Genomic DNA, 71,592 nt, shown 5'->3' with positions numbered 1-71,592 from the left:
CTATACCAAATAAATACCAAATAAATTAAATTATTGAAATATTTTTTATATTTAAATTATGAGACGAATTTAAAAAACTAATCTTTTAAGATTTCTTTGTGATAAATTAGTCTTTTTGTTTAATATGTGAAAGTATATATCATTGAGTTTCGTTAAGTCATGACTATGCAGGAACATCAAATGGAAGCAGAGTCACATATTCAAACTTATTTATCTTTAAAAGATAAATTTCAACCACTAAACTATATGATAAAAAAATATATCAGATCATTTGATAGTTGTGCAGACACATGATCATAAATATACACGCATAAAGTCCTATCGATGTACATGAAATGAAAGCAATGTTCCAATCTTCCTTAAATTCTCCCACTTTCTTTATTTGTGCAATCAATTCATCTCCACTTTTTATGAGCACTACCTCTTGCAACCATTATTTAAATCCACTAAAGCTCATCAAACAAACATGCTTCATCTCAATTCCTACCTTTCAATACAACAAAACCAAAAACTCTATCATCTCATTTTCTTTAACCAAATGAATCACTTCTCTTTCTTTTTATCTATATTTTTTTATGTATACTTTTCACATGCCCCCAACCAAACTTTAGCAGTGACCTTAACATTACAAAACCAAACTGATCATCAAGCATTGCTCCAATTCAAACACTCAATAACCACTGACCCAAACGGAGTCCTAGACTCTTGGAATTCCTCCACACACTTCTGCAACTGGCATGGAATCACATGCAACGCCATGCATCAAAGAGTCACAAAGTTGAACTTACAAGGAAACAACTTGCATGGCACCTTTTCACCTTACATTGGAAACCTCTCTCGTTTAAGAAACATCAACCTCGAAAACAACAGCTTCACAGGACACATTCCACACGAACTCGGCCGGTTGTTAAAACTACATCAACTCTCTTTGAGCTATAACAAGTTTTCAGGAGACATTCCAAAGAGCTTGTCAAATTGCTCCAATCTTAGAGTCTTGCATTTGCTCGAAAACAATTTCACCGGCAAAATACCACCCGAATTCGCCTTTCTTCAAAAGCTTCTCGTAGTAGACATCGGAAAAAACAATTTAACCGGAGGAGTTCCTTCTTTCATAGGTAACCTTTCTTCCTTGACAAGTCTTGGCCTTGTTTTCAACAACTTAGAGGGACATATTCCACAGGAAATATGTCTCCTAAGAAACTTGAAAACTATAGAACTTATCGCGAACAATTTATCAGGTAAGTTTCCGCCTTGTTTCTATAATATGTCATCTCTTGAATCGATCTCAGTTACTCACAATCACTTCGTCGGTTCTCTTCCATCTAATATGTTCCAAACATTACCTAAGCTCCAAGTTTTCAAAATTGGAGTGAACAACATCTCAGGCAGAATCCCAACTTCCATTGCAAATGCTTCTACTTTGACATCATTTGACATTGGCGAAAACCTTTTTCGTGGACAAGTTCCAAGTCTAGGGAAGCTACGAGATCTTCGTTTGCTAAATCTCGAGATCAACATTCTAGGAAAAAATTCAACTCATGATTTAGATTTCTTGAAAACACTGACAAATTGTAGTAAGTTAGAAATTCTTAGTTTAACTGCTAATAGTTTTGGAGGTTTTCTTCCAAATTCTATAGGCAATTTCTCCCACAATCTTAGTGAACTATACCTTGGGGGTAATAACGTATCAGGAAAAGTTCCTAAGGAGTTGGGAAATCTAGTAAACTTAATCATCTTGAGCTTGGGACATAACAACTTTGAAGGAACTATTCCAACAAGTTTTGGACAGTTCAGGAAAATGCAACTGTTAGATTTGCGCGAAAACAAGTTGTCGGGGGAAATACCGAGTTTCATAGGCAATCTCAGTCAGTTGTCTGAGTTGTGGATGGAAGAAAACATGTTTGAAGGAAATATTCCTTTGAGTATAGGGAAGTGTCAAATGTTGATATTTCTAAACCTTTCACAAAACAATCTTCGAGGGCGCATACCCTTAGAAGTTTTTGGAATTTCGTCGTTATCGAAGGGATTAGACTTATCACATAATTCATTCAGTGGTAGTTTACCTTACGAAGTCGGTTTGTTGAAGAATATTGGTAAGCTGGATGTGTCTGAAAATCGTTTGTCTGGTGACATACCAAGAACCATAGATGGATGTGTAAGCTTAGAGTACCTTCGTTTACAAGGTAACTCCTTTAACGGAACCATACCTTCCAAACTGTCATCTATCAAAGGTCTTCGACATTTAGACTTGTCGAGGAATCAATTGTCTGGATCGATTCCTATAGACTTGCAGGATATGGCTTTTCTAGAATACTTGAATGTATCTTTCAACAAGTTGGAAGGTGAGGTTCCAATCAAAGGTGTCTTTCGAAATGCAGGTCGGTTGGGAGTGACAGGAAACAATAAGCTTTGTGGAGGGATTTTAGAGTTGCATCTATCACCATGCCCTGCCAAACACCAAAATTTGAGGTTGACTGCAGTGATCATTTGTGTGATTGTTTTCCTTATTATACTCATGTTAGCTCTAGCCATGTACTTGATGAGGAAAAGAAATAGAAAACCATCTTTTGATACACCGAAAATTGAACAACTAGATAAGGTTTCATACCAAGAACTACATCAAGGAACGGACGGGTTCTCAGATAGAAACTTGATTGGATCGGGAAGTTTTGGTTCTGTATACAAAGGAAATCTTGTATCACAAGATAAAGTTGTTGCTATAAAGATTCTGAACCTTGAAAAGAAAGGAGCACACAAGAGTTTTATCGCCGAATGTAATGCATTGAAAAATATCAGACATCGAAATTTGGTCAAGATTTTAACATGTTGTTCTAGTACTGATTATAAAGGTGAAGAATTCAAGGCTTTAGTTTTCGATTACATGAAAAATGGAAGCTTAGAAGACTGGCTTCATCCTAGGTCAGCGAATTCAGAACATCCAAGAATGTTGAGTCTTGTTCAAAGATTAAATATCATGATTGATATTGGTTATGCATTACATTATCTTCATCGCGAATGTGAGCAATTAGTCCTTCACTGTGATATAAAGCCGAGCAACATCCTTCTCGACGATGACATGGTTGCTCATGTGAGTGATTTTGGCATAACAAAACTTGTCTCGGTCGTTGATAATACATCTTATAAGGAAACTAGTACTGTCAGACTAAGAGGGACCATTGGTTATGCTCCTCCAGGTATGTCCAAAACTCTTTACTCATTTAGTGTTCATTAAAATCTCTTATATATTGAATTGTAACAATGTTTTATGCGTATTTTAGAGTATGGAATGAGTTCTGAAGTATCGAGCTGCGGTGATATGTATAGCTTTGGAATACTCGTGTTGGAAATGATTACTGGAAGACGACCGACGGATGAAAGGTTTGAAGATGGCCAAAATCTACATAGTTTTGTTGAGAATTCATTTCATGGCAGTATTATGCAGATTTTGGATCCAAATCTTGTACCAAGAGATATAGAGGCAAGAGTGGAGAAGTGCTTAGTTTCAGTTCTAAGGATTGGACTTGGTTGTTCAATGGAATCACCAAAAGAAAGAATGAACATAGTAGATGTTACTAAAGAGTTAGATATAATCAAGAAGGTCTTTCTTGATGGTGAGATAAACTAGGATTTATATGATTTTTCAACCTTTATGTAACATCTATCAACCTTTATGTTGCTTCTGTTTTTTGCTTATGTAACTACAATAAGTGTAAGTCAGAAATGGCACACAGACAATTTTATGATTAGCCGAAGTTTTCTCAGCAGACACAATGTCTTGTCAAGTGAGTGCAAAGAAAACCAAATATGAGTTAATCGAATCTCTCTCAAGTCTACTTAGTCTATCGTGGTCATCAAGACTCTAAACTCTCTCAAAATATAGCATGATAGAATAATTGGATTATATGGTCATGTTCTGTATTAATAACACCACTAACAAAAGAGGGCGATGACTGTGACACCACAAGTTGAAAAAGGTGCAAACATAAAGATAAAATCAACTGAACATAGAGAAAAGTAAAAGAGAACGAGTCTTATGTCCCAAAATAGAGAGAAAACTTTTGTGTTACATGTGTAAATAGCTGGAAGACACAACAGTTTCTACATGGCCGGTCCCGGTTTTTTAGAGGCATAGGACAAATAAATAAATGGACCCCTAACCAAAAAAATTAATGTTTTACTCTCCTCTAAAGTAAAGAAAGAAGAATTTGGGTTTGATGATCAAAAATACGAAGTCTTGGTTGTTTCTAACCATAAAAGGAATTTCAATACAAATAAGTAGGCATATGCAAATCATTAAAGAATTCAAAATCGAAATATAATTAATTATCTCAAAGAAATAAAAGTGGAGTTTTATATCAAAAAAAAAAAAGGAGTTTTTTCTTGCTTTAATTGTAGAAAACCAAATGCTAAAAAATATAGGAATAGGCGTAAATCATATTGTGGTCCTAATATGCAAGTTTACCTAATTAATAAGAAGTTTATTTCTATGATAAAAAATAATAATAAATCAGAAGTTTATTTCTATGATAAAAAAATAATAAATTAAAAATTTGGAAGCTACTAAGTTTCGAACCAATACCACTAGGATTCTAAGAAAAGTGTAAGCCGCTATGTTACAGGCCAGGCGATGTTAAACATTTACGCTAGCCATTATATATTTTATTATTTCAGTGTTATATTTTTTTAACTACACCTCCTAAATTTGAGGCCTCCTATTTTTTGAGGTCCTAGGCTGTGGGCCTGTTTGTCCGGGCTCAGGGCCGGCCCTGAGTTTCTATGATATTGCGTAGGTCTAAGGTGTTCTCTAATGGAGAGATGAATTCATATTTGAGGTTGTACTTTGGTTTAGTATGGACATCTTGAAATGTCGGTCCGACGCCGATGGGGTTAGATGGAGGGGATGTATCAGGAAACACATTGACGACGAAGTCAGTGATTGTCAGAAGTGTGCAGTATGTTTATGATTAAATATTGTGTACTTAAATTTTGAGACTTACTTTAGGCATTATAGTGGAGTTTTAGGTTTCAAGTCCCTAGATAATATCTATTAGGTTACTGCCTCGTTTTAGTTTCGTTTGATATGGTTCAGTTTTATTTATAAAAGGCAATCGAATTAAACTGAACCGACGTTTTTTTTCTTTTGCAATTTAAATGATTTATAGCATCTAAACCATTCAAACTGCACCGCGAACACCTCTAATCCTAACTTTGGCTTTATAATAAAATAGTTTTTTTTTGTCCTTTCAAAAAAGTATGCCCTTAAAAATAAAAGATAAAAGGGTTAAATATACGTTACCCCGGTCATTGTAACGATTCTAAATTTTTCTCCTATAATTTATTATTTATTTTTTCTTTGTAATTTTTTTTAATTTTTCCATAAACGCACAATTTTAACACTGAGTTTAAAGAAGTAAATCAATTTTTTTTACCGGAGTAAATTGTGTCTTTAAAAGGTAAAAGACATAAAGTTTTCAAATGGAAAATCTAATTATTTTTGTAAAGATTAAGTCGAATCTCGCATGCAGAATTAAAATAGTATTAACCCAAAATAAATAAAAAAATTATGATAGTAAAATAAAGTAACAATTATTTAAATGAATTGAATTAAAAATTACAGCATAGTCACTTTTTGTTATGAAAAATTAAGAGTTGTCAAACCGATTTAAATAAAAATTATTATTTGATTAAAAATTGAATATTATAAAAATTTAATAGTTTTTAAAATTATTTTATAAAAATTATTCGGTTCAAATCATATTTTATATTATTTTTTAAATTGAATCAAAAGCCATATATATATATATATATATATATATATATATATATATATATATATATATATTATATTTATTTTTTATTTAATATGATATGCATTGACGGTATAATATATTTTTACACTGTCAATCAATTACAACCATGTATCTAATTAAAACACAATTTTAATTAAAAAAAATTAATATAATATGGCAAGTGTAAGGAATTTGATTGGTTGTATGTGTAAAGTAAGCACTGTTAGTGCAGTACCTTCAAATTCTTTTTTAATACTATTTATTAATTTATTTTAATTAATTTATTATTTTAATCATAATTCATTATTCTTATTTTGTAATATTAATTTTAATATATTAAATTAATTATTTAGTAGTATTAATTTATAATTTTAAAAAATATATAATTTATAATTTAAATATTTAATAACTGATTCAAATTAAACTGGAATCGGATCAGATCATAATTTCTAATAAATGAATTATTATTTTTAAAATTATAATAGATAGATTGACCGTGTAAGATATATGTCAGTGCATATCTCCATTTCCTCATTATAGGAATATAACAATATTTTTAAATAAAAAATTAAAGTTATCTGTACAAAGTGAACACGTTATGCCCAAAAAAGTGAAATTATTCCCACCATACATCTAACCCCACCTGAACAAGCAGGACTTCACTTCGATCATGTCTTTCATTTCCACTCTCAGAAGATCCATCTCACCCTTCATCTCACACTTTTCAATCCAACGCTTCCAGATCCTCCACCCTTCCACCTCATCGCTTCTCAACTCCCGGAACGGTGTTTTCGCCGTCATTCTCGCCGGCACCAGTCTAGGGTTTCTTCTCTACACCACCGACTTTGATTCAACTCTCTTTCAACCTTCACTCTCTTCTTTTGTTGACTTGTCTACACCGGATTCCGAAGACCAAAATGGATCTCGTTTTTCACCTTCTTCGTTGTTTGCGAAATTGTCACTTCCTGAAACTTCTGGTACCTTCATTTTTGGAGGCAAGTTTATCTCCCGCTAATTTTTTGTTTAAATTTTGAAAAATTGAGTAACGAATTGTTTGATTAATTGAGAATGCTAAGTGTGATTTGTTTTTTGGTTGAAGCGTTGCAGAGGCGTTCAGGAGAAAGGTTTTTTTCAATTATGAGAAGCGCATGCGGTTGCGAAGTCCTCCGGAAAAGGTATTTTTTACGCTTAAATAAATATCATCACTTTGTTTTAAGATAATGACTAGATTTAAGAAAATTTGTGTGTTTGGCAGTGGCAAATTTGATTCCGACAGAACTGAGTTTGGTAGAATTAATTTTAACATAATTGAGTTTAGCAAATTGATGAATGTTTAGATGCGTTTATGTTAAAGTGATTTGAACAACAAATTTTCAGTGAAAAAATCACGTTTGAACTTAGAAGCTACAAATTTAGCTACAAATTCTAGCTTCAAGGTAAATCAATTGTGGAGGCAGAATCAATTATTTTAGAAGAACCAAGCACTTCAAAATCACTCCAGAATCAATTCTACACCTTTAAACTTGCTTTTGGCTCTTTCTATAGCCAAACCAAACATGCTAATAAATGTGAATTGATTAGTTGGTATTTGCCTATATTTAAGACAAAAATTTGACACTATGATCAATGAAAGTACTATATACTTTTTGTTGACAATCCAGAATATATACTGTTACCCTGAATATACTTTTTGTATTTAAAATTTTATCACCAAATAATAAAAAAATTTACTTTCTGATGCAACTTTTGAATCACTGTTACCCTGAATTGTTATCGAACTCTATGTTCTATGGACGTAATCTATTATCTGTAATCTATCCTTAATCGTGTTCAATAAATAATATTTGTCCTTCGTCAAATCCTTCAGTTTAAGTTATTAGTTTCTTCATCCCTTATGATTTCAAAGAAGGATCATCCTTGTGATAAGTTGTGTTTTATTTTACTAAATGGTAAGCTAAAACATGGAAAATATGTATATGTATCCGTTAGGAACCCAAAAATAAAATTCCGAAAAATAACAATTTTATTAAGAAATAGGATAGAATAGGAGAGTATCTCTCATCAAGGGTTTCCCTAACATACGAATATGTAACTAGTTATTGATAACTAGTTAAAACTGTATACTTGGAATGATAACTAGTTATGACATTGTTGATTATGTTTTAACTAGTTATTGATAACTAGTTAAAACCGTATACATGGAATGATAGCTAGTTCTGACATTGTTGATTAATTAGGCATGAGACACAACAACAATAACAACAATCAAACTTTATCCCACTAAGTTGGGTTAGCTACATTGGACACAACATGTAACTAATTTTTCATAAAGCTAAGACAATTCTCCCTTTTTTATATTTTTTTAGCTGATGGGGAATGTTGTGGCCTAGTAGGGAACTATGTAGTTCTTCCCCTATTTTCGATACCAAAGCAATCTGACGACTTCACGGGCTTGCTCATAAGAAAGAAAAACCAAACTTAATTTTTGCATTACATTGAATGAATACAATGGTTTCTTAGTTCCTTTTGAAGTGTAAATTGTACATTGACAATCTTTACTCCTTTTCATTAAGGTTTTTGAATATTTTGCATCTTATCGATCACCACAAAGAGAAGTACTCATGATGCCGGCAGACCTAATGAGGGCTGTAGTTCCTGTTTTCCCTCCATCTGAATCTCACCTTGTTAGAGATGGATACTTGATAGGAGAAAGAAGCCCTGGCCATTTATGCTGCTCTCCTTCAGAATTTTTTATGCTTTTCGATCTAAACAATGACGGACTTATATCTTTTAAAGAGTGAGTGACTATATTCTCTCTGATTTTCATGTCCTCCATTAACAACTTTTTATGTGTCTGTTGTGTAGTGGGTATGATCTATTTATTCTGAGAAGTTTAATTTTTTAGTCTTTCAACTTGTACTAATTATTCCTGGTGTGTGAAATGGGCTATGGTAGAGAGGAGGCAAAGCAGCCTAAGTAGGATCGAATCCGAGGACCAAGCAGTTCATAAATGGACCTGCTAATACTTTATCTAGGGCTCTTGGCTAGTTTTGTTCTCCTTTTCGCTGTCTCTTCATTATTATAATCTTCATAACTAGTGTCTGTTTGGGTCCATAATAACCTTATTTTTCTCTGAAGCAGGTATATCTTTTTTGTAACGCTACTCAGCATCCCAGAATCAAGATTTTCTGTGGCATTTAAAATGTTTGACGTGAACAACAATGGGTGAGTGCTCATGGTACTTCTTTGAAATTGTAATTACTCACTGTTGGAAGTTCAAGTTTGAGTGATGAAGTCTCGCTTTACTTGAAGTTAAGAATGAGTTAAATGAAAATGTTAAGGAAACTGACCTACATACGTAATCACTTGAGGTTTTGTGTAAAGTTGTGATGGAACATTTGTTCTTATGGTTAGTTGCTTCATATGACCTTGCTCTCATGGAGTGAGGGTTGTCCCCCCACTCATAATCACTATCTATCTCGCTAGTATAGCTAGTCATTATAGGATCTTTAACGTTATTAATTCATAATGTTTATAGATCAAGGACATTGTTACTTGTTTGTTGTCAGTGGCATCAACTTCAAGGCTGCACCAATTGTTACTTTGTAGGTCTAGCTACATTATGCATTGATATTTTTAGTACTGTGGAAGCTTGATCATTCCCTATTGTTCCCCTCATTTGACGAGGTTAATTACTTCTCCCCATTTAGAGAGATAACCAAGGAAGAATTCAAGAAAGTGATGGCATTGATGCGAACTCATCATCGACAAGGTGCTCAACACAGGAATGGACTGCGAACTGGTCTGAAGGTGAACGATTCTGTGGAAAATGGAGGGCTGTTGGAATACTTTTTTGGTGAAGACGGAAAGGGTTGCCTCCAAATTGATAAATTTGTACAATTTTTGCGAGACTTGCACGAAGAAGTAAGTTCTGGTTGTTCCATTCTCACCGTGCCCTTATGGGTTTGATTGATTTTATTTTATGGATAATGGATTTGTCAAGGGACTGGGCAATTTTGCTCTACTGAAGTTTACACCCTCTCTCTAGTGTTTTACTCTTTATGTTAGACTATGACAGTTAATCTACAATATTTATGTAGATGCTGAAGCTGGAGTTTGCTCACTATGACTACAAATCTCGAAAAACAATTTCAGCCAAGGACTTTGCACTCTCCATGGTTGCTTCCGCCGACATGAGTCATCTAGGCAAGTTGCTTGAACGGGTTGATGAATTGAATAATAATCCATGCTTTAAGGACATGCGCATCACATTTGAGGACTTCAAAAACTTTGACGAGCTAAGGAAAAAGTTATTTCCATTTTCATTAGCCCTTTTTAGTTTTGGAGAAGTAAACGGCCTGTTGACGAGAGATGATTTTCAGCGAGCAGCGTCACATGTATGACATTTATCTTTGTTTTATGCTTAACTTAATAGTAGTAATATTTAGGGCCTAACTATTTATATCCTCACAAATTATATCCTTCGGCTTTAAAAAAAATGATTAGGATTATATGGCCAAGATGGCAAGTTCATATTTTATTCGTTTCAATTTCAGGTTTGTGGCATTTCTCTCTCGGACAATGTGGTTGAGATTGTTTTTCATTTGTTTGATACAAATCAAGACGGAAACCTGAGTACAGACGAATTTATCAGAGTGCTACACAAACGAGAAAGGGACATCGGACAATCATTGGAAACAGGAATGTTGGGTTTGTTGTCTTCTTGCTGGAACCGAAAACAAAACATCTAACCTTCTAGGTTGTTTTCCGGATAGGTAAAATTACTTCCACAGCCATTTTAGACCAGAAATTATACAGTAATTATGAGCCCTTGTTTGGAAGAGAGAAAAGAACAAGATAAAAGAAGAAAAGGTGGGCACAAAAATAAATCATTGTTGACAGCTTAGAAATAGCAAAGATGTATTGTTGTAAAAAAAATCTATGCCAATCATGTCTGACAGTTGTAAGTTGTAACTACATAGGGACCCTTTCCAGCTTTGTAACCAATATAAAACATTTTTTATGTTCAATGAAATTTGTATTTTTGAATATGTCAACTCTAGCATATTTACTCTATTTATTTATCAATCATTTTTTATCACATATAGTAAAATAAGCGAAAAAAATTTCACATGAAAATAAAAAATAAAAAATAAAAAAATCCTGAAGCCATGGAGCAATATTTTGTAAGAACTGAAATAAAAGAATATTCTCAGGCAGACAAAACAGTGTGAAAAGGACAAGAGCAAATTCATGGTTGTCTTGTCTCACTATATGAATGTGAACATGAACATGTCAAATGTAAAAAAAACAACTAAAGTTGAAAAATTCCACGTGTTCAAAGTTCAAACAAAGGATGATACAAAATTAATTAAAATTAATATTGACCCCATTTTTGTGTGTCGTTTGGTACTTTTCCCCCAATTTTCCTCGAGAACAAAAGCACCCACCCTTTTATTCTCCATTATTATTCCACACGCTTCCATCCACGTTGACTTCAAAACAAAAGAAACATCGAAACAAACCCTAAATTGTAATATTTCTATTCCTCTCCCTCCAAATTCATTCATTTCAGATTGAAATTTTTCTGTTTCATTCATTTTCATCTTCAATTGATTATCATTTTTATTATTGTTAATATTTGAAATTGATTGATTCAGAGATCTATGGGGAAACCAGCTGGGAAAAGGAAGGATCATGAATCACCAAAAGCAAACAACAATCACAACAACAAGAAGGGTTACGAGCGTTCATCATCCTCAAAAGCATTGGATGATGACACAGCTATGTTCATCAACATGTCACAAGAGCTTAGAGAAGAAGGTAACAAACTTTTTTACCAGAAAAAAGATAATGAAGGTGCTATGTTAAAGTACGAAAAAGCCCTCAAACTCCTTCCTAAAAATCACATAGATGTTGCACATCTTCATACAAATATGGCTATGTGTTATATGCAATTGGGACTCGGTGAGTATCCTCGAGCAATCAATGAGTGCAACCTTGCTTTGCAGGTTTCGCCTCGGTATAGCAAAGCTCTTTTGAGGAGAGCTAAGTGTTATGAAGCTTTGAATCGGTTGGATTTGGCTATGAGGGATGTTAGAGTTGTTTTGAACGCTGAGCCGAATAATCTTTCGGCGTTGGAGGTTCTTGATAGCTTGAGAAATACTATGGATGAGAAAGGGATTACTATTGATGAGACCGAGATTGCCTTGGCTGCTATACAGCAGCAAGAGTCTCCCGCTGCTCGGTTTAGGAAAGTTGTTAATGAGAAGATTAAGAAAAAGAAGGGACATAAAGGGGAAGGTGAGGAAGAACGTAAAAGTAAGGTTGTTGAGAAGAAAGCCAATGTTGTGAATGTTAAGGTGAAGGGTAAAGATCCTAAGGATAAGGTTATGAAGGATAAGATTATGAAGGATAAGGTTATGAAGGATAAGGATAGTGAGGAAATTGTTAAGAAAGATAAAGCGGTTACTAGGACTGTGAAGTTGATATATGGAGAGGATATAAGATGGGCGCAATTTCCTGTGAATTGTAGTATGAAGTTGGTGAGGGATGTGATAAGGGATAGATTTCCGGGGTTAAAGGGTGTTCTTGTTAAGTATAAGGATAGGGAAGGTGATTTAGTTACTATTACTACTACTGCTGAATTAAGGTTAGCTGAGGATTGTCATGTGCTTGGCTCGATTCGGCTATATATTACGCAGGTGGATTTTGATCAGGAGCCGCGTTATGATGAAAAGACGAGTAGTGGTGAGGTGAGAGTGGGGAATGGAGTTGGAGAAGGAGACAGGGGTGTCAAGGCTAATAGGATGATTACTGTGGAGGATTGGCTTGTTCAGTTTGCGAGGCTGTTTAAGAACCATGTTGGATTTGATTCGGATTCGTATTTGGATATTCATGAGGTTGGGATGAAGCTGTATTCAGAGGCGATGGAGGATGCAGTGACCAATGATAGTGCTCAAGAGCTGTTTGATATTGCTGCGGATAAGTTTCAAGAGATGGCTGCTTTGGCTTTGTTTAATTGGGGGAATGTTCACTTGTCTAAAGCAAGGAGGCAAGTGCCTTTTCAGGAGGAAACGTCTTTCGAGCATGTTAAAGCTGCATATGAGTGGGCTAAGAAGGAGTACAAGGAAGCAGAAATGAGATACGAAGAATCTGTGAAAATCAAACCGGACTTTTACGATGGACTACTTGCTCTTGGGTATCAGCAGTTTGAGCAAGCAAAGCTCTGCTGGTGTTACTTAATTGCAAACAATAAGAAATTTGAAGTTGGCCCTTTTGAAGAGGTTCTACAGCTCTACAACAAGGCCGAGGACAGCATGGAGAAAGGGATGTTGATGTGGGAGGAGATTGAGGAACAGCGTTTGAATGGACTATCTAAATTAGATAAATATAATGCACAGTTAGAGAAAATGGGGTTACTTGGTCTTTTCAGGGATGTTTCTTCTGAAGAAGCCGACGAGCACGCTTCAAAGATGAGGACACAGATATATCTTTTATGGGGTACGTTATTGTACGAGCGTTCTGTTGTGGAATTTAAGCTCGGACTACCAACATGGGAGGAATGTTTGGAGGTTGCAGTTGAAAAGTTTGAACTAGCCGGAGCTTCTACAACTGACATTGGTGTCATGATAAAGAACCATTGTTCTAATGAAACAGCAATGGAAGGTATGGGTTGGGGGAAAATTATCCATCGTGTGTATATTTATTAATCAGATACCTTTCTTGTTTCAAATTTTTTAGGGAACTAACAACAAATTTTCATGATTACAGGGTTTAAAATTGACGACATAGTGCAAGCATGGAATGAGATGTATGATGGGTGGCAGTTTGATGTTCCAACTTTCCGACTTGAACCATTGTTTCGTCGGCGTGTTCCAAGACTCCATGAAATCCTGGAGCAATTTTAAGTTTTCTTATTGAGTTTGTCATTCTTTATAGAGGCAAAATTAGTGCTTCTATTTTCTTCCGTAATATTGTTGAAGGTTTCTACATTCGATTCCAAGACAGGTAAGTAAGATTATAAGACTTATCTTACAGTTTTGTCTGTTCGTATGGCAGTAGATCTTCTAAATTGTGCTAGAAATTTTAGGGAGGTCTTTTAGCCTCTGAAAGTTTTATGAGGTTATACCTTAAGTTGAAGCTGTAGTTTTATAGAATGCTATATCAAGTATTTTTTGTTGGTTAAAGAGTTAAGTGCTTATTTCTGGGCTTACTCATAAGTTACAAGTTTACAACGGGTGTTGTTTTTCTGTTGTTTGGCTCTCAAAGTTGAGATCCTTATTTCTGGGTATTCATACTAATAGAGATTATTTCACAATAGTTCTACTTGTAGTACTAACTAACATGTAAAGATGGTAAAAGTTTTGGTAACTTTTACCTATTCTAATATAGGTAGGTGTGTGTATGTGTGTGTTTGCCTGTCCTATGATCTAGAATCTATGATTAGGTCAATAACTATAACAAATTGATAAATGATATCTGCGTGTTTTGTGGAATCACAATTTGACGCTGACCCGCTACACTCGAGTACAGTCTTAGATGTTAGGTGGTTTGGCGGAAGCAAGTTATTGACCGGGTTTTAAACTAGTTATGATGCTATGCATTCTCAGCTAGGAAAAAGGATTATCATGTTCTAAGTTCTATTGATTTATGATGAGGATTTGTGAGAAATAGGTCTTGTTTAAGATTCGGGGTAAGTATGAAATTGTAACGCTTCATGCCTAATCCGAAAGAAGTATTGTGTTGCCACTAGGATTGCGTTAGTTGTGTAGGGTTTGGATAGTTTGCATGTGGTCACTGGCTTTTTTTATTGGTCCCCCGCAAAATCTTAACTGGTTCTATTTATATAATTCTCTTGTTCTATTTTCTCTGATTCAGTTATACATTTTTATCAATGATGACATCTATGTGGTTGGTCTGAGTGGATCTATTTTCCTTTTGATTGCAGGTATTTTTTCTTCATTTTTGTCAAAACTCCGTGACGGGTGCTAAGATTGAATTATTTTTGGTATAGCAGTTTTGTAGAGGTTGGGATGTTAGGGTTATAGTATTTGTTTTTACCATTAAAGGGGGTATAAGTTTTGAGGGTTTTTGCAGTTGTAAAATCAGTATATGATTCCATTTGTTGGTTTGAGGTAATGAGTGATTGGATTTGTTCAGTTTGCAAACACAATAAACAAAATTCAGCTTGCTGGGGTTTGATATTTAAGTTGTGAAATTGTTATTTATAACATTCTATTTCTATTATATTGTATAGCACACTACATTTTGTCATCATATTTGTCTCCTAGAATCTCATGATTTTTGGTTGTTTTAGAAATTTAGCTTTGTTTTGATATTTGGAGGATTTGAACTTATGACTGACTTATCAATTCAACATCTGTGTGCCTGTGTCTCTTCCTCCAGACAACAAGTGTGTCTTGGAGCACACTCCTTGTTTACTAACTCAACTGCCATTTATGTTGTAACACTATTTTTGAAATAGTGAATGAAATCCATTGAGTTTCAGTCAATTGAAGGGAATGTGTTGAGAAGAATATGTTGCTAGCATTCTTTGAAGCTGCTTTTTGGGATCCTAGAATTAGGAATCCCACAAACTATCTTGATTTTGATGTCTTCCACACTACATCATTGACTGAGAAAGCTGTTGGATGAACAGGAGGACACCATTTCATTTGTCTACATTAAAAAAAAAAGTGGCAGATATTTCATTTGAAGACACCATATACCAAATTTACAAAAAAAGAATGTACACTCTTTAAGCACATTCAAGAGATATTTCATTGAATGTGTTGTCTAAGTCAACCTTTTGGACCTATGTATAACACTTGTGCTAGGGAGTAGGGGTTGTTCATTATACTCCTATAGTTTACTCCAAATTCTATAATTTTTAGAATTGTTCATTTTGCCTCGTCCAAACAATATTATTCGGATGCACCACAGTCATTCATCACCATGCAGTTTATTTGAAATGGCTTTTTGAGAATGATAACTTTTTGAAACTTTGAATATTTGTCTTAAATATAAATGTCTAATCTTATATATTAGTTCAATGGCTTGAGTTCACCTTATTAAAGATGAATATATGAAATGTGGTGGATTCGAACTCACGTTTTTATATTTGATATATCTACACAACTATTAACTGAACTGTCTTATAGAGATATTAATTCTATAATTTTTAAAATTGTTCATTTGAAATGACTTTTTGAGAATGAATTCTTTCAAACTCTGAATATTTCTCTTAAATATAGAAAATTTCTTTGGCCACCTCCCTACCTTCTAGTCCACCTCTGGTGAAAACCCCATACTACCCCTGACTTCGGAAATGAACTTCCGAAATGCATGAAAAAGGTGTTTTCGGAAGTTCATCTCCGAAAGCGCCTTTTTTTTTTTAAAAAAATTGTCTTATTTCCGAAGTTCATTTCCGAAACTACAATTTCGGAAATGAACATCCGAAATAAGACACGTTCTGCAGATTAAGCACAACACTCCCCCTCCCCCATTCATTTACCCTAATCTTCTTCAAACTCAACCCCAAAGAGATTTTTGTGCAAACCAGTTCCAAGCTACCTCAAAGGCTCCATCTACTTGCTCTATTACATTAAAAAGCACTCCAACCTCTTCAATCGGTAAGCATTTTGATTTTTAGATCTATGCTTAAAATTGATATTAGGGTGTTTACAAATAGGAAAATATGTATTAGGTTAGGTTGGTACTGGTATTTAGGATGTTTAGAATGTGTAGACATAAGTTTAAAGTTTGATTTTGGGGTCTGCCATTGTAGGTTGCAGAAAAGCTCTGCGCAGGGGTGTTTCGGAAGTTCATTTCCGAAAACACCTCCATCCCAGTTTTCGGAAATGAACTTCCGAACTGTACCAGAAGTTCATTTTTTTTTTGTTTTTTCATTTGCCTCGCATATTAATCGATTTCGATTGTTTACAGGAACATGTCAGACAACGTACCAGCACGCATCAGACAGGGGAGAGAGTCCCAGACTGCGTCGGCTAGACGCGAGCGGGCGGCGGCGCAGCTGGCGTCGAGACAGGGGCGGGGCCGGGGACGCCGTGTGCGCGTTCCAGTGGACTTGGAGGAGAGTACATCTGCTTCAGGCTCTAGGAGTAGGCTGGCTCGGGTATCTTCTTCCCGCCAGCGAGAGGAGGAGGATGAGGATGAGGAGGAGGAGGAGGTGATACCGGATGTTGACCCTCCAGTCGGGGAGGAGGAGGAGCAGGAGGAGGATAGCTATCCGGGAGGGCCTTTTGACACTTCCCTGCTGATTCACTACCAGGATCACGTCGCTCGGCGGATCTGGGAGGGAGAGGTATTTTTTTTAACTTAGCCGTTTATTTGTTACCATTTTTTATAATTTTACCGTTTATTTGTCGCTTATTTAATATATGTTGCTTATTTGTTTTTTTTTTTGTAACAGGAGAGAGAGCCATTGAAAATGGTGAACCACGCCAGGAAGATTTTCGGTCTGTTTAAACCAGCAGCTCAGTGGTTTAACGACCATGTGCGAGGTTCAGGGCTTAGCGGACTCTGCATGACCGGGTACACCACCATCAGCACCGGCATGCAGGGGGCATTTGTGGAGCGCTGGCACAAGGAGACGTCTTCTTTCCACTTGCCGGTGGGGGAGATGACGATCACCTTGCATGACGTCCAGTGTCTTCTCCACCTGCCCATCAGGGGGCTGCTGTTGGACCACTCCAGGATCCAGAGGGTCGAGGCCATTGAGTGGATGATGCACTATTTGGGCATGCCGCACGAGGCTGCTCACCAGGAGTGCGTCTTGACTTCTGGGCCTCATGTCCGGTTCGCCACACTGAGCCTCTATTTCGATCACCACCTGGACTCGGCGGCCGAGGCCGAGCTGGAAGGTAACGACCTATTCAGGGAGTACCACCGCGCCTGCGCTCTCCGGTGCTCGTACTTAATTTTAATACATTATCTTGTTTCTGTTTCAGAGCTGGATCATCTCCTACTTCTCCCGCATCCACGGCTACCACCTCGATTCTGCGTACGTGGAGGCCATGCCCAGGGCCGCCAGATACGATCTCCAGAGGGGGAACGATGCGGTGGGACCGTACCGTGGATATCTGGACCGCACTCTGCACGACGACATCACCTGGAGGCCGTTCAGCGACTACGGTCAGATTGTCCCCTTTGACGGCATTGCACTTTATTCAGGCTGGTTGGCTTGTGGGACCAGCATCATGGTTCGATATCTCCCTGAGCGGTGCATGCGTCAGTTCGGATTCGTGCAGCGGATACCCAGGTCACCCTTTGAGGCTGCTCCCGACACTGTGACCCGAGTGCAGCTCACTGCCATATGGGAGCATTGGGAGAATCATGTGGTACCGCTGGAGTACCGTCTCACTCGGGTCACCCAGGACTGGCACAGTGAGGAGGGATACGTCACATGGTTCTACCGGGTGTCACATCCTCTTCTGACACCCGACGTTCCCGGCGCTCCTAGGCCAGCACACGAGGAGATCCTGGAGAACCAGCAGGCCGAGGATGATCACGCCATTGATCTCATGCCGATCTGCCAGCGGATATCGATGCTTGGGCGGGACGCGTTGGGTCGAGGTATCGTGGCGCAGGGCGGTCCAGAGGTAGTCGCCGTGATGGAGATGATCGTCACTAATGCAGACCGTGCGGCGACATACAGGCGGCAGAGGAGGTCTCAGGGCGAGAGGTTTAGGCACACCCAGTAGTGGTCGGGTTTATATATTTTTTGTTATCGGATTGTATCTTTAGCACACTATTTATTTTTTTTCGGTTTGTATATATTATTTTCATCGGATTAGTATTTTTTTTTGTTTATTTATCATATTAGTATTTTCAGTTTATCTATTGCTTGTTTTATTTGGCGTTTACGTTTAATTAAAATGCGAGACCGTTTTAGATAAAACATAAAAAAAAAACACAGTTTCTGCATAATTCGGAAATGAACTTCCGAAACTCTCCAAAATCTGAACAAAGGTGTTTTCGGAAGTTCATCTCCGAAAATACCCCCCATGAGGTATTTTCGGAGATGCACTTCCGAATTAAGGAAATTTTAAAAAAAAAAAAAGCGCTTCGGAAGTTCATTTCCGAAGCAGGGGTATTTTGGGATTTTCGCTGGGGGTGACCCCCATAGGGAGGTGGCTAAAGAAATTTTCTAAATATAAATGTCTAATCTTAATTATTAGTCTAGTGGCTTGAGTTCACCTTATTAAAGATGAATATATGAGATGTGGTGGATCCGAACTCACGTTTTTATACTTGATGTCTTTACACAACTATCAACTGAACTGTCTTACCGAGACATTAATTTTATAATCTTTATCCTTTGTCATTAATTCTCTCAAATTTAAGAAATTTTTTGTTCAATTATTCAATACTTATTGATTATTTTCAATTTAATACACTTGCTAAATTACTATTAAGTTTTTAGAGTTGTTGCTAAAGAGTGTCAAATTTATTGAATTCAAAAGTTTACCCGTGCAAATCAAACAGGGAAGTTCAATTAAAGTAACAAACAAGAGTTAGACAACAAAAATAATTTAATTCCAACAATGAGGAGAGTGATTATGAAAATAGAGATTTAGTCTCACTGTCAGAAAGATTACTAGGAGACTATAGTAAAAGGACAATTAATGGTAATATGTTGACCATATGAATGAACCTATAACTATAGCAAAGTCCAAGTTCAATTAAGTGTTTTTCTAGGAGTTGAAACAAAAGTAATCTACAGGAAGGTTAAATGAGGATACCAATAGCACTTAAAGCACTTCTTCACCATGTGCACAACTCTTAAGGTAGAATTACATATTTAAGAAAGTAAGCAATTATGATTGTTTCTTTTTTACTCTAACAGATAATGTCGAAGAATGTTATGAGCAACATATCCACTTTGGGATAAATTAGAGAGAACAATCTTTAAGAATATTTTCCCACATCTCTCTTTATTTGAAAGCGGTTTGAAATATCAATTTTTACACATAAGAATGAGGAGTTACTTGGTGAAATCTACTAGAGATACAAAAAAATCTTCATTGCATGCCCAACATACAATTTAGATGTCACATATTAGACGCACATATTTTACAATGGCGTAGAGCTCAAAATAAAACTTATATTTGATACAGTTGTTATTAGTTCTTAAAACTTCAAATTTGCCACCCAAATTCTATTTTTTTATTGAAACTATTGCTATCAATGAACATTTGAAGCTATATGACAAGTGTTTTAATACTATAAACAATTTCGTTGATCTAAAGTTGGTGGAAGATGGTAGCAAAAAAATTGAAGAACATGTAGCACTCGAAGTGGAAAAAAGTTAGTAGCGTTAAAGATTACAATTGCTCAAGTTCAATAAATAGGATGTGAATTTGTGGAGGACTTTATTTAACTAGCCAGTGTGAAGCTCATTTAACAGTTAAAGGTCAGGTAGAGTCAGTGAATTACCTTAATGACCAAGTGGGTTGTCAACAAGGTAATTCTTATTCAAGGATTAACAATTCAAGATGGAGGGACCATCTAAAATTTTCTTGGAGAGACCGATAAGGTGTCCCTCAAAGACAAGGTTTTTTTAAGGAGTTTGTTCTAGGCCGATCACCCGAAGGTATCAATGGTTCATTCAGATCACTTGCAATATAAAGGAATTATCCTACGGAAGAGTACAAGTGATCCAAATCCACGGTGCATCTAACGACTCCTCGCATCCCATGCCTAGAGAATAGTGAATCATCATAACTGTTCCATTATATAAAGGAGACGTAGGAAGAATTTCAACTAGCCAATTTCAAATCTAAATTTCATTCACTCCTCTCATTCACATACTGACTTGGACGTTTGAGTACTAACCTTGCAGGTTCATCCTAACCACCGCATCAAAGATCAATACCATTTGTTCAAGATCCTCCATCGTCGATCAACACCAATTTGAATTCTAGTTCGTAACAGAGGTCAACCAAGTCAACCTGTAACTCAACAAAAGAAGCTAGGTTGGTAGGTTGCACTTGAAAAGTTGGTGGCCCAAAATGCTCATATGGCCTCTCAAACGGTCCAATTTGAGGAAAATAAAAATGAATGCTAACAAGAATACCTTTACGTCAATGAAAAAAATTATAGATTCAAGTTCAGATAATTCACCTTCTCACGAAACAACCTCAAGAAAGTTCTCAACAACACAATTACAAATCGAAGAGGCCATAACAGAGTAAATGCCATAAAAAATTATGTCAAAGATTAACCACTCAAAGAGACAATAAATGAGAGTGCAACATATCTTGACATCATAAAAGTATAGATGAAAATTTTGAGTCTGTTGAAAAAGAGAAGAATGTTAAAGGTGGGTCGATTATACCGGAGAAAGAAAAGTTCCCAAGCATAAGATAAAAGTATATTATCCTTAGAGATTGAAGAAACCATAAAATGAACCAAATTTTGGCAAATTCCTTGAAATGTTCAAAAAGCTACATACAAGCATTCTATTTGTGGAAGGATTAGAACAAATACCAACTTATGCAAAATCTATGAAGGATATCATCTCTAAAAAAAAAGGAAAATAGGTGATGAAAATGTGAAATTGTCTAAGCAATATAGTGACAATCTAAGATTGTCACAATCTCTTGTACCATTGGGAATACAACATTAAAGGAGACCCTTATTGATCTTAGTTTTAGTGTAAGTCTCATGTCAATATCTATGTAAAATAAATTCGGTATTGGAAAAATAAAAGACACAGTGATAACACTTCATCTAGTAAATAATTCTATCAAGATTCCTTATGGAATTGTTAGATATTCCAAAAGATGATGACATCCCATTAATTCTTGGTCCGCCATTCCAAGAAAAACTATTTAAGGCTATGATATTCCATGACCATCATGATTCACTAGTTTCCCCAAAAATGTTTGAGCGAAAACTCCAACAATATAACAGAAAAAGGGAATGCCATTCTTTTCTTAAAGAAGAAAGTCATTATTGTTTGAAAAATAAAGTATTCATCCTAACTTGAGTGATGAGACATCTTACGTATGACGTTAAACAAACACTATATGGGAGAAAGCCAATCAATTTTTAAGTTTTTCTTAATATTCTAAAAAAATTTATCCGCATTGTCGTTATATTATCCTTTGCTATTCTCTAATCTCATCTCACTGATTTGTTATGAGAGAAAATTAATCAATTTTAAAATTTTTCTTGATGCTCTAAACCTTTGCTGATGATGTTTGGGTTCACGGTTTTGCGGGTAATATAAGTAATTCCAACATCCTTTATGCTGAGCTGATAGCGTTATATCATGGATTGCGGATGACATGAGAACTTGACATCAAAGATCTGATGTGTTATTTTAACTCCAACCTTACTATCAAACTTATCTCAAAGTCTGTTAATATTTGACATAACTATGTCGCGATTCTTTACAACATTAAATAGTTTCTCTCTAGAGAATGCCGAGTTCGACTATTTCATTCTCTTAAGAAGGGGAATGATTGTGGTGACTATCTAGCAAAACACGAAGCTCGTAATGATGTGATGTATCATTCTTTTATGAAGCCCTATGTTGCAATCACCATTATCTTGTTAGCTGATGCCAATTGAACTTTATTTTCTAGGTAATTTTCTATTTTATTTTCATTTTTTCACTCGTAACAAAAAGAAAGTGCACACCTTCATTCTCTTTTATAAGCAAATTTGACTTTTTACATTCATTCAATAAAAGATGTATTTAGATTATATATAAATTAGATACATCATTTATTTAATAAATCTAAAAAGTTAAATTTTGCTTATAATAAATGGAGGAAGTACTTTTTTTGAGTTAAATATGTTTTTTGTTCCTATAAAATTACCAAATTTTGCTTTTAGTACATATAAAAAAATGATATGTTTTAGTCCTTACAAAATTATTATGCGCGTAGTTTCAGTCCCTACGGTTAAACTTATGTGTATTTTTGAATGATTATTTTGCACATATGTTTAGAATGTTATAAAAAGTTTCATTAAAAATTTGATTTCTAATTCGAGATTTTCATTACTTTTATCATTATCTTTTGAAATTTATATTTAATTATTCTTATTTTAAAAAATTCTAAAATTTGGTAAATAAATATTTTTACAATATTCTAAATATGTATGAAAAAATTATTTAAAAATTAAAAAATTAAATGGTGATTAAATAATTTTTAAAATTTTAGAAAATAATCATCCAAAAAATGCATGTACAAAAGTTTTAATAGGACCAAATATGTCATATTTTTTAATAGCGACTTAAAATAAAATTTGAGATATTTATAAGATGAATATATATATATATATATATATATATATATATATATATATATATATATATATATATATATATATATATATATATGGTTAATAGTAGTCTATCTCCCTGTAATATGAACGTGTTTCGGTTTACTCCCACCGTTGTCAAAAGCAGGTTTTGGCAACGGTTATTTTGAAAAAACCGTTGCCAAAAGGTAGGGAGTGGAAAAAGCAAAATTCGCTAACACTACAGGGGTAAATTAATATTAACCCTATATATATATATATATATATATATATATATATATATATATATATATATATATATATATATATATATATATATATATATATATATATATATATATATATATATATATATAACATTTTTTTTCTTTTCATTTTTAAAAAAAAAATATTTACAAAATAAATTTTTTAAATTAAAAACTAAAATTCATTAGAACAACCCTAAAAATTCAAAATTAGAATTATGAATTAGAAAATCCCTAGATTTGCCTAAAGTATTTTCTGTTTTTAATAGCAACACGCAAAGTGAAAGTATAACGATAAACATTGCACTCACTTCGTAACCCAGAGAGTATAAAGGGAAAAACTTGTTTTTTTTAGGGTTCTATCAAAAAAAACTCAAATCCTCTTTCAACATGGTCACCAAAGCCAGAAAACCATCCCATGCTGGTTCTTGGTACACCGATAATCGTAAGTTTCTTCAATCAATTACCAAATTCATATTCATTCAGGCTCGATTCTAGACTTCAATTTTTCTGATCAGATTAAAAAAAAATTAGGTTTTTCACCTTTTAATCACTGTTTATTTATGATTATTTCTATTGCTGCAGTTAATGTTAGATTGTTAATTAACTGTGTGTTATCGCGATTATTGATAATGCTGAGAATCACAGTCGAATGTGAACTCAATCGCATTCAGGTTTTAGTAGTAACAAATACTGCCGTGTAGCGACCTCGATTGAAGTCACCGACTTTCATTTAAAATCATGATTTTTTAAAATATATAGTTGAATTTTGTATAATGTATGGGATTTGATGGTTTATTTGACTGTGATTATCTATAATAGATTTTATGATTGATGCTATCTTTATTCAAAAACTTGGTCACCAATAAAGTTTGAAGTTAATATTTCTCTAATTTTTTGGTTAATTTATTTTTTCAGCTAGGAAGCTTTCAGAAGAACTAGAAGGGTGGCTGAATTCGAGTGGTTTGACCAAGTCTTCTGATGTACGGGGAGTAATAGCACCGTAAGTGAATGCATTAGACTTTTTGTAATGTAACCCTTGATTGAAAAATTGAGGGAGTGAGTTTGATTATTCAAATATATTTTGGACATCAAGTTTTAGAAAAGCTCAATTTGTTTTTCTTAATGATTTTATGATTTGAGATAAACAATGCTAACGTGTTTGTACTGCCCTGGATTGTTGTGTTATTGTGTTAGACATGCAGGTTATTCCTATTCAGGACGAGCTGCTGCATATGCATTTGGAAACATTGATCCATCTAACATGTAAGTTTGTTTTTTGTTTGTTCCTCTGACTTCCCCTATTTTCTACTATCTCGTGGATTGTTGTTGTTGTTGATGGTGCTATTGTTTTCTTTCGATTTTGTGATTTCAGCAAACGTGTTTTCCTACTTGGTCCTTCTCACCACTATTACACTCCAAAATGTGCTCTTTCAACCGCAACAGTCTACAAGACACCCATTGGGGACCTACCTATTGATTTGGAAGGTAATGATAATTGTATGAAACATGAATGTTTGTATTGAAAATTGAAACTATACAATAACTCTACATATTTATGTTCAAGAGAGAATTTCATCGGAAAAAGAAATGTCCAAACTATATAAGGAAACTATATGAAGTAATAAACAAAAAGTAGCTGATCATTATAATTATAATCAACATTCTTCTATCCGAGTTTTGGACCAATTCTCCACTGAGAACTGATTCATTTTGTTTGACTTTAATATTGGCTTCTATTTTTCCTACCAGTAAACGAGCAACTTAAAGCTACAGGAAAATTTGAAACGATGGATATTCATGTTGATGAAGCTGAACATAGCATGGAAATGCACTTGCCATATCTTGCTAAAGTATTTGAAGGGTAAGTTTTGTTATATAGTGGCTCCAGTTCATGAAATTTGTTAGAGATTGATTTTAATATTGAAGCAGGCACACGGTGAAAATTGTACCCATTTTAGTCGGTGCTGTTAGTGCTGAGAGTGAAGCTATGTATGGAGAGCTTCTTTCTCAATTTGTCGATGATCCCACTAATTTCTTCTCTATTTCATCAGATTTCTGTCACTGGGGATCTCGGTATGTGCTTTTATTTACATGTTGAGCTACCTTATTTCTTTCTCTGTTTCTTTTCCTAAGATCTTATGAAATCATACTCTTGCAGTTTCAAAAGTGTTTATGTTATGCCAGTAAATAAGCTCAATTAAGCCAATCTGAATTCACCCTGTCTCTTACTGTCCATGTCTATGTATTCCGATGGATATCTCACCATGTATATCATAAGTTTGAAGCTGGTATTGATAGTGTCTTGTGACTGGTATTTTATGTCAGGTTCAATTACATGTACCATGACAAAAAACATGGGCCTATTTACAAATCCATTGAAGCCTTGGACAAGATGGGCATGGATATCATAGAAACTGGAGACCCTGATTCATTCAAAAAGTATCTGTCAGAATATGACAATACAATCTGTGGACGCCATCCAATTAGTGTTTTTCTCCATGTAAGTTCCTTATAAGTTTTCATGAAAGTAATTCTTGCCTAATTTGAGAGTCCAACCATATATTGGCTGATATTATATTTACTTTCAACTTGTTGCAAATTTATCAGATGCTGAAGAATAGCTCTACAAAAATAAAAGTCAAATTTCTTCGCTACGAGCAGTCCAGCCAATGCCAAAATACAAGGGATAGTAGTGTTAGTTATGCATCTGCAGCGGCAAAGGTTGATGATTCAAACTCTAGCTAAAGATTTAACTCCTTTGACGGGCTGTCGAAAATTTGATTTCCTTTTAAATTGAATATTTATATTTAAGCTTCGAACAAATGAACATTATAGTCCTTATTTGTAGATTATTGTCACCAAAAAATGTGTAGACTCGGAAGTTGTCAAACGAAAAATCCATTACACTCCCAGTTGGTGTTCCAACTAACATTTGGAAAGTTGTGGCTTTGAACATATGATTTAAACATGTCCATCATGGTTGCATTGCAAGTATTAAATCCTTGAATTTAACTGTGTTAACAGCTTTGCTTTTGAGGTTGTGTTATTTGTGGTGATGAATGTGTTAATGCATGTGGTGGAACAACACACCTGCTTGGGATACTCAAGTAGTTCAGTGTAGTATGGTTACATTGAAAACTCCAATAAAAAAAATAAATTCAGCTGTATTATTTATGATACAAGACTTTTAATACTAATCAAATATGAAAGATTTGATTATATATTCTATATTACTCTAAAGTCATGCAAAGGTTAATGATTTTATTCAGAATGGGAGGTCAAGATCCATATTTTGCTTGAACTCATTATTCCTCAATATTGGGAAAGTTTGTTTCGGCTTTAAAAAAATATTTTTTTTTTATTTTTGAAAATAGATTTATAAATCCGTTTTTTAAAATATTAAAAGTTTTTTATATTCATTTTTTTCTAAATTGAAATATTACTTTTGACATACTATAATATAAACAAATATTATTGAAGACTAAATTATATTTAAAATCGTAATATTTTCAAAAAGTGGTATTTCAAAAATGATTTTTATGAAAGTCTATTTGAAATAGTTTCAAAATTAAGTGATTTTTTTGAAAATTTGATATCTAAAAAAGTTTTAATAAATAGATGAAATATCTAAAATAAAATTTTAAAAATAACTATTCAAACCAAATTTTCATTTAAACCTCCTATATTTTGGAGGATCGCTCACAACAAACTAGCTACTGATCGAAATATGACTATCATAGGTCTTTATGTTTCTCAATGTGATCTATGTCACAAAAGTAGAGACAAACGTCTTTTCTTCAAGTGCCATCTTGCTTCTAAGATTTAGAATTAATTCAGTCTATCACTCATCTATAAATTGACAGAAGCTCGATTTGGCTCTTCTGTAAATATGCTCCTTATCCTTTTTCTAAACCGTGTAAAACCATCATTTTAGTTGCTATTCAATATTCATGATTTATATTATATGCTTTTGCAGAAAATAGAGTGGGATTTTTTTTTTGAAGTAGCCTAGTAGTTAAAATTCACCCTTTAAAGGTGAACAAATGAGATGTCGCATGTTCGAATCTGCACCTATGCATCAGATGTTCTTGCACAACTACCAACTAAGTTGGTTTAACGGGACAATAGAGTGGAATTTAAGAACACAAAATAAGTCATTCCTTACCAGCAAGCCATCAATATAGTTATTGCAAATGTTTTTCGTAACTAGGAATCTAACTAGGAAAACTACACTACTCCATCTTCAATTTATGAATCTAATTCGAATCTGACGACGAACACTACTCCATCTTCAATTTATGACTCAAATTTTCAAGGAAGTCATGGTTTAATCTCATCCTAGTAGAGCTCATCGGATAATTGAAGTTAATTGGCATCTTCCTATTTGTTTATTTGTTTTTGGATTAAATGTAACATTGATGGTTGGCACTAGAAGAGGGAGCCTTAGTCATACAACATACGGTGGAATTTTCATAAATAGTAATGTTGAGGCCTTATGCTTCTTTGCTTCCTATATTTGTATTTCAACACCAATTCATGCTGAGTTGATTGGCGCTATGCTAACCATTGAATTGGCTTATAAGAAAGGTTGGAATTTTCTTTGGTTAAAATATTATTCTCAATTTATAAAATAGAATCTCATTACTAGAAACCTTAAACATTTAAATGTTTGGGAGTTTGGAGGGGAAGGGAGGGAAGGGCTTTGGAAAATAAGAGGAATTGAGTGAAAAGGATAAATAGATTTTAGGTAGGAGGGTTTTGGAGGGTTTGAGTTTATTCATAACACCAAAAACCCCATAAAATGGGGGAACTCAAAAATTGTATTGAAGGAGGGTTTTGGAGGGTTTTGAAGGGCTTACATAAATTTTCGATATATCTTTTAGGTTGTTATACTATTTTGAAAATTAAAAATTTAGAAATGATAATAACTCTTTTATCATTCTAAACAAATTTATTTTTTCAAAAAATATCAAATATTTTCCTACACTTTTTTAAAATTTTATTTTTGGAAGCCTTCCCCTCCCCTCCCCTCCAAACTCCCAAACATAGCCTAAGAGTGTGTTTGGATGAAGCATTTTAATGAGGTAATATAATGTTTTGAGGGAATTTAAAATGATGTGCACAAAATTCATTGTTTGGATACAAAAATGAAGAATTGTTAAAATGATGGAAATTTATGGAGTATTTAATCTTAAGTTAAATTTAATCATTTTGAAATGACACCAAAAATCAAAGAATTTGAAATTCCTCTCATCCTCCATGTTACTATTATTTCTTCAAATTTTGCAAATTGATCCTCATATTTTTCAAAATTACATAATTGACCCTAAAAATTTTCAAAAAATTACAAATTGGTCCTTAATAATTTTAAAATTTTACAATTTGGTCCTTAAAATTTTCAAAAATTGGAAATTAGTCCCTACTTTTCAATTTTTTAATTTGGTCCAAAAAATTTAAATTTTATAAAAAATAACCCTAAAAATCTAACAATGAATTATCTTAATATTCCATCCAAACAAAATAATTTAAAAATGAATGGATTTCAATTGAATCATTTGAATTGCTTTGAATTTTAAATTTCTTTAAATTTTCCAATTACTTCATCCAAACACACTCTAAGAGATTCTCAAAACATTTATATTTTGTAATTTCTCCTGTTTATAAAGAAGGAACCGGTGTGTTAACAAAATTGTCTCCCTTGATCTCAATTTGTATTTGTGATTTTCCTGCTTATAAAGGAAACCGGGGTGTTGACAAGATTGTCTCCCTTGATCTGAATGATTCCAGGTTCATTTGGTGAGAGCATGTTTCTAATGATATTTTTGAAGTATAATCCATTCCCTCCAAACATTTTTTTAATAATATTTTATCAGAGTTGAAGAATTTGAGTGAGTGATCAGGTCATCAATTGTGTCACTTAACATTTTGCTTTAAAAAAAAAATTCTCCTATCTCAATCTTACAAAAGAATGAACCTTTTTTTAGAGAGGAATGTATGAAAATTTGGGGAGAGCAAAGCACCGCAAGAAAAGAAAAGAAAAAGGAAACATACAATTTTGCTGTCTGGATGGTTCAAAGCATTAATACACAGTATATAGTAAACACATTTGCTTTCTGTGAACTTTTTCCTCTTCAATATTTAATCATCAACAAAAGTTTTTATATAGACAATAATGACAGAGAAAAACTATGATCATAGCACTTCCAAAATATCAGGCGAGCTCTCCAAATGGCCGAAGTCCATGAATCCGTTAGTTATCATTTCCTTTTCACTATTCTGACATCTAAAAGAATGAACAGATCAATGTAGGTATACAAAAGGATTTATATTGGTTGACCGCAAACCTCTGAATGATGCATTGTATTATGTGATCACGACCAGCCAATCAAGCCACAGAGCATAGCTTATCTGAAAATCGGGCACCATTAGTAAAGCAGGTTCAATTGTGAGCTTAAGTATGTGCAAAAAATATGAGGATTGGGATATCACCTTGTGTTGTACTACTACTACTGCAGCAAAGGCGAGTGTCATCTATATATTTTGATTTTATGCCCATCATCCATGATCCTATTGATGTGTCATCATAGGCATAGGTCTTCAAAGATACACTACATTTTGTTTTCAAATCGATCAAAGATATATCACTAGATAGGAAGATAAAATAGAAGAAAGCATCTTTCGAGAGAAAACAGAGTTAAACAAAAAAACAACTTTTAACATCATCAAGACTAACCTGTTTATGTTAATGTACTGTGCCAAATTCTTTGAAAGTATAACAAGAGAACCAGATGCGTGCCGGAAATACCTAAAAACAAAACAAACCAATCAAAAGGAGATACACATTATCAAAAATAAAACAGTTCAATATGGAGATCCATAAAACACTATATTGTGAAGAATGAAGATCATTAATTTATCCATTCAATGATAAAACAACAAATAGTAATGTATTGGTTTCAACTGGAGATATATTAAGCCATAATCACATTGAAGATCATTCCTGAATAAACAAAACAAAATAAATCACCAAATATTTTTTCATATAAAGGTAATATTACTTACGACTTTTCATCCCCAAATTTCCACCAATCAGGTTCATACCAAAGCTTTCCCCTGGAAAAAAAAAAGGATAAAATACAGAGCATATAAGTTGAGTACAAAATCACAATTGAAAGGTCAAACTTGTACAAATTTTATAAAACAAAATGATATTGTAGTTATGATGAAGGAGAAAATAGCATGCGATAAAGAAATATAATTGTATTCAGGGAGAAAAGATTAAGCGCATGACAATTCAAAATAAAAACATTCATTATTCAATAAAAATTAAGATATTGGATGGGAACCTCTAAACACCAGGGAATGCAAATTTTCTTGGCAAAAGTGAGATATGCCTAAAGACTTACAAAGGGATGAAAATTAAGATAATCGGTGACATCCACAAATATGGTAACTTTGTAGTATTTACTAAAATAAAAACCTACAGTAATAGCTCGACAAAAAATGGATAACAGATAAGAGTGAATAAAATTCAACACAATTAATTCAACACAAGTTCAATTTTAAAAAATTTAGACAGCTTAAAACAAAATCTTCAGGACCCTCTACAGCACATAAAGACTGGCAAATATTTCCTCAGATCTATTATCATAAATAAATAATCAAAACTAATTCGGATAAAGGAAAGTACTCTTCTGTTATCACGTCTCCTGACTTCATGCATCCAATATATGCGCCATCCTGGCCACGGCGATGTTCAAGAAGTTTAATTAAACCCTCTGTCAGGCCAGTGAATAAAGTTAAGACTCAATTTCAGATGGTAAAGTACAGTTAGTTTAACAAAATCTCCTAAATACATGTATTCATTATTAAACCATCTTTACCCAGATCAATGTCAATACTGTCATCAACTTTCACATAAAAATCAGCATCCCAGTTCTGAACTGCAGTACTAAAGAATATTTTTGCTTTTTTAGGCAATTCTTCTTGAGCTTCCTCGTGATTTTCCTATAATAACAAAATCAAATGGTCAAGCTCTAAGCTTGTTTAACAAGGTTCAATGAGATGGAAGCATGCTCGAATGAGCATTATTTTATTTACAAAAGCATTGATAAACACATTTGTTGATAGTTGTGCTTTGCTCTTTCCCATCAAAACTTTAGTTCTACCAGAAAAATATTTTTTAATCACCACATCATTGCTTCAAGTTTTCCTAAGATTGGTTGGAAGATTTAAGAAAAAATGTGAATTTTAAATGAGGGGAAATTTATCAGTTTGCAAATACATGTATTAGATAACCATCGATGGTTAATACCCTACATATTAAGCATCTATCAACAACAACAACAACAACAACCAAGCCTTATCACACTAAGTGAGGTCGGCTACATGGATTAACTTCCGCCATAATGTTTTACCCAAGACTATGTTTTTAACTAAATCGTTAATCTCAAGATCTTTCTTAATAACTTTTCTTATAGTTTTTATAGGTTTTCCTCTACCTCTAGTTGTTTGACTCCTCTCCATATGATCTACTCTCCTTATCAGATAATCTATAGGTCTTCTCTCTAAATGTCCAAACCACCTAAGTCTATTTTCCTCCATCTTTTCTACTATAGGTGTTACTCCAGCACTCTAATATTGTTATTACTAATCTTATCATGTCTAGTCTTACCACACATCCAACACAACGTCCTCATCTCTGCTACACTTACTTTATTCTCATGTTGATTCTTAACTGCCCAACATTTATAATAAGCCAAAATTTAAAATCAATTCAGTGCTTCCAGTCCACTCACACAATCCATGATAAAAGATAGAGCTAATTTAAATTCCGGCAAAGTGTTACTTACAAGAATCAAGAAATCCTTTGTTGAGCGGTTTTCATCATCAATATTACGATCCAAGCTATCACCTCGATTAGGACTGTTAATTACAAATTTTTAGGTCAAATAAAAGTTCAAAACACCTCTAGTTAAGACAATGAGAGTACTGCCAAGGGAATAAGAGCAGATAACTAATCATTAAATGTTCAAGAAAATATGTATTAATAGAATAGCTATAATAAGGATAAGTGCGTGGAAAAACCTCCGACCAAGTACAAAACGTATGACGACTCCTCTTTCTTCAAGTTTTTTCAAGGCATCACCTACCATAAATGAGAAGAGGAAATGTCTGTGATACATAACTAACATAAGAAGATAACCATCCAAATAATACTCAACTGAATCAAACCCAACGTACTAGTCGAGAAGCATAAAATTAGCTCTATCTTTTACCATGTAACTTCATATTAGATTCGCAGTCTCCGTTCAAAAAACTCTTAATAGTATAACACAATTAAATTTCCTTCTTAGAGAAACACAAAAGACTAGAGGAAAACCAACTGATTATGTTCTCATTATTCAAAAAAGCATGTGTAATATATCAAGTCTAGGTTTGACTTACTAAACCAATACTTTTTTTAAAAAGCTTACTAAACCAAAACTATTATGGAAAAGTTGCATAAAGCACATGTGAATATGAACATAATAATAACAAAAAATTAACAAGATGTATTAACATAATGCCTGCACTGCAGTGCATTATATCTTTAACATTTGCTACACAAAATACTAAAACTTATCCTATGGAAGTAAAGATAGAAAACTATAAATCCTTAAATAATGAAAATGACAATAAACCATCAAAGTCTAAAATTAAAAACCAATCTTCAAGAAACTTTTAAGGATGCCAAAATCCCTCTCAATTTCAAATTAAGAGGCATAAAGTCACTCCCAAATTTAAAATGCAATTAAGATCATTGTCTTCTACTAAATCAAACTAAAAAAAAAAAGTCCACCTCTTAGCAAATGAAATTGATCTCAAGAAAGACTAAGTAAAAAAGTAGAGTCTTAGATCAAGTCTCACCAAGACCAATTTTCCTCTACGTTAGCCTACCCTCCCTCTCTTTCTTTAAACAAAGTCTCAGACCTCATTCGTAACTACGAAAAGGCACTATAGCAGAACTTTTTTTTACATGAACTAGTGAATTTCTACAAACTCCAAACATACCTCTAGGCATCCAAGACCCTCTGAATACATTCCTTTTCAAATGGCTTCCAAATCCAGTATACACTCCAATAACAGCAAGAAGCCTACGATCAGAAGAAGACGCGGTTTGCTGCCGTTGCCCTTTGAGGTACCCTTGGCTCTTGGCCAATGTCAATTCCATCTCAGTTTCAACAATCCTCTTTTCCAGATCCCTAATAAAAAACATACACAAACCCATACAATACAACATCAGAAAAAACAGTGTTGTCAAATAGCAGAATTTGAAGAAATTGATATCCTTTTGTGATACTTCATTTATTACAAAGTGTTGTTAAATATGTGCTACAACGCTATAGCGCAGCAAAATTTTAACAAACTACTATTTTACGCGCGATCAGCAATTGACAACAACAACAAAAACAAACTAAATATCACCAAAATCCAAAAATCAAACCAATCTAAAAATATATATAACATAAAATAACAACAAAACAAAAAAAGAGCAAAATTACCTGCACCCTAGTACCATTAACTTATCTTCCACAGTGAGAACCCTAGGTCTCTAGCAACAAAAAAGTGGCAATATCATAAGTTGATAGACCAAAAAACAATTTGAAAAGTAGCATAGACCAAAACCAATATGAATTTCAAATTTCAACCGTAATTAATCAATAGTGCTATAATTTATAGCAACAAATCAGCAGCTAAAAGTAACAGCAAACAAAGAGGAATTTGAAAATTAGAATTTGAAAATAAAGGAAAACCTCAGCTGAGTTCTTCTTAAGAAGACTTGCAAGTAAATTCCGGTTCTCTGCATCTTGCCATAACCTAAAATTTAGAAAAATAATGAATCCGTTAACATTTCAACTTCAGATCACCAATTCAAAACGAATAGCACAAATAATTAGGGATTGAATTGCAATCAGTATTTCCATCATGAATCGGATCGGAATCAATTTAAAAAAATAGATAATGATGAAAACTGAGACCTGCCGGCGACGTAGAGCCAGGCGACGCAAGAGCAGAAGGCTAAGAGGAGAGAAGGCTTTGATGTCTGAGCGACCTTCGATCTTGCTCCTCTCTTCGCCGTCGACGTCGTCGGCAATGTATCCATTTTCTACACGCGAAGGTTCTGTGCGTTTTCAGTTCAGGATTTCGATTGAAATTATGCGAATCATGAATGAACTGTGTCACTGTTATAGTGCTAACTAACGTACAAAGAGGGGTACTATTTTTATTTCTTATGGGTAAAAAAAAATAGAGAGGGGTTTTATCTTGAAGATTTCATTTGCGTAACAAGGTAACTGCTGTTCATTATTAATCACTCCGTTCCTATCTCATTATAAGAATCCGAGATATAAGAAAAATTGATAAATATAAGACAAATTTTTCAATGCACCCATCTCTCTTATGCACCTCGCGAATTTTTTTTTTTTTCTATAGATGCACTTTCAGAAGCATCCCATTTTAAAAAAAAAATTAATTTTTTTCGTAGATACATCTATGGAACCGTTAAAATATAGTAAAATTTGATATTTTCCCAATTAATTAGGAAAATCAAAATGTTCCGTAAATACATCTACGAAACACTCTCTTTTCAAACCCTTTCGTTGTAGCTACGGAAGATTCCATGAACTTAAGATTTTCCCAATTAATTGAAAAATTAATTTAGAATTTTCTCAAATTAATTTGTAACTTAATTTGGAATTTTCCTAATTAATTGGGAAAATTCCAAGTTTCACTCGGGTGCGACACATGTAATTCTAATTTTGTGTTAATGTTTGATTTAATCAAACAACAATCAATTCGAAATGTCAGATTAAGCGGAAGAACTCCTAACCTTCTAAATTATACAAAACTTTACCCTTCTAAACTTTACAAAACTCTACACTCGTAAGATCAAGTATTCTATTCATTCTCACACTCAAACTACTTCTCATTCATTCATTTGACTTGGGCGTTAAGGTGTTAACCTTACAAGTTTATCTCACTCCTCCGCATTGGAACCACATTCCAATGCATATGAATCCTATATCACTCATTCATCAATTATTTATATGGTTCCTAAACAGAACAATGACGTCGTCTGTGAGAATCTAACATCTAATTCCCGCGAAATTCCACGTGAAATCATTGTCTCTTTGTCGTAATTCGACAATCACTCGCCCGTTCAAATCACCAATAAAACTCGTGAAACAATGGTGACATCGAAAGATACTCGATCAATCTCTTAACACATCGTTGTCACTGTGGCCACTACAACAATCAATGTTCCCGACCTCACGAGGAATACTCTGCTCTCTCTTACCGTCGAGGATGATCCAGTCCTGGTGACTTCTCACTCTTCTTCTCCACTATAAAATATAATCCCTCTGACAATCGACCAATGCACATCCCAAGTCCTTCCTATTTTCTAAACTTTTCAATAACCAGTAAAATGCTAGACATCTAAGAAGCCTCTATCGCAACCATTGGTTCCCGAATAAGAGATGGTTCAATGCCTCCAACAGCTGCAAGTCTTTTTAGGTATGCAAGGGGCTAATGACTTAGATAATACTATCTTCATTCCTTTATATAAGAGACATTTCACTTTTTAGGTTTATTGAATAATCAATGTATCTGATATGTATATTGACTAGATACATTAATTATTCAATGAATCTAGAAAAATGAATTGTCTCTTATATAAAGGAACGGAGGTCGTAGTATCTATAACCTGACGTGGCAATAACATTCACACTCTTTGGCTAAAAGAGTGCTCTGAATCGAAGAAAGCTTATAGTATGCTCCTCCCAGGGACCTTCCTCTACCCAAGGCAACCTCACACGATGATCTGGGAGTTAACCATAACCAGCCTTCATTGACACCATCTTTCCAAGTAGAGCGAAATAGGAAGGTTGGAAATGGCCGAATAAGCAGGATCTTGAAATCTCTCGAGAAACATTCCAACTTGGAATGCTATGATGACTCGAGAGATTTCAAAGGAATACCCCTTAGAAGAATTGAGTTAGTCGCGAGTGACGGTGAGTGTGAAGCAACCCATGTCACGGGGGGATTTTGAGAACCTTGCACCCTCATCCTAGACGTAATAAGAAGGTTTAAATGGGCTGAATAATAAGGGACCTCTTAATTAGTACTCTTCATATTTCCTTCATATGAATGGCTTGCGCATGTGAATGGGTGGTCATATATGTCTTCTTCATTGGAAGCATCATCTTGTAACACTTCATTTTATCTACATTCGAAAAATCAAGTGTTTTAGGGAAGCAATCACATGGAAATTATTAAAGTAAAAAAACGCATATGCCAGCGGACTTTACGTTGATTCAGGTGGACGCGGGAGTTTTTTCAAAAATCAAATTTCAAGTTCTTTCTTTGCTGCCAGCAAGAGAGAGTTGTTGTCTGTTGATCCGGGACTGACGGAGTTGTGGGTTATCCGTTGGAGCCTTTCCTTAGCCGATAAATTCAAGCTTAGGAATATCATGGTTCAATCCGATGCGAAAGTGGTGGTGGACTGCATCAATTCTCTTGTAGACGTTGCGGTTTTCGAACCAATTGCAAATGATTGTAGGATCCTGTTAAAAAACTTTTATGTAGGTTCTATTTTGTTTATTAGCAGAAATTTGAATGTGGACGCTCATAACCTGGTGGGTTTGGGGCACATGTATGGTTCTAAAACTTGGTTTGGTGGTTATCCTTCTATGTAGTCCGTTGTAACCGTTTCCTCTTTTCGTTTGAAAGTTAGTTTTTCACCGTAAAAAGAAAAAAAAGGATAAAAATTATATTTTTACAGTGGAACAATGTTACTAAACCCAGTGGCGGTTCTATAGCCCGGCAAGCCCGGGCACGCGCCCGGGCTCAACCCCTATTTTCTTTGTATTTCTCCCAATTTAATAGTCGAATTCTGGACGAAATTAGGGGCAAAATTAATAAAAATAAGGGTGTGAAAACTAAAATAGATGAGTACACAATGGTCCAGACAGACCCAACCCAATTAATTATATATGAATGAATTATAACAAAAAAATTTTAAAAAAAAATAATTATGCTACAGTGTTATAGACCAGCTGGTGTTTCATCTTTCCCCTCTTTGTCTTTAACGGTTGGTGTTTCATCTTTCCCCTCTTTGTCTTTGACGGTTGGTGCTTCAAGATATACATATTTAATCATTATTATTAAATATTATAATAATAAGAGTTTTATATTGTTGATAAAACTCCAATCAGCTAATTATCTTCTTCGACTTTTTTTCTTGAATGATATCATTTTCATTTTTTAGTCTTCTTGCAATTTATGCTTTCAAAAATTTATAATTGATTAGACCTTCCCTAATTTTATAATTTTTTTTACTTCTTTTCTATTATAATTTTATAGCGACATTATAATTTTCCATATATTATAAAATCAAACAAGAAATCATGGGCGTTTAAATTTAATTAGAAGGTAAGAGTAATACAAATTGAAATGTATGAAAATGATGATTTTTACTATGTGGTCAAATTAGAGAGTTCAAGCAAAATTAATTTGTCAATATGAGAAATTATCTAAGTTTTCCACGCAATAAATAACATTAAAATTTTTGGGTTTTTTTTTAAGAAATAAATTGAAAATGTCCAACTATTATTTTGTTAGCTTTTGAGGGATTATATTTTATGTCCCTCATTTTTTATTTTATTTTTTATTGAATAAATTATCTTTAGTAAAAATAACATTAAAATCAATGTATAGTAAATTTATAGTTATAAAATAAAATAAATGCATAATAATTTGAAATTTCAACTCAATTATAGATATTATAATAAACCAATATAAAAACTAAAGTGAAAAAAAAACTATTTGAATTTTTAGAGTTTTTTAGTTTCCTCAAGGGCACGCACGTTTACAATTGAACATTTACTATTGTTCACTATAAATAGATCTAACAAAAACTAAAGACAATTGAAATACTCTTTATTTCCTTATCATCTTTTTTAGAGTACAAGTTAGAAAAGGCAAGGTACTCGAAATTATGGGCGGAGCTACAGTCAAGCGAACTCGGACACCCGTCTGCGCTCAAAATTAATGACAAAATCAGTAAAAATATGGTGTGAAATTTTTGGACAAAATCAAGAGATTTTTTTTAGATAAAATCAAGAGCAAAATTAGTAGAAACATGATGTAAAATTAGTAAAAACAAGGTGTAAACTTTTTGTCCAGACTCTCTAAAATTTATGGCTCCGCCACTGACTAAACCTAACCTTGAAGATAGGGCGTTCACAATAAATGGTTGGTAGCCAAACCAAGATAAAATTGGGTGCACTAATTTCTACTCCTACACTCTCTATTTACTATTTAGTGTAACTGTTTTATTATTATATTGTACAGAATATCTAAATTTTGTATTTGTGAAAACTTGAGTTAAGAGTATTTTCTACATTTGGTACTAGCTTTTATTTGTGAATAAGTCTTTCATTCTTTAAGACTCTTAAAATATCTTTTTTTTTAATGGTTTGGTAATGTTTGTTTGTAAGTTTTTCAAAAATAATTTTGCTAAGAACTGATTTCTTATGTTAAAAATGAAAAGTTACTTTAATTAGTTCTTAAAGAAAATAATTTTTAACAAAAAATACTATTTTCTTTATAGAATGTTAAACAACTATAAAATAGTAGAACCAACTTATTTTATAGTGGGATAGCCTACTTGATTCTTGGGACTAAACTAGTGATTTGTGTGGGCTTGAGCCCCACTAGGGTTTGGGGAGAAATAGTTTAGTACTACAGACTAAAAAAAATTATATAATTTAAGAAAATTTGGTTAATTGATTAAGAACAATGTTTTCATTTATTTGGTTATTTAAGTGTACAATAAGAAAAATTGGTTTTATAAAATTGTTTATGATAAATTTTAAAAAAAATATTGGAGGAACGACCCATATGTTTGAATTATGGTAGGAATTTTTTGTCTTTGAACAATAAAAAAGACACGAGAAAAAATGTGTCAACGCTAACTCTAAAACTGCCTCTTGATGTCGAGGATTATTATTGGGTGGATGATGAAGCCCTAGGAATCTGATCTTTCTATTTGGATGAGGATAGGATATAACTTGCATACCAATATGTGGGGTCGTCATTACAGTGGAACGTGACGCTCCCCAAAAATGATAAGTGTGTCTGTAGTCGGTTTAAGATGTGTGGAATGCCTATATACGAGTGTTTGTACAATACTGGTGTGAGTACAATAAGTTGGTATTGTTCTTTCATTTGGTGTGAGTACAATAAGTTGGTATTGTTCTTTCATTTGTTCCATATGTTAAACACAAGGGCCATAGCACATGGATATAATTCATATGATTTTTTTTTTGGCTTTATACCACCGGTTTAGTCCGGTTCGGGGGCGAGTTTTGGCATCAAGTGGTTTCATCCCGCTTCCGATCGTAGTTGCGGGGGATCGAACCGTGGTTCTCCCTACCAAGTCCAGCGTCAATCACCACTGAACCAACTAACGATTGGTCCAGTGGTAATTATGACTTTAATATTAGTTAAAATCGACAGAGATTCTCAAAAATGGCGTCAACTTCATTGAAAAACATGTAATAAATGAGATTATGAATGTTTTCCGATATACATCTCTAGATTAACCCTAAAATTTTCGAAGATTAATTTCTAAGAAAAACAACGGAAGATGCGGTTAAAAATACGTCTCCAAAAATTTCTAAAAAACAATTTTAAGGTTTTAGAGATGTGAATCATATCATAATGATGGAAAAGAAATTACCTAAATGATTGGTAGCCAAACAAACAAATTTTATTGCACTATTCTCTTCTCCTACTCGAGTTTACAACAACTTATTTATCGATACAACTTGTTTATTATAGTTATTATTTCTAACAATAGATTTAAACTATTTATTTTTGAACTAACCTTTATTGAAGAATGAAAAACTATTTTGATTTTGGTTTTGAAAAGAAAACCATTATTTGATAAAAGAAGAGATAAATACAAAATTCCTTTTCATAATTTTAGACAAACACAAAATAACAGATTTTTTTTTTCTCATACGTAATTGATGAAACATATAAATATTCAAATAACTATAATTGCAATTTGTTCAAGGAACATTTTTATATTGTTCTCAAGTGAAATTCTCAATTCCATTTAGGAACCCATTTACTGGTGTAGCCACAAATTGTGCTAGCACCTCATTCAAAGACATGATTACAACAAGGTACTCACTCACTCTAAAATAAAATACAAAAAAAAAAACAAAAACAAAAACATATACCCAAAACAAATACATCATGGAAACAACACTCTTTTGTTGCTTTCCTTAAAAATTAAAAAAAAAAAAAAAATACAAAACAGGATTAAGGCTTTGGTTTTCAACATATATTGACGCATGCTATGACACTAAATCAGAGAAGTGGAAGGATAAATCAAACAAAAAAAGAATAAGTGTTGTCTCCAAACTAATCAACAAAACATCATGTGCTATAATCCCAACCTCTTTGTCATCCAATCTGAAAGATTAGCTATCACAAAACCTGCAAACACCTGTATATCAACAAAAATGTTGAATAAGATCAATACAATGGACACGACACTGACACAGGCACATAAACACCGGTGATAATTTAAGAACATGAAAGAGAATGAAAGTAAGCACATGTGTTTTTGTTGCGGTAGACATCAAACACGTTTTCAATCTAAAGTGTCAGTGTTACATATATATTAACGCCACAAATATAAACCATACCTGAACTGAGCCAAGAATGTATAATGCTGAATAATGCCGACCGTGGATTACCATATCAGCCAACATAGCTAGAGGAATAGTGAGTGACATGCCCAAAGTGGCCACAAGAGGAGTTGTCCATACAACACAGAGTGCCCTGGATTGTAAATCGGAGAAAATCTAATGTAAGAATTTGCATAAGTGTGTTTATATGCACGCACGCATAAATTAATCAAATTTATATCAAATACCAGAAGTAGTCTGAGAGAACACTTCCAACAAATCCATTCGCAAGAACCACTTCATCCATTTTGGCAGACTTGGGAATTGCAAACTTGGGTTCAATTCCTAAGGCCGACAACGGCCAGACTGAGCAAAAAAAAAAAAAAGAATTAGCAATCTCTTAATGTGCAGCAATATATAAGAAATTATAAAATTGTTGAAATGTTGGTGACTTGTCAAAACACAAGAACCAAGCTAATGCATATGAAAAATGATTGTGATCTAGTATGGAACTGTTTGGACTGACTTATTTGAAATTATCTGCTAACATACACACTTATGAGACTGTATGATTCTTTCAGCTTATTTTCATAAGCTCTCGGAGATAATTATGAAAGAAGCATATATAGCTTATATGAAAACAATTTGGCTTTATTTTATTTTTATTATAGAAATAACTTACACATAAGTTGATTTTGATGAGTAACTACAAAAGCACCAAGTGTACAAAAAACTTACTAAGCCACCATAGTGCTACAAGTGTAAACAACCCAATATATCCAAACAGCTTTTGCACGTCAACACGTTCACCTTCTTCACCGGAAAACTTCTTTAGAAGAACTGTGGCATTGATGTTGAAGTTGTGTTATTATTCATCTAAATCATCTGGAAACAAGAAAATGTAGAATGAGAGAGGTAAGACATTGTCTAACCGGTAAATAGACCATACGACATGGCTGAGAGAAGGCCAAAAAGATCTCCAACAAGAGAGCGCCGTCCATTGCTGAACACAAATATCAACTGTCAACGCCCAAAAAATAGTATTACAAAGAGCAAGCTGGTGATAATGCATGAAAGATAGCAATTTATTTCCTTAGTATTCTGCACCATAGTTATCAGTATCTTACGATTAATGTGATTTGTATTTCCATTTGATGCTAAATTGAACTCAATCGATACAAATATCTAGTGTTTATCTATTTGGACATCGTATATATTGATTCATTATGATGAATCTCGATTTATTCTAGTGAAAGCCATGTTCTGCAAGATTACTAAAATAATGAAGCTAATTTGGTCTTCAAAAGAGATAGAAAGGGCTTACGAAGCAGTTAATTGCGATTCATCAGCGGCCCAAGTTTTTCCCAGAGTTGTCATGGCAACCCCGGCCATGCTGACCAAGACAGCAACTACTTTGGATACATTTAAAGTGTCTTGACCCATCAACACACCGATGAAAAGAGTGAAGAGTCCTGAAGTAGATGACAATACTGTTGTACTCGCAACACTTGTACGGGCAAGCGCAGCATTTGATAGATACTGAAAGCAACAAATCAAATATCAAAATAACGCCATTACATTTCCTATATGTTGCCCAATAACAGAATAAAATAGCACAATTACGGTACTACCTCTGTTACGAACCAGATAGGTGCGATGTAAAATCCATAGGTAGCGATTTCCTTTGCAGTAAGTTCTTTTTCTTCCTTTGCCACACCGGTTTCCTTATATTTAGCCACCAATGGCGCTATCTCTGCAAGACTTGAAAGATCTATATCACTGTCTTTTCGAACCACATTCACGAGTTCCGTTTCAAAGTTTTTCTGCACTCCATTTCCTTTGAGTGGGGAGATAATCTTGATAGGAAACTCATCCCTGCCGCTTTCTGCATTTTTTCCACTTTTAGAAGACCGGTGTTTAAGCAAGTTATAGAACCAATCCTTAATGAATGCTATTGGGAGGTAAACTACCATGAGAGAAGCTCCGAGATATGTCACTGCAAATGGCTGCTTATAATCTGTATAAATATTCTGCACAGAAAATTTTATTTCAGATAATCATTCAGATATAAAGCTTGGATACTGGCACACTTGATCAGAATTTCAAATTCCAAAGGCATTTTTGAACAAATTATTCTCCAACCATGCTTAGATAAGGATTTAGGTACTAAAATTCTATACGAATTGAAGCAAAAAGGTCAACTTACAAGTTACAAACATAAATCTTCAAGCTTAGACAACAGTGTCGGCTACATAGATCAAATTATGTCATAATATTCTATCAAAGACAATATTTCTATCCAACTCGTCAATCTCCAGATCTTTCTTAATAATTTCTCTTATAGTTTTTCTAGGCCTTCTTCTATCTCTAGTTGAATGACTACTCTTCATCTGATCTACTCTCCATTTAAACCACAGAATCCACAAGTCTTCTCTCTACATGCCCAAACCACCTAAGCCTATTTTCCACCATCTTTTCTACTAGGGGTAAACCTCTCAGAGGAATTTATTTTCTAAATGGGATCGAACCAGGACCTCCAATTATTCCTATGAAGTATCCTTGTACACATTCTCCCCATTTGTGAACCTAGCATGCTTCCACAAAGACATTCTCATTTAATCGTCGAATTAGCTACATCGTATACCTGCAAATCATTCTTAGCCAACAAAACTTTCCATCTCAAATCACCTTTATTACCCTCTTACAATTCAAATACAAACTTTAGAGTAGCATATCAATAACAAAACGATCGAATCTCATAACATATAGAAACCTTCAAAATCAAGTCACATGAAGCAAACACATATCAAACTCCCTCCATCTCTCAAATTCACCAACCTTCCAAATTGATAATTACACAATTAACATAAGCCCCTATATCCCAACTCATAACCCCCACAAACAATCATTAAATTGAACCAACACTAAAAACACCCAAGTCTCTAAAACACATAACAAACAAAACAAACCAACCAAATTCACATAAACCAAAAGCAATAACACCAAATTAACAAGAAAATTACATACTAAATTAAATAAATTTACCTGTGTAACTTCAGCAGAGGTAACCCATATGATAACAACAGTACCTATGAGAAATAACCCTGCTTTATATCTCAAACCCATCGGAAAAAACCAAATCAACAACACCCAGATGGGAAAAAGTGCATAAATTGCAGAGATCCAACGTGTGAACTTTATGTAGATCGCAGAATCAATCACCGTTGAATATATCAATTTGTTAACCAAATCATGCGTGAAAAAGCTTGAATTGAAGCTAGTATGTGTGAGAAGAAGATGAAATTGAAATTGAAATTGTTGAAAGAGAAAAGAGGTTGAAAGAATCTAGCAACAAAGAGAAAAGGTTGAGAAAATGGTTGGAATTGGAAGAAAGAGAAAAAGAGGGAAACGTTGATTAGTATAAAAAGATTATTTTCTGTATTTGGTGATTAATTTTCAACGTTACTCTTACTCTATTCAAAGTCATGCATTTTTCTTTTTTTTTTTCTTCTCCTATTTTCTATGATTATTTATTTTATATGGAAAATTAATTATTAGTTATTGGTATTAAATTTTTTTATCCAAATCAGAAATCAAAACTATATAAGAAAATATGATGAAACAATAAGTTTAGAGAGTTTTAAGTCACATCTATTTTAATGATGATAAAAGAAAATTGATTTTGATGGTGATGAAAAGAATTTTTTTTTCATTTTTTTAATTAAAGTCAAATATACTTCTTTTGATGATTTTTCCATTGAAGGTTTTAAGGTTTAATTTGAGAAAATTTATACATTATATTTAGGAAAATTTTGGAAAAAAAACCGGTTGTCTTAATTATGATGACAATTTGATCATGTGGGAAATCTATTGGAAATTTGAGAAATGTTTTAGAAATTTGTTAACTTTAAATATCTAAATCTAATAATTCTAAAATGCCTTTTTTTTTAATGATAGGATACAGTATTTTTAAGTTACATAATTTTAAGATTCTCTACAATTAGTATTATAAACCAATATTTTATTTATTTATTTAATATATACATAAATTTAATTATTGACACGTAGCACTAATATTAATTTATTAAAACTGATAATTTATTTACCTAAAAGAAGTCAATGATTATCATCTTGTCAACAAATAACAAGATTATCATCTAAACATGAGAGAGCTTAAAATTTTTTAAAAGATGAAATCCCATTAAAAGTGAAGAAAGTGGAGCAACGAAAGAAAAGATAGAGTGGAATTTTCCTTTGTTAGTTAGTGGGTCACTACAGCAATGACAAATCAACTAGAAACAAATACTAACAACAAAAATAAAATAAAAATAGGAATAATGAAAAAATTGCTGGCTGTGGCCAGTGGCGGGTGAAATGGCATTTATAATAACTATTTCGTCATACAAAAGCTAAATGGAAGTAATGAATGACTATAACTTATGAGTTATGATTGAGACACCAATCATTCTCTTATTTTAAAATAGCTTATCGGTGTAAATTATTTTAAAAGTAATGGTGAAGCATTTTAAAATAGTTTATCGGTGTAAATTATTTATCCATAAATAAAAATTAATTAAATAAATAATTTATGCAAATGAATTTGTTCTTATTTAAGAACAAAATCAACCTTTGCTTAGGTTGTGGGTGGTGGATTTATGTTGGTATAGATGATCCGGTTGTAGAGCAAAGTATTTGTAAAAGATACTTTATTGTTAAAGTTAGCCGAGATTTAAAAAAAAAATAGGTTTAATTGCAATTTTAGTCCCCTATTTTGTCTTTTTCTTGATTTTGATTTCTCTATTTTAAAAATTATTATTTTAGTCCCTTTTTAAGTTTTCTGTGCAATTTTCGCCCCCCTATTTTGTCTTTTTTTTCAAAATTAGTTCCTATTCCTGTATCTTTTTCAATAGAAAATTCAAAAGGGGGACCAAAATCGTGGTTTTAAAAATGAGGGGACTAAAATCGAAAAAAGGACAAAATAGGTGGACCAGAGTTGCAATTAAGCCAAAAAAAAGTAATGTAAGAGGATTAAAGATATTTGAATTAAGAAAAATTATTATGAAGTGAGTGCATCCTTCATGGGTTTTTACTTTTTAGTCTTGACCATTTTTCTTGTTCATTCTCAGGATTGCTGAGTAAGTGTTTCTTACTATTCTTGTATATCCTTTTTGGCCTGCTCTGTGCGCGTTTCTTTCCCTGCCTCTACTTTTTATTGTGGTTTCTGCTCCTGCAACCAGTGTCGAGCTTCCCTTCCAGAGGTGGATTTGGTCCTATTGCCATCATGGAAAGTCTAGAATTACCAAATACATCAATACAAGAAAAATCTGTTGTCTCCATTCTTTACCTCTCAAACCTTCAAAGTTCTAGAAAAGTTGACACTTATGATAGCAAGAATGGAAATCAGAATAACCTGCATTTAATGGAACACAGTTATATCAACGAAAACAACAACATCAACATATAAATATAAGATGATAAAGAAAACCCATATTTTTGTATTTGGGATGATCAAAACATCCATAAAGATTTTAAAGAAAGCAAAAATATATTATTGGAAAAATATTTGTTGGACATATGCACTACTACAATTAATATATTTCATGACAACGATTTCACCTCAGACAATTAAAAATCGAGATCAAATGATCCGGAACGTGTCATTTTTTTTAAATCAAATCTTATCCTCAGTTATTTAGAAAACCGACAAAAATGTAACTCAAGGTTTGAGCTTTGATTCTCATATCCTGCATTTTCGTTCTTCATTTAGAATCAAAATGACGCCATTATTTTATAAATATTCTTTTCCATCGATTTTCTTGAATGCTGACTAATAATGTTGATTAATATTTTATTTAATTAAATTGAAGCTAGTTTTTACCTGAGTTGTCATCCCTCGGTTTTTTCTCCCAACCGAGATATAAATTCTAAAATAATATTTTATTCTGACATCAGAATGTTAAGTCTCATTCACTTTTCATTAGAAGATGTTTGAGTTATTAGAGAAAAAAATGGAGGTTAACTGACGTTCTTATTGCGGGATTGAAGAAAATACTTTAAAAACATCAGAAAGCAACTTGATCATTAGGATTTAAGATTTGGTTTTGTTGAAGTTATCATTCAAGCCTTTTAGAAAACATATAACGTATTCCACGTCACGTTGTTTCTTGATTGTGGCATGTGCACCACAAGTGCAGGTGGGAAGAACTTTGAGGGTTTCTAGGTCCTCCCAAAGTGTTTTTAACTCATTGAAATACGTTGTTACCGATTTCTCACCTTGGCCCAAGGAGTGAATTTGTTGAAGAATATCAGATAATTGCAAATGGCCAGTCTTTGAAAATCGATTATGGAGATCTGTCCAAAGTTAAGCCGCATTGTCCATGTAAATGGTGATTTAAGTGATATCCGGAGAAAGGGACACAAAGATCCAAGCAAGAACAATATTATTGCATCCTTCTCAAGTGTCGAATAATGCATCATCTTCCATCGGATCTGTAATCTTGCCATTGATGAATTTTATCTCGTTCTCATTGAGAAGTGCACGTTTCATGGACCTGCTCCAAGATTCATAGTTGTTCTCCGATAACAGAGGTGTAACAACAACGGTGCATGAATTCTCAGTAAGATGCAGATAATAAGGGCTCGATTGATCAAGAGTTGGGTTCTTGATTGTAGAATTGGTGGCACTACAACGAGGAAGGGCTATTAAAGCGCTTTTTTTGGCCTATAACAGCGCTTTAAAGCGCTGCCAAAGCCAGCGCTGGCATAGGCTACGAAAGCGCTTTTAAAAGCGCTCTGGTAGGCCCCCCTATAAGAGCGCTTTTCTGGAAAAAGCGCTCTTGTAGGCCCCCCTTTAAGAGCGCTTTTCAGGAAAAAGCGCTCTGGTAGGCCCCCCTTTAAGTGCGCTTTTTCCAGAAAAGCGCTGTGATAGGCCCACCTGTGAGAGAAAAAATTAAAAAAAAAACGCAACATACTAAAGCGCTTTTGTAAAAGCGCTCTTATAGGGTGGGCTTTAAGAGCGCTTTTTCCAGAAAAAGCGCTCTGATAGCCCCCCCTATAAGAGCGCTTTTACAAAAGCGCTTTAGTATGTTTTTTTTTTTTTTTTTTCTTTTTTAGTAATCTTTGGCAGCGCTTTTAAAAAGAAGCGCTTTAGTATGTGGGCCTTTAAGAGCGCTTTTTTAAAAAGCGCTTTAGTAGCTAAATGAGGTATTTTAATGTGCAGCCTGTAATTTAATCCTCCCAGTCGACCTGTAATATTTTCGACCTGTAATATGTTTTCAGCCTGTAATATTTTCGACCTGTAATTTATTTTCGACGATATTATTTCAGCCATCGGTAAGACAATACATATATATACTAATATAATACCATTATAATATCCAATATTATATATATACATCATTACAACATCAATAATATTATAGTACTTCAATTCGACACAAATCCTACATGAAAAAGCGCTTAATATAAAAATGACACAAATCCTCTTTTATTTCTTCCAACTTAAGTCTCGGGTATCCAGTGGCACGGAATTCGTCAAGGTACTACAAAACAAAAACAAAATATGAATGATACATTTAGTTAAATGTAATAAATTATATGAAATTATCTTAAGTTATAAATTCATACCGTGATCGGAATCTCTAATTGATTTGCCTGAAGGATTTCTTTCATAAACCTCAATACAAAGTATCCGCAATCGTAACTGTTTTTCTGTTGCGGGCACTACATAGAAAAACAAATAAGATTCTATAGTTGTGCATTGTTTTATCAAGTAGCATAAATATATTATAAGCAACATTGTGAAAAATAATGTACCTGCACTTGGATCCAAGTAATGTTGCTAGATTTAGTTCGGGATACCTGTGCGTCCTGTTGACTTCGGAACACTTGTATTGATCTAATTAACAAATATATAAAAGCATATGTTTAGATCAATCCCACAAATAAGTAAATATATATATATAAATATACACGAATATATATTTAGAACGATCCCACATACAAATCAACGATGTCCTTCATGGCCGGATAATTGGTCCATTCACCATTTACCGAATTCAGATAATACACGACTTCCCTTATAGGGTTGATAGCAAGCAGCAACCAGTGTGCTCTATAAATAAAAACAATAGGTTATATGAAAATTTTGCTATACACAAAAGAAACAGAGATTAGATGAACAAAGAATGAGAAACTAACCCTACTGGTCGGGTATTATACGCCCAAAGATGCAGACATTCTGTATTGCCGGTGGACATGAATCTATCTACTAAGCACTGTCTAACTGATTCCGGTTCCGAATCAATTGCCATTCCGCTGCAGTGGGCGGAAGACACGAAACGGAATCTGTTAGACAACGGAGTCCCGCGCAACACTCTGTCATACAACAACCTTAAATAAAAACATAATAAACATTAGATTATTTTCATTGAAATGTGTAAATAAATTATATTGTGGGACTAATTAAATAATATATCGGATGAGGGAATATTACCGAATGTATGAGTGCATGTTATTGACGCCTAGTTGATCATGCTTAAAAATCTCCTCCAAGTCATCAAGTGTAATAAGTGACTTGAATTCAATACCGAAGACACTCTCATCCATAACGATTTCACGTGCAGCACCATCCGTCAAATCGGACATATCAACCATTGTTGCGAGCGTCGACCGGTACCGAGGCACAAAAGCACCGCCTTTTTTTCCCGCTGGCTTCGGAGGACCAGCGGGTGGTACGGTACGAACTTGCTGCGTCACTTGTTGTGACTCTCGAGCGGATGCCTAAAAATCATATAAGTTATGTAAAATATAAAATCATGCAGATTTAGATTCAGATTAATTATTAACACTTTAAATGTACCTCTTTTAGTGATGCAACGGACTCCTCCTCCTGTAAAATCCCTTTACCCTTAACTGTGGGTTTTATAGGAGCAGTCTAAAATTAAAATGTAAAAAATAATTAATAAACGGTTTAGAATTGACATTCGAAAACTAAATGATTCATAATCGTTTTCAATATACCTCATCACTAATGGTAATGAGCTCCGAGGGCCATGCAACAAATGATCCTATTGCATCTCGCAGCAATGTCGTCTCTGAGACCATGTCAGGTACCGGTAGCATCGCATCATGATCTACTACAACATCCACCGATACTTTCAGGTGTCCATCCGGGAGCGGTCTATGGTGAAGTAAATCTCCCAAAGTGTTGTGCACTTTTCCCTTGCCAACTAGTCGATAACTCGGTTCCGATAAGTATAGTTGGCAAGATGAAATGCCCTAAACCAATAGTAAATATAAAGTCATTATCATTAATAAAATAGAACAATTTAAAAGGAAAAAAAATTATAATTACCTCGGGAAATTTCCTTTGATAGTTGATACTTGCCTTATCACTAGTTTCTTTCACCGATGAAGTGTTGCACTTTTCTCTCATATACGCCTCTTTATCTCTTTGCAATTCAGAGACTTGTGCTTGCAATTCCGCCAACTTTTGCAACACTTCTTCATTTGAAGGATTTCTTCTCCTAGGACTCTTGTAAAAAGAGGTTGGAGTCACACCATGACCCTTACCCCTCACCCGACCGGGATACTCAGGAGCATCTAGTGCTCTACTAAGTATGCTCCCCTCTTCGGTGGATGCCGATTGCGACAAGGTCTCCTGTAATTCATTTACATTAAAAAATCATTTATATATTAAAAAACATTTGATTTAATTAAAGACACAGTATTATACTTACACATTCAGTAAAAACTCTCTGAACTTCGGGATCGACAGCATGATCCTTGCCCACACGAGCTTCCCTCCACAACACATGTTCAGGAAGTGAGGTTTCCTCACTTTTAGTCTCCTCTAACTATGCATTGACACAAATGATAAAAATCATCAAATAAAACACATTTAGACAATTAATTAAAACGCATTTCTATTTACTTACAATTTTATCCTCCAAGCGTGCATATCCCAAACGCCCTTTTTTGTATGGATATGCGGGTTTGGATGCTCTCGCACTATTCTTGGCACTCCTTTTCCGAAAATCTTCATCTCTTTGCTCTACAAACTTAGCCCAATCTTCTTCACCAATGAAGATCTCATACTTTTTTGGCCGTCCCGGTGCCTCTTCAAGAAAGTTTCCATCTTTATCCTTAAGATAAGTGTTTGTCAAAAAAGCTTTCCACCCTCTATATCTTTTGCCGGCCAAACCAAGTATGTAGCGTCTACGATCATCTGGTATCTCAAAAGTCCTCTGCAAAAAAACATACGCATAGTGTGTTAGTATAAGTAATTTAAACAATTTATCGTCAAGATAATAACAACAATTAACCATATATGATATATACCTGAAGCTCGTCCCAAATCGCGTCTTTTTTCTCATCCAAGTCTTTGCTTTTCATATTCCATCTAGCTACGGAGACCGGAATATGCATACGAACAAGTGTACCAATATAACTTGTCAGCTTTGCAGAATTAGGACCAATTGCTTGTTTATCAGAATTCCATTCCAATCGGTATACTAATCCTTGGTCTCTATGTCGAACGATTCCCTTCATGATAGTGATGCCTCGTGCAACTTCTTTTGCTTCAGTATCAGGTGGAGCATTTGTATCCGTGGCATCTCTTTCTTGAGCATCTCTTTCTTGTGAGTTTTCAGGTGGAGCATCTCTATCCGGAGCCATTTAACCTGTATCAAACAAACTAAAGCACATTAGTACACTATTAATAAGCTAACAATCTATACAAGTAAAATGGAAGTCAAACCATGCATGTACAAGTAAATCGGAAACGAAATCGGTACAAATCAAAATAAGCGTCAAAAAATAAAGTTGTCGGAATTGAACGAAATTTACATGGCTATGGTAAAACGTCCCCACGGACTCAAAAATAAAGTCGGTTTTCCGAAATTCAGACCCTAAGCCCGACTTTTGATTACGGGCAGAAGCAAAACCGATAAAAAAACTGTCCCGAAATGAACATATAAGTGCATGAGCAGCTCCGGAATCGTCAAAATAGTATAGTTACATGTAAAGAAGTCGACAAACGGATACATGGTTCAAAAGTTATGTACAAAACGAGAATATGCACCAAAATTGAATAAGTACTATACTATTGATTAAAACAATCGGTACAAATTGAATAAAACAAATTAGTCGGAATATGTATACTATTACCTTTATCACTAACGTCTCTTTCTTTTCTTTGTAGGATTGTGTTCTACGCGTCTCTTAACAACGCGGACGGTTGGATTGATCCAAATACCCTCATTATGATCATTTCTAGTACAAGATTCATTCTCATTTTGATCGTTTCTTGTACAAGATTCAATGCCAACACCAATATCACCTTGATCTTCAATGTTTTCATCTACTATTTTGTTAGATAAAAGCACTATAGACCATTTCGTACTTGTCGGATCATTGACATAGAACACTTGTTTAGCTTGAGAGGCTAAAATGAAAGGCTCATCTTTGTACCCTACCCTATTGAGATCCACTTGCAAAAATCCTGACTTATCCATTCGTATGCCACTATTATTTTCAACCCACTTGCAACCAAATACAGGAATCTGAAACTTCGCGTAATCAAACACCAAAATGCGCTCGATAACCCCAAAATATGACAAATTTGCAAATTTCGGATTTAAGTCATTCGCACTTGATATGTGCATTGCTTCAGCTACCAAGGTAACACCACTATTTTGCATAGTACTTTTATCATCCTGTTCTTTGGTATAAAATGTGTATCCATTAATAGCGTATGCGCTATAAGAAAGCACAATTACAGTTGGACCATAGGCTAAACATCTCAACCTTTCTGTTACTGAAGCAGGATCTGAACGATACTTTGAATAAATATGATCCCTAAACCACGGAATGAAACTTCGATTGTGCTCTCGTACTATCCAGTTCTCATTTCTATTTGGATTTAAATCTCGGAGAACAACCTTGTGCATTTCAACATACGGCTCAACCTCAATCTCATTGTGCAGAACATACAAGTGCGCTTGATCCCGTTCGACCATTGATACTGTCACAACTTTATTTCCAATTAGCCTTTTTCCTTCTTTTTTTTCGACAATATGAGATTTGGGGAGTCCAATTGATTGAACATTTGACAGATATTCAGTACAAAACTCAACCGCTTCTTCAACAACGTATCGTTCGGCAATACAACCCTCCGGTCGACTTCTGTTTTTCACGTACCCTTTTAATATTTTCGTATAACGTTCAGCAGGGTACATCCATCTCATATAAGCTGGTCCGCACAATTGTGTCTCTTTCACAAGATGAACGACTAGATGAACCATTATGTCAAAAAACGAGGGAGGAAAATACATTTCAAGATCACATAAAGTAACAACTATCTCTTTTTGCAATGTTGGTAAGATCGCGGGATCGACCACCTTACTGCAAATTGACCTGAAGAAGAAACACAGCTTAGTTATTGCGCTTCTTACTTTTTCTGGCAGAATAGAACGTATACCTATTGGTAAAAAATGTTCCATTATAACATGACAATCATGCGTCTTCAAACTCTTTAACTTGAGGTCTTTCATGGACACAAGTCTTCTAATATCTGAAGAGTAGCCTTCTGGAACTTTAACTTCACTGAGGAACTTACACAATGTTTTCTTCTCCTTTCTAGATAGAGTGTAAACAGCAGGTGGCAGATATGTTCGTCTTCCTTTCGTCACGGGTCTCAATTCAGTTCTCATCCCCATGTTTGCCATGTCATTCCTTATGTTAACGCCATCCTTAGACTTTCCTGGTATATTGAGTAACGTACCTATAACGCTGTCAAATACATTTTTTTCAATATGCATAACATCCAGGAAATGTCTTACGTACAACGACTTCCAATATGGAAGTTCAAAAAAAATGGACTTCTTCTTCCACCCACCCTTGACAAGTGAATGTGCAAAAGGCTTGCCAAACTGAGTGCTCACATCTTTCACCTTTTCAAAAATTTGATCACCTGACAAAAAAGGCGGGGCTGTACCATGTTCGGCCTTTCCGTTGAATGCTTTTCTCCACCCACGGTAGTGATGATTAGAATTTAAGAATCTACGATGACCGAGAAAGACATTCTTCTGACAAAGATCCAATCGTGTCGTATCGGTTTCATCTTCACAAACGGGACACGCCTTTTGACCTTTATTGCTGTACCCGGATAGATTTCCGTATGCTGGAAAATCATTAATTGTTCCAAACAACATCGCCCTCAAGTTGAAACTTTCCTTCCTATACCCATCGTAAACCTCCACACCGTTGTCCCACAAAAACTTTAAATCTTCGATTAACGGTGCCAAGTATACGTCTATGTCATTCCCTGGTTGTTTAGGCCCAGAAATTAGCATTGATAACATCATGTACTTACGCTTCATACATAGCCACGGAGGTAGGTTATAGATCATAAGAATCACAGGCCATGTGCTATGCGAGATACTTTGAATACCATGCGGGTTCATTCCATCAGTAGACAATGACAACCGAAGGTTTCTTGCTTCTTTTGCAAATTCAGGATAATCAGTATCAACTTTCATCCATTGTGGTGAGTCTGCCGGATGTCGCAACTTTCCATCAATAATTCTTTCATCTGCATGCCAAGTCAAGTGTCTTGAATCGGTCTCACTACGATACATGCGTCTAAATCTCGGAATTATAGGAAAATACCATAAGACTTTAGCAGGAGACAACTTTTTCTTATATCGAGGGGCACCACATTTAGGACACTCATTCAACGCTGCATACTCGTTTCGAAACAAAACGCAATCGTTTGGACATGCATGTATCTTATCATAGCTCATGCCAATAGAGGACAACATCTTTTTGGCTTCATACGTTCGATTGGGAAGAACATTATCCTCTGGTAGCATATCTTTCATAAGGGCTAATAACTCTGTGAAACTTTTATCCGACCATCCATTGTCCGCCTTTAAGTTGTACAACTTTAACACCGCAGACAATCTTGTGAATTTTGAACAACCATCATACAACGGTTTCTCTGCATCGCTTACCAACCTCTCAAACATTTTGGGACAATCCGCAAGATCTTCTTCAAGCGCTTCTGCAATCTCTTCGACTCGATCGCAATCGTATGTGTCTGTGCAATCGTCGTTTGAAGCATACTTCCTATTACAACTCGACCCAGCATTCCTGTTACTTTTCTCACCATGCATTGTCCAACATGTATAACTTCTATCAATTCCAAACCGTAGTAAATGGGATCCCAACTGTTTCCCGTCAACCTTATCCCCATAACAGCAACCCAAGCAAGGACACGGCATTCGAAGCGGGTCTTCGGAGTGCTTAACCGCAAACTCAACGAATTCCCATACCCCTTTCTCGTACTCTTTCGACAATCGGTTTGATCTCATCCATGTCTTATCCATGACTTAATTAAGCTAAACAAATGCTTCTTGGTTTCTCTATCAGGTACTAAGGAATTCTGTCAAGATAATAAATAGCTATCATCATAATAGAATACCTAATCAGAATACCTAATCAGAATACCCGATTTCTTAAAGAAGACCTTACCTTATTTCAAGGTAATATAAGTCCACAAACCAAAAAAATGGTTGAGAGACACTAAATTGATATTAAATAGAACCATAAACAATAAACTATAAGCAGAAAATAACAAACTATAAGCAAGAAGAAAGGGATAGTAACCTGAGTTAGACTTGATGTGGGAGATGGGTAGGTTTGAATCGGCGTTGTACAAGTAGAAACCAGAGACTTCAAAGTAACTGTAAAATTAAACACACACGCACGATGCAGTTAAATACAAATATCATAAAAGTGAAGGAACTATATGCAATCTGTAGCACAAACTACTATGATTTTAGAAGTAGAAACCATAGACTTCAAAGTAACTATAAAAGTACACTTAATAGAATAATAATAAACCCACAACCAAATAACCATCCATAAACCCATGAAATTGCCTTACTATAATTTCACCATTACTATAATAACCTTTAACCTTCATCACCATTACTATAAAAACCTATCTTTTGAAGTTTATGTCACTTAATATTTATTTATTTAACATATGTTATAACCATATATGTAGTATCACCGTACAAATACCCACAACCAAATAACCATCCATAAACCCATGAAATTGCCTTACTATAATTTCACCATTACTATAATAACCTTTAACCTTCATCACCATTACTATAAAAACCTATCTTTTGAAGTTTATGTCACTTAATATTTATTTATTTAACATATGTTATAACCATATATGTAGTATCACCGTACAAATATTTTAAAATAGAACTTTCACAGAAGTCGATGATGTTTATTGTCTCTGTTTTCATTTTTTGAGATACCTTAATTTAGGCAGCAACAGCAAGTAGTTTTGTATTCAAAAACTCAGTTACATTTCTAAATGAAATGTGGTAAGAGTGGAAGAAAATGTCCAAGAGTAGCAACACTTTAGTTCAAAATTATGTATCAATCAGTAAGTGTGTTGCTTTCTAGCATTTTAAGACATTATATTTCTCTTAATTTTTCTATTGATATCCATAACAGAAGAATGTATCACTGACTTCATTACTGTCTTCAAACCAGACCAGAAATTTCATTTGCAATTACAAGTTCTAAAATCCTAAAATCCCTAAAATCCTAAAATCCCTAAACAGAAAGTCCTCGCTGAAATTGCCTAAACCAGACCAGAATAGTGGGAAGATTTTACCTGAACAGAAGCAGCAAGAAGATGTTGATTTTGACCAAGAAAACCCTAAAATCCCACCCAAAGAACGGCGGCGGCAGCGGCGGCGGCGGCGGTGGCCTGAAGGTGAGAAGACGACGGAGAGTGGTTGAGACGGACGGTGAGTGGTTCAGACGTGAGGGTGAGTGGTTTAGAGGGTGAGTGGTTCGACGGAATAACAGTAATAGCGTGAGAGGAAGAAGAAGAACTTTCAGAATGTTTCTGGAAATTAAAATAAAAGAGCGTGTTTTAGTTTTAAAAATATTTAATGAGGGCTACAAGAGCGCTTTTCAAAAGCGCTTTCATAGGCCACTCTATACCAGCGCTTTCTCTTTAAAAGCGCTTTCGTAACCCCCCCCTTTAAGAGCGCTTTCAAAAGCGCTTTCATATCCACCCCCTATAAGACCCCTATAAGAGCGCTTTTGAAAAGCGCTGTCATACCCCACCCTTTAAGAGCGCTTTTGGAAAGCGCTTTCATAGCCACCTCCTATAAGAGCGCTTTTGAAAAGCGCTTTCATTGCCCCCCCTTTAAGAGCGCTTTTCTAGCGTGTTTTTTTATTTTGTTTTTAACCAAACCTACGAAAGCGCTTTTGTGAATAAGCGCTGTTGTAGGTGCGCTTTTAAAAGCCAATTTTGGCGTAGTGTGGTGTTATGTGTTGTGTCGTTGTTGTTTTTCGATGAATCATCAAGATCACTAATCACCATGATTGAAGACCCGTAGGAAGCTCAAGAATTAAGTGAAGGAGAAGAGGAGTAAATGTGAAAATTACTCACACTACTGATACCATAATTTAATTTGTGAATGTATGCATAATTGAGCTTAACTTTGAATATTAATGAAGGTAAAAATATATACAAGAAGTGTCTTGGATAGCAAGCAACCGAAAAAATAACAAACTACCCTAATAAGGTGTAAATCCTAAGTAACTCTAACTGTCAACACCTAAAATCAACTATACTGTTCAATAAGTTTGAAGTCGATGAACAAACTAATTCATTCAGCAATAATGCTGCTCAATTAGACCAAAATGGTGAAGCGAGTGACATAGACACGAGAGGTAGTTTTTGTTGTTGAGATTAAAATGTATCATTTTTATTTTTTCCATTATATACTACTATATTGTATTTTCAAGTTTTATTAATGAATTATTTTATTTTAACAATTTCATTAAAAACAAAATGTACAACTAATATTTAATAACAAAATTAATTCTTCAAAATTATGTTTCATGACTTCAAATAGCATCCTTCTATTAATTTTACTTTTCTATTTTATAATTACAAATTTTTTATATATTATATATTTATATTCAAAACTATTTTATAAATTTTTTTACTTCTATTTCTATAATATGATTTTAATAAATTTTACTTTTTCACAATTATATGAAACAGAAAAAAAATTAAATTATTAACTAAAATATTCAAAAATTATATTTTATTAATTATTTTTTGAAGTATATGAACAAATGTGTATGTATGTAATCAGTACTTGTGTGTACACACAATTTTTTTTACTAATTTTGTTTAATAAAGGGAATAAAAGTTATTTTTCAAAATTGTATTTTATTAATAATATTAAAAAACCTAAAAATTAAAAGAAAAAATAATTAAAATATAAAAATATCGTTAATTATTGTTTATATTTTTTTCTTCTAAATAATTGAAAAAGAGTATTAAATTATTAATTAAGAAAAAAAAATTAAAATAAGGAAAAAACACAAGGCGCGAAGACCATGTACACGAATCCATTCTTCTCTCATCTATTCTATGAGACTGACGGCACACAGGTGGAGGAGCCGACGAACGATATCTACGACGGCGCGACACCAGTCTCCGATCAGGTAAAAATCGACACTTCCTTCCCTCCGCCGTCTCTCCGTTAAAACCGAATTCGTTCACACATTTTGTAATTCTAGTCGTTAGGGTTTTTGTTTATTTTACCCTCTTTTATCTTCTGTTAAGGTTTCTCTGTATTACTTACAATTTTCCATTATAATAGTGCTTGAATTGTATTTGTTTTGAATGAGTATCTGCATTGTGCAGTTTCTTTTCTATTTGTTGTCACTGTCACTGAGTTCTCAATTTTTTATTGCAGTTTTTTTCAGAAAAAAATGATAATTCTGTTTCTCTCCCATTGGGTTTCATTTTATTGATCGGGAGTTTGGAATTGGTTAGCTTCATATAGTAGTTCGATTTTATGAAAAGGATCAGAAGAGAAGTGTTTCATATACCATGATTTCAGTACTTATATTGTGAAACTATAGTCATATTTCAAGATGAGCCTTAAAAGTTGGAGTGATTATTTTGAGTCGGTTATTTGACTAACCTACTTAAAGGTGTTTCTAACTCCGTTCCCTCTATTGTGTGTCTGTTAAAAATGAAATCCTTCGACTTTAATTTCATTTTTTCAACAATCACTTGTCCTTCATCGTCATCACTCACATGCACAATTGTTGTTTTGTTGATTTCGTCTTAATGAAATTTGATTTCATTGTTTTGTTGTTCTTTCCAATTGTGACTACTTCTGTAGCATTTTATTTTTATTTAAGTTGTTTTTATTACATGCTTTTTGGCTGTTGCATTTATGAAGTTTTTGTTTGCAAATTAAGAGCATTGAGGAAAAAATTTGTCTTTCTCTTAAGTGAATTTGTCTCGAGTCGGTAAATGAATATCCAAACTGATGTGTAACTTCTATTAGTATGGATTTCAATATAGAGAATGTAACCAAGTATATCAATTGATTGTAGTCCATTACTAAACCTTCTGGTTGGGCCTTTTAGAAAGTTGATGCCATATTACTTGTAAAGTTGTAATTAACTTTTGTAGCTGTAACAAGAAAGTAGCTGTAACAAGAATACTGTTGGGCCTAATTTTTAGTTTATGCACTTTTAGTTAGTTCACTTAAAACCACACAAAACAAAAATCTTATTTTACGAAATGTGTTTCATTACTCATTCCTATTGCTTGTTAACTCTATTTACACAATTTTTTGTTTGAAAGTAAAGTTAATGTAGCTCTGAATCTATTTTTATTGTTATTTTTACATTTTGATTTTGGTTTTTACATATTATTGGTTTTAATTGTATTATCTAGATTGACCAATCCAAAAAAATGTTACGATGAGCCAATATGAACTTCGTGTTTAATGTATCAACCTTTGTTTTAATGATCATGATACATTTCAGGTATGCAGGATCCCTCTGCTGAGCCACTTGTTGAGCCTATTGATTTTGTTAGTGTTTTTACTACTGATACAAAATTTAGCACTCGAGATAGCTTGTTGGAATGGGTTCGAGGAGAAGCAATGAAGTTAGGGTTTGTTATTGTTACTACAAGGTCCGATAATGGGTCAGATAGAAGAAGACAGACAATTGTACTTGGATGTGAAAGAGGAGGTGTTTATAAAAAATCCAGAAAATCCAACAAGCAGTTGAAACACCAAGACACACAATCTAAAAAATGTGAGTGTCCATTTAGATTGCGGGGTTATTTTTTAAGCTCTGGTGTATGGAAAGTTAATGTAGTGTGTGGAAAACACAATCATGAGATGGCCGAAAATTTAGAAGGTCATCCTATTGCAAGTCGGCTAAATGTGGAAGAAAAGAAACTTGTTTATGAGATGATAGATGACATGGTTCTTCCAAAAGATATTCTTATGACTTTAAAAAAACGAAGGCCAGACAATGTGACTACTATCAAATGTATTTATAATACTATTCACATATATAAAAAGTCTAAAAAAGAAGAAGCTGATGGTCTCATCAAAGAAGATCATCCAGAAATCTCTATTAAGGAAGAGATGGCTGATGGTATCGTCAACGAAGATCATTCTGAAATCTCTATTAAGGAAGAGATGGAAGCAATTCAGGTTTGGCTTACTAATAATTGTGTACTAGTATTTAACATGTCTAGACCAAGCGCTTGTTTGGTTTGGTGTTTGAACATACTAATGCATGTCCAGTTATGATTTTTAAGTGATTTACTAGAAGCTAATAACCGGAGCTTTTGCTTAGACGTGAAAAAATCATGTGATTTCAGGCTCGCGTAAGCCCGGTTAATCCAAAACTGAACATATGCCAAGCAAATCTTCACTTCAATTTTTATTAATTTTTTTAAGACATACTGCAGGCTTGTTTTGACAGTGCTGATTACAATACAAAGATATATATTAAAGATCGGTTGCGTCAAATAGCCTTTCCAGAAATGACTTCCCCGTATCCATCTCTAGAGAAGGGTAATGGAAACCTACCAGCCTTTCCAGAAACGACTTCACCGTGTCTATCTATAGACTTGGGTAATGGAAACCCACCAGCCTTTTCAGAAACGACTTCACCGTGTCCATCTCTAGACTTGGGTAATGGAAACCCTCCACTTGCTTATGATTTTGAAACTTTGTACATGTGATGTTCTGGATATGGTTTTAAACATGAAAAAAATTTTTTGGGTCAAGTTTAAACATGAAATATTATAAAGGCTTTTAATTTTGTTTGTTATATGATCTCTTTTTGATGGAATTAATTATGGTAAGCATGAACATCGCTCTTCTTATTTTGAATCATGATGATTATACGTTACAAATTTGTTTGTAATATGCTTTAAATGATGTTTCCTAACAACAGCTAATTCATCAGCAAGCAAAGAGTTTGCATTCGAAATTTGTAGAACATCAAACTAAGTAAGTTACATAATATTTTATGATTCTGATTATCCTTTTAATTTAATTTTTGAGGGTGTATGTTTTCTATGCATCATAGTTGGATAAATGCTAACTGTTTGAGTGAATTGAGCGAGAAAGTTGTGGACAAGTTTAAGTTTAGGGGGTTACTCTTTCCATCTTTACAGGTACGAGTCACACCTCTGAAACCTCAAAAATGTCATTGATGTATCCGGAGATACATCTCTGGATCCACCTAAAATCACACTAACAAAGGCGTTGCAAGTGTGACACCCTCTATTTTGTCTAAAGAAAATGTTCAGAGATGCATCTCTGGATTCCAAAAATGTATCTCTGTAAAGTGTCCTGTCACCAATACTCAAAACAACAATGTTTATGCATTATTTCTCGGAATATCTGCAAATCTTCGTTATCAGGGATTTAATGAAGTTGTATGCTATAAATTTTTCAGTTGTAATAAAAAACTTAAAAGAAGATTGGACCTAGTTTATATAGGAAATGACATCTTCATCATCTAGTTCATGGTTTACGACATCGTGCTGCAAGAGTTGCTGTGGTTTCTTGAACTTTTCCAGTATATGATTATTGATGCAGGACAAATGTATACAATTTGGAAATTTTAGTATGGGGACATTTGAAAGCAGGTCCTGATTGCCTGTATCTGTAAGAACTAGTAGTGGTGTGATTTCTTACTAAAAACTCACTCAGGTGGTGCTTGCAGCATAATTTGATACAGAATCAACATACACTTTGCGGAGATACATTTTTAGAATCCGGAGATCCATTTTCAGACAAAGTTTTTGAGCAAAATAGGTGTCTTATTTATGAAGTGCTAAAAATGTGTGTATAAAAGGTGCGTTCGGAGATGCATTTCTCTGAATGTTGGAGACAATAGTGACTTTTCGCGGTGGTAGTAGTGACTTTCTCGGTGGTAGGTGTGCACACATAAGGCCGGAAAGAACAACTCCAAAGTTTATACACTTTGCTTTTAAGAACTTTCTAAAAATAAAATATGATTTTATTGTTTATGTTAAATGTTTGAATGTTGATCCATTATATTTTTTGAGGAAAACCTTAATCATCTTATTTGTTACATGATTTTCCAAAGTTAGGTCAAATGGATAGGACATAGTGAGTTGCAAAACATTCCAAGTGTGTTGGAAAGATAGAAAGTTAATGTAGATATGGACTATCAAAAATGGATGGATAGATAAAAGTTTCATCGAATTGTATAAGTTCTCTTATTGCATTTGTTGAATCATAATTATTGTTGAGAAATGTTTCACATTGTTGAGTCATAATTATTGTTGAGAAATGTTTGCGTATTTTTTCTCTTTTGTAAAGTAATAATTGGCATTTAATGGAAACAAAAATAAAAATCACACCAATATTTCTTATACGTGGAAACCATTTCAATGTGAATGAGAGAAATCACGAGATATAGTTCAATAAAATATTTAGAAAAGTAGGATTACAAATAGTTCAATAAAATATTGAGAAAATTAGGATTACAAACTCTCTTAACACTAGAGGATTTTTTTTTTCAATCTCAACAACTTAGATGTTAAACAATATCTCTCAACTTTTAGTAAACTATGATGAAAATAAAATTCGTTTTTCTACAAAGAGGCTAGAAGCCTTGAACTCTATTTCTTACTATCACTCTTGGATTCTCTCTTTTTTCATGGAATAAATAAACTCTTCACAAAGCCTCGTAGTTTTAGGAGAATGACGTGGTTTAACTAAAAATTTCAAAAATATAATGGATATTTAATGATTAGGTTTCTAAAACTCTTGTAAATATCATCTTCACATCTTATAAGTTTGAATGCGTGGTCTCAAGGTTCAAAGAAAGAATCCTTTTCCAAGTTGAAATTATTTTGATGACTTGGATATTACTCATCATAAAATAAAGAGGGAATACCAAAAAATGTATTTAGAGCATGAATGAAACATAGGGTTTGCAGCTTCACGAGTGACACTTTGATTGTCATAGTTTATCATATATTCATCATGTACATGTACTAGCTCACAAAAATTCTTCACCCACAACATTTCTTTGCAAGTTTATGATGCTGCAATATACCCAACTTCATTCATTGATAATGAAACACATTTTTTAAGTTTTGATTGTCAAGAAACAACTCCCCCTAAAAAGTAATTAGATATCTTAACACAAAATTTCTTGAATCTACATTTTCCGCCATATTTGCATTTGAATATTCGATATTGAATTTTCGTTACTAAAACACAAGCATTTTTTAGCAGTTCCTCTTGTATGCCTCAATATCCATTTCATAATATTTCAATGCTCGTTCTCTAATTTCGATAGAAATAAACTCACACCTCTAACAACATATACATCGCCTGGTCTTGAACAGACCATTGCATGCATAAGGCTACTCACTACTGAAGAATATGACACCTTGCTTATTTTTTCTTTTTCTTTGGCCATTGTTTGGTCTCAATGTCTTGTTAAGTTTTAGATGACCAGGTTATGAAACATGCACATGTTCGATATTATGCACGTTAAATTTGTCAAAGAATTTTCTTGATAAGTCTTCTTGTGATATCAACAACATTCTTTTATAATATTCTTTGATAGTCTTAATTCCACTAATCTTTTTCACATCATCCAAATCTTCATAGCAAATGGTTTGCTTAAAGATTTTTTGAATTCATTCATCTTTTTCTAATTCTGTAGGTAGACCAAGAATTACTCTAGTAGATGTCATCTTCATCAATGGTGTAAATAATTTTAAAAATTTATACCTTTATTTTAATGACACCTTTTAAGATAATAAATGCTTTGTACCCGAGGTTGACGTTGTTCTCTTTAGACTTAAGGTTAAAAACTCACATGTTTTTTAATGTCTTTTCTTCTTTTTGGAAACTTTATCAAGTCGTATGTTTGGTTTTCCTTTAGGGGGATTTAATTTCTTCTTCAATACAGTGCGTCCATTTCTCATTGTATTTTATATTAATGAATTCTATGAAGCTTTGAGGGCCCATTTTGTCAGTGATATTGAAATATTCATTTGAGAAGTACCTCTTGAATGATTTGTTGGAATAAGTTTGGTTATGCAACTACAATCCTTATGTTTTGATGATAACAAAGTATAGAGAATGATTTTATACATTAATCGTTTCATTAAGTGTGCATATTATGAAAGAGAGTTTTGGACTCTAAATGAAGCAACTCTGAGCAAAATAGACTCTCACTCTAAACAAAGCAAAGCCTGAACAAAGCAAACTCTAACAAAAGAAGACTTTGAGGTCTGGACAACGCAAACTCTAATCAATGCAAACTCTGGACAAAGAGACTATGGACTTTATCAGATTCTGAAGCGAAGCTGAAATCTGAAGAAATATTTCTCTAATTATTAAGCATATGGATAATCAGGTCAACACCTTTTCATAAAACAATCCATAATCACTCTGATAAATCAAGCCTTATTTTTACTAGACTTTGAAGTCTATATCCACAAGGCTCTGAACTTTGGCCAAGCTTCAAATCATCTTAAATACGAATTGAATGATCGAGAATAATGATTGGATGCATAATCCTGGAGATAGTACAATCTAAAGAGGTAAAATCAAATATTCCTTAAAAAGGACAAATATCCTGGAATTATAAAAGGGATGTACTACCGACGAATATCCACGTTTTACGTCCCAACCTCGCACCATTACTTCAACTGTGAAATTGACGAAATATTCATCATCCAACGATACTATTCATCATCTTCCAATTTAATTCTCCAACAGTCTTATTTCATCATCTATATAAAAAGGACAAGGAAATTTAAGAAAAAGAGAATTCTCGAGAAGATAATTGTACAAAGATAGAATTGTTGTGTACATCATTCTAAAAAAGTCTAAACAACAACACAACAAAGAGAAACAAATAGAGAAACAACACTTACTACACTTAGAGCTTTTCATTGTATAATTTTTCTTAAGTATAAGAGTCTATAATTCATATTTTGTATCTGCTTGTTTAGAAGCATCTTTGTAAACACACAATCTTTCTTTTGTAACTCTGATTGAATTCCTTCAAGGACTAGGTATAATCTGTAGCCTCGAGAATTCATTGACATTTTGTCTCTGAGATTGCATTCCTCGAGGGACTAAGTTTATTCTGTAGCCTCGATAAGTAATTGATAGTCGGTCTTTGAGTGTAATCTGATTGATTAGTGGATTAAGTCTTTATTGAGAAGGAAAATTCACTCTGGCGAGTGGACTGGATTAACTTCGTTAACAGTGAACCAATATAAATCTTTGAGTATTTTTTCATAGTTGAGTTTGTTTTTGGTCTGTAAAAAGTTATCACATTAGAAACCAAATTCAAACTCCCCTTTCTTGTGTTTCATTGAGCCTTCATGGTTGTCTTACTCTTGTTGATCTTCTCACTTGAGGTTCTTGTTCTATCTCATCATATTCTACCTATTTCTTTTCTTGCATTGTCTCATGCTATTCTATATGACTAGGTTTCTCCAACTAACAAGGTTTTGTTGCATGATCATGATCAATATTCCCATGAGAAATATGTTCCCCTGAGTTGTTTATTGTAATGATTTTTTTGCCTCTTAGATTGAGTGTCATTAGTCATCCAATCTTCATAAAATACCACATCACTGCTTCACAAAATCTTCTTCTTTGTAGAATACCATAATCAAAACCCAAGTTCATCTCTTGTTGAATCAAGGTATATACAGTCCTTTGACTTAGCATAAAGGAATGCATATACCTTGATTTACCAAATTGATTTATCAAGCCAACACCATCTAAGTTTTCTACTGAAGTGATCTTCAATGAAGGTAACAAAGTATTTATCATCTCCAAGGGACCTTTCGTATGTTGAGCACACATTTGAGTGAACAATATCTATATTTTTCTTTCTTCTCACACTATCTGATCTTTGAAAAGGAGCCATGTGTTACTTTTCTGCTAGACAATTGTTTGGAATATTATCTTTAAGAAGAATGTCTAAAACCTTTGTCACTCATGCAGCCTAGAAATTTGTACACATAAAATTTGACATGCCCGTCCTAAAATAAACAAGTTTGAGAAGATAAAAAAGTTTAACATGTGTGTTCCAATTTTAGCTAGTTTTTTCAAGATAAACAAGTTTGATAGAGCAAATAAAATTGCCACACAAAATTTTAGCAGGTATACTCTAATTTTAAAGTGTTTGATAAACAAGTTTAACAAGTCTGTTCCATTTTTAAAGTGATTGATAATCAAAATATCCACAGTAAGTATCAATAATTGACTACAATACATTGTAGACATTGTGTATTACAATAAATTTTAAAATAAACACAAATTGTGCATTACATGACAAACATTAGAAAAGTTCCTAAATAAGCACACACTGTGCATTTACACACAGACATTATCGAAGTTTCAAAATAAGCATAGACTGACATAGTGCTTTACAAACTACATTACAAAATAGTTAACTACAAAAGTAAACTACAAGTCATTGTGAAAGTTACCTTGATATTTCATCCCATGACTTAATTTTACGAACACAAGTCCCTAACTTGAAATCTTCTTAGATAGGAGCATATGATGAATTAAATACTTAAGACTGTTATTCTTGGGATTGTTGATCCCCAATATCAAAATTAGCATACGAATGTCTAAGACTTATACTATGTTCAATTTTTTCAATCATATTCTATAATTTGATTAATGTGATTAATTTCCAACTAATCATTAAAATAATGCCATAGGTTTTAATTTAATTGTAAAAATACCAAAATAATACAACATGTGAATGTTATTTAGTTATTTTGATGAACGAGCGACTAAATAAAAAGAATCTTTAAAAGCCATAGGAAAAAATGTGTTTTTTTACAAAGGATTTATGGTCCAAAATGATAAGGAAAAATAGATATTAACTCTTTAAATAATTATATTTCGTGAATCATCCATGTACAATGATTTGTATAACTAATTATATTTTTTTTAATAATAATTAATAAGTACTTTAATTAAAACATTACTTAGTTTTGTCTTATCAATAAAATTAGTTCTCTAATCAATTTTCTTAATTACAATGATTTGGTTAAAAATATTTTATAGTTAATGACGTTTTTTTTAAGAATATAACTAAGAAACAACACTAAACCCAACATAAAAAACAACAAAAACAAACTAGGAACAAACAAACAACCCAAAACGAAAGCACGAACACAACCGCAAAGAAAGGAAAATAATGGAAAACCCCGTTTAACACAACCGCCACAAAACTAGCACCATTAACAGCCACTCCATGAACCAAATAGCTTGAAACCTCCCCTAAACAACAAGATTTAATGATAGATATAAATGTTTTTCATTTTTACATTCTGTGTCTTTTCATTTGCAGCATGAGTAAAGATTATTCTTACCCTTACTATGATCCAGAGTTTGATACTCTCTCTGAAAGAATAAATGGCCCAATGTATGTAGATATATAATGCTTTCATATTCTTTAAATTAATTATTTGATAACACGTGTTAATATAATATTTTTCTGCTTTGTAGTTGCCAAGTTAGCATGGACAATGAAACAATGGAAGATTGCACAGTGGTTAAGATAAATAGGATTAACAATCATGGTGTTCTTCTACTGGACATGGTAATGGTTTTGACAGATATGAACTTTCAAATCATCAAAAGTTATATTTCATCTGATGCTCGCTGGTGCATGGATGGTGCGTTTTATTACATTTCTTCAACTTTACATACTCCATGATCATATGATAAAATCTAAAGCTTTATGTAATTTTGTATTTGAAAAATTGTAGTATTTCATGTTAGAGATGAATATGGCAACAAATTATCTGACCAGAAAGTCACTAACTACATCCACCAGGTACTACAAATAACCTAATATTTATGTTATTTTACCGACATATTTAAAAAAACGTGTTTTAATGTTTTTAATTCTTTTAATTTTGATATATAGATTGAAATCATCAGCAAGCGAGTGCAAGAATACTTCACAGTCATTGAAATTACAATACAAGACCATCCTAACTTATTTTTCCAGATTTTTTCGGCCCTTGCCGATCTCCATTGTAACATTGTTGAAGCTCATGCATGCAGCTACAATACAATCTTAACATGTGTTGTTTATGTCTCAGACCAATCCAATAATTCCACAATCGACGACCCTTCTCGTCTAACAATCATTAAAAACCACCTAACAACTGTGCTCCGTGCCACCGCTAATTCTAAGATTGGTAGCATCAGCAGCCCTAATGTTAAGATATCAAAGCTTGTTGGATTAGAAGGTACCAAGACATGCACAATCGAAAGGAGGTTGCACCAACTAATGCTTTCAGAAACAAACTTAGAGATGGAAAATGAGAAGAAGATGGTGAGAATTGAAAGTTGTGATCAAAGGGATTATTCAATTGTGAATGTTGAGTTTAAGGATCGTCCTAGACTCATGTTTGATATTGTTTGTACCTTAACAGACCTCGAATATACCATTTTTCATGCTTCCACAAACTCTCGTGCTGGATGTGCGTTCCAGGTATATACTTTTATTCATATTCTATACATGAATTTTTTATTCTTTATAATTTGGTATACTCATTTCAAAATTGTCATATGAATGTACCCAAGTTTTAAAATTAAGTGACAATGTGAGATTCAAAATATTGTATATCCCTACATTTACAGTGGGCTAATTAACTAGTTTATGTTGATGAATTTACAGGAGTATTTTATAAGACGCATAGATGGATATACTTTGAATACATCAAGTGAGAAGGAACGACTAATAAAATGCATAGAGGCAGCTATGCAACGTCGGGTTTGTGAGGTGAAACGTTAAAGTAGTTAGAATTTTCGTCAGACAACAAAAGTGATTTGGTTTTTGAAACTCTTAATGAGACACCTTAGCTAGAAAGTTAACACCTTGAAGTTGCATCATTATCTCCATGCACCATATGTTGAGAAACATGAGTTACACCATTATCGCCATACACCATATAAAGAGAAACATGACTCATCCAAAGTTAGTTATTTTTGTTAGTTAGTTTGTTATAGTTAGTTAGCATTCCTAGCTACTATAAATGTACAACCTGTAACTAAATTGAGGTTTAATCAATAAGAAATAGCATTTTCATTGGATCTTCTTCATTGAATTCATATCGTCTTCTAGTTTTCATCATGATGATTAAAAACTTCATGAATGTATCCGAGCTCTTTTGAGCTTTTCCGCACGTTGCAACACCCCAATTTTCTATTATTAGTTATATATTAGTTATATTTATTTTATTATATTTTGTTAATTAATTATTTGTTTGATTTTGTGAATAATTGATTTAATTTTAAATTTTTCTATGAGACGGGTTTGTTGGTGTGAGAGTGCCGAACCATTGAGTTATCATTAGGAGATAATGTCGAGTAGCGGCGAATTAATTAAATTAAGTGGGAATTGTAGAGAATAATGAAAATAGTAGTAATGTGCTGAAATAAGTGGGAATGTGAAGAGTTAGTGGAAGTGTGAATAATGAGCCCGTTAACATGTTATTATGTGAATTAGTGTTAGTTACTAGTATTATTCTAAAAATGAATTAGAAGTCAGAGGGAAAAAGTTAGAAAGAGAAGAGAAAAAAAGTTTACGTAGAAGAGAGGAAAAAAGGGAAGAACACTAAGAGGGAACTTTGAATAATAAATCAGAAATCAAGGTAAGGATGAATTATTTGCATTATTATGAGATTGTATGATAATATATAGTGGGCAGGTGTATGTTAGGATGTAAAATCTATGAAATTTCATGTTATTTAAATGTTAGGTTTTGATGATAAACCATGAATATGATGATTTGGATTGTGTTATGATGTTATTGTTGTGAAATACATGTTATATATGTGTTATTTGGCGTTGAAATCGCGACTGGTATAATGCTAGAATTTCATAATTTTATTGTAAATAGCAGACACCGCTTAGCGCGGTTAGGCGAAGAGCGCTTAGCGCCATGAAGCACGCTTACCGGGACTTGGGACTGAAAAATTCATATATTTGAAAATTGAATTGATATTTAATATACTTATATTTTATGCTATTTTTTAAAATAATTTTGAGAATTTTAAAACTGAGTATTGGATTGGTTTAAAAGCTTATTTTTTAAGAACATGAAACTTGTGTATGTATGGTTTATGAATGCTTGTGGTTAGTGTTGGATTGGAATGACTTTTGTGCATTCATGTTGTGAGATATTGGATCGAACTCTAGTATTGTCGAAGGGTAGCTTCTTGGTTCGACAGTTCGACAGAGTTAAGCATGAAGTCGAAGGATTGTTCACATGCTGGTGTCGAAGTGTGCATGCTGTAGTCGAAGATGGGTCTAGCATGCAGATGTCGAAGATGCTAGAGTTGTTAGCATGTTAAATTAGGTTTTAGTGTTTAAATCCTAATTTGTTAAGTTAGCTTGTGTATTAAGTTGGCTTGTGTAATGGGCCTTGCTGAAAAAGCCCATTAGTTAGTATGTTAGGTTTTATTATAAATAGCATACTAGTCTCTCATCATTGCTAAGCTGCAAATCCTAATTTAGGGTGAGAGAGGTTATTTGTTATTCTTGTAAACTTGTAATCTTGTTTTAAGAGAAAGTGAAAGAATAGCAGTTATAACCAATTATTGTGTTCCTCTTCTTCCTTGTCCTTTATTCTTCCTTGTTTTATACTTTGTTCTTGGCATTGAATTCACAACACATGTTATGTATTGTGGTGTTGTTTTGGAGCAGTTGTGTAATGATTGTGAATTGCAGGTGAATAATTTGTGAATATATGCATGCATGTGTAATTTTGTGGTAATTCAAGTGTGATGAATTATTGTAGATATGCATGGATATTAAGATTAGGGAGTTGTCTTAATTGCATATGGTTGTTTGAATTGCATATGCATCATTTGGTCAAGAGGTGATGTTCGTTTGTTCTGCGGGAGCTAGTGACTTGTTCTAAATATAGAGGGAGATTTAAATATTAGGGAATGGACTTTTGTTGTGTTATTAGTCTAGGGAAAGGACCATGTTTAAAGTAAAAAATGGAGAAAAAAAAGTAACAAGTGATTGGTATCACATGCATGAGTCTTGCACTGAGTGTCACATT

The 71,592-nt window shown here is 33.7% G+C and overlaps 7 protein-coding genes and 1 pseudogene across 7 annotated transcripts; 6 read left to right on the top strand and 2 right to left on the bottom strand.

The window, feature by feature from the left end:
- Window positions 1-485: 485 nt before the first annotated feature.
- LOC131596286 (probable LRR receptor-like serine/threonine-protein kinase At3g47570) lies at window positions 486-3,757 on the top strand. The gene is made up of 2 exons (XM_058868896.1): window positions 486-3,194; window positions 3,279-3,757. Exons 1-2 carry the CDS (start codon window positions 539-541, stop codon window positions 3,623-3,625), a joined length of 3,003 nt encoding a protein of 1,000 aa, XP_058724879.1. The 5' UTR covers window positions 486-538; the 3' UTR covers window positions 3,626-3,757.
- Window positions 3,758-6,364: 2,607 nt separating this feature from the next.
- On the top strand, window positions 6,365-10,838 carry LOC131596285 (calcium uptake protein, mitochondrial). Its single transcript, XM_058868895.1, has 7 exons — window positions 6,365-6,784; window positions 6,897-6,964; window positions 8,363-8,586; window positions 8,931-9,014; window positions 9,500-9,713; window positions 9,890-10,186; window positions 10,346-10,838. The coding sequence occupies exons 1-7, from the start codon at window positions 6,460-6,462 to the stop codon at window positions 10,538-10,540; spliced, it is 1,407 nt and encodes a 468-aa protein (XP_058724878.1). The 5' UTR covers window positions 6,365-6,459; the 3' UTR covers window positions 10,541-10,838.
- Window positions 10,839-11,126: 288 nt separating this feature from the next.
- On the top strand, window positions 11,127-15,068 carry LOC131596284 (protein PHOX1). Its single transcript, XM_058868894.1, has 4 exons — window positions 11,127-11,322; window positions 11,450-13,457; window positions 13,563-13,799; window positions 14,740-15,068. The coding sequence occupies exons 2-3, from the start codon at window positions 11,456-11,458 to the stop codon at window positions 13,697-13,699; spliced, it is 2,139 nt and encodes a 712-aa protein (XP_058724877.1). The 5' UTR covers window positions 11,127-11,322; window positions 11,450-11,455; the 3' UTR covers window positions 13,700-13,799; window positions 14,740-15,068.
- Window positions 15,069-23,609: 8,541 nt separating this feature from the next.
- On the top strand, window positions 23,610-26,326 carry LOC131600480 (uncharacterized). Its single transcript, XM_058872637.1, has 8 exons — window positions 23,610-23,777; window positions 24,251-24,335; window positions 24,530-24,598; window positions 24,708-24,820; window positions 25,085-25,196; window positions 25,265-25,408; window positions 25,661-25,835; window positions 25,943-26,326. Exons 1-8 carry the CDS (start codon window positions 23,723-23,725, stop codon window positions 26,078-26,080), a joined length of 891 nt encoding a protein of 296 aa, XP_058728620.1. The 5' UTR covers window positions 23,610-23,722; the 3' UTR covers window positions 26,081-26,326.
- A 3,039-nt stretch (window positions 26,327-29,365) lies between these two features.
- On the bottom strand, window positions 29,366-34,654 carry LOC131596283 (hydroxyproline O-galactosyltransferase HPGT2-like). The gene is made up of 12 exons (XM_058868893.1): window positions 34,357-34,654; window positions 34,132-34,195; window positions 33,880-33,929; window positions 33,389-33,579; window positions 32,423-32,483; window positions 32,188-32,260; window positions 31,219-31,342; window positions 31,026-31,113; window positions 30,398-30,448; window positions 30,069-30,140; window positions 29,825-29,943; window positions 29,366-29,743 (listed from the first exon to the last, which is right to left on the bottom strand). Exons 1-12 carry the CDS (start codon window positions 34,479-34,481, stop codon window positions 29,721-29,723), a joined length of 1,041 nt encoding a protein of 346 aa, XP_058724876.1. The 5' UTR covers window positions 34,482-34,654; the 3' UTR covers window positions 29,366-29,720.
- A 5,773-nt stretch (window positions 34,655-40,427) lies between these two features.
- On the bottom strand, window positions 40,428-44,513 carry LOC131596282 (uncharacterized vacuolar membrane protein YML018C). The gene is made up of 8 exons (XM_058868892.1): window positions 44,128-44,513; window positions 42,714-43,112; window positions 42,407-42,621; window positions 42,015-42,085; window positions 41,821-41,922; window positions 41,331-41,448; window positions 41,101-41,236; window positions 40,428-40,898 (listed from the first exon to the last, which is right to left on the bottom strand). Exons 1-8 carry the CDS (start codon window positions 44,206-44,208, stop codon window positions 40,836-40,838), a joined length of 1,185 nt encoding a protein of 394 aa, XP_058724875.1. The 5' UTR covers window positions 44,209-44,513; the 3' UTR covers window positions 40,428-40,835.
- Window positions 44,514-58,530: 14,017 nt separating this feature from the next.
- Window positions 58,531-62,983, top strand: LOC131596281 (uncharacterized). The gene is made up of 3 exons (XM_058868891.1): window positions 58,531-58,644; window positions 59,989-60,671; window positions 60,932-62,983. The coding sequence occupies exons 2-3, from the start codon at window positions 59,991-59,993 to the stop codon at window positions 61,205-61,207; spliced, it is 957 nt and encodes a 318-aa protein (XP_058724874.1). The 5' UTR covers window positions 58,531-58,644; window positions 59,989-59,990; the 3' UTR covers window positions 61,208-62,983.
- A 3,584-nt stretch (window positions 62,984-66,567) lies between these two features.
- On the top strand, window positions 66,568-69,315 carry LOC131598465 (ACT domain-containing protein ACR2-like; annotated as a pseudogene).
- Window positions 69,316-71,592: the final 2,277 nt, after the last annotated feature.

The sequence above is a fragment of the Vicia villosa genome, linkage group LG4 (genome assembly GCF_029867415.1).
Source record: "Vicia villosa cultivar HV-30 ecotype Madison, WI linkage group LG4, Vvil1.0, whole genome shotgun sequence".
Taxonomy (NCBI): domain Eukaryota; kingdom Viridiplantae; phylum Streptophyta; class Magnoliopsida; order Fabales; family Fabaceae; genus Vicia; species Vicia villosa.
Note: the sequence above shows the minus strand (reverse complement) of the source record. Positions and strands in the feature narration are given on the sequence as shown.

Bases quoted from the DNA above. Each gene is read 5' to 3' on its own strand.
- LOC131596286 (XM_058868896.1), top strand. From the start codon at position 539: ATGAATCACTTCTCTTTCTTTTTATCTATATTTTTTTATGTATACTTT. The intron at 3,195-3,278 runs GTATGTCCAAAA...TGCGTATTTTAG, and splicing joins CATTGGTTATGCTCCTCCAG to AGTATGGAATGAGTTCTGAA.
- LOC131596285 (XM_058868895.1), top strand. From the start codon at position 6,460: ATGTCTTTCATTTCCACTCTCAGAAGATCCATCTCACCCTTCATCTCA. The intron at 9,015-9,499 runs GTGAGTGCTCAT...CTCCCCATTTAG, and splicing joins TTTGACGTGAACAACAATGG to AGAGATAACCAAGGAAGAAT. The intron at 9,714-9,889 runs GTAAGTTCTGGT...ATATTTATGTAG, and splicing joins TGCGAGACTTGCACGAAGAA to ATGCTGAAGCTGGAGTTTGC.
- LOC131596284 (XM_058868894.1), top strand. From the start codon at position 11,456: ATGGGGAAACCAGCTGGGAAAAGGAAGGATCATGAATCACCAAAAGCA. The intron at 13,458-13,562 runs GTATGGGTTGGG...TCATGATTACAG, and splicing joins TAATGAAACAGCAATGGAAG to GGTTTAAAATTGACGACATA.
- LOC131600480 (XM_058872637.1), top strand. From the start codon at position 23,723: ATGGTCACCAAAGCCAGAAAACCATCCCATGCTGGTTCTTGGTACACC. The intron at 24,821-25,084 runs GTAATGATAATT...TTTTCCTACCAG, and splicing joins CCTACCTATTGATTTGGAAG to TAAACGAGCAACTTAAAGCT. The intron at 25,836-25,942 runs GTAAGTTCCTTA...CAAATTTATCAG, and splicing joins CAATTAGTGTTTTTCTCCAT to ATGCTGAAGAATAGCTCTAC.
- LOC131596283 (XM_058868893.1), bottom strand. From the start codon at position 34,481: ATGGATACATTGCCGACGACGTCGACGGCGAAGAGAGGAGCAAGATCG. The intron at 33,930-34,131 runs GTTTTCCTTTAT...TTTTGTTGCTAG, and splicing joins TTAAGAAGAACTCAGCTGAG to AGACCTAGGGTTCTCACTGT. The intron at 29,944-30,068 runs GTTAGTCTTGAT...AACAAAATGTAG, and splicing joins CAGTACATTAACATAAACAG to TGTATCTTTGAAGACCTATG.
- LOC131596282 (XM_058868892.1), bottom strand. From the start codon at position 44,208: ATGGGTTTGAGATATAAAGCAGGGTTATTTCTCATAGGTACTGTTGTT. The intron at 42,622-42,713 runs GTAGTACCGTAA...TGTTGCTTTCAG, and splicing joins CTATCTGGTTCGTAACAGAG to TATCTATCAAATGCTGCGCT. The intron at 42,086-42,406 runs GTAAGCCCTTTC...ATTTGTGTTCAG, and splicing joins GAATCGCAATTAACTGCTTC to CAATGGACGGCGCTCTCTTG.
- LOC131596281 (XM_058868891.1), top strand. From the start codon at position 59,991: ATGCAGGATCCCTCTGCTGAGCCACTTGTTGAGCCTATTGATTTTGTT. The intron at 60,672-60,931 runs GTTTGGCTTACT...GACATACTGCAG, and splicing joins AAGAGATGGAAGCAATTCAG to GCTTGTTTTGACAGTGCTGA.